Source organism: Hemicordylus capensis, chromosome 1 (assembly GCF_027244095.1).
Source record: "Hemicordylus capensis ecotype Gifberg chromosome 1, rHemCap1.1.pri, whole genome shotgun sequence".
Classification (NCBI taxonomy): domain Eukaryota; kingdom Metazoa; phylum Chordata; class Lepidosauria; order Squamata; family Cordylidae; genus Hemicordylus; species Hemicordylus capensis.
The window spans coordinates 32,119,959-32,184,963 of record NC_069657.1 but is presented as its reverse complement, the minus strand read 5'-3'; the positions used below and the strand labels follow the sequence as shown (position 1 = coordinate 32,184,963).

General features: G+C 44.3%; 2 protein-coding genes and 1 long non-coding RNA gene across 6 annotated transcripts; 1 reads left to right on the top strand and 2 right to left on the bottom strand.

Annotated features, from left to right (window-relative positions):
- Positions 1 to 4,174: 4,174 nt before the first annotated feature.
- Positions 4,175 to 28,911, bottom strand: LOC128340658 (alpha-1-antiproteinase 2-like). Of its 3 annotated transcripts, none has more exons than XM_053286074.1 (6): positions 28,831 to 28,880; positions 17,973 to 18,001; positions 16,134 to 16,751; positions 11,459 to 11,726; positions 10,151 to 10,298; positions 4,175 to 4,419 (listed from the first exon to the last, which is right to left on the bottom strand). In XM_053286074.1, exons 2-6 carry the CDS (start codon positions 17,974 to 17,976, stop codon positions 4,228 to 4,230), a joined length of 1,230 nt encoding a protein of 409 aa, XP_053142049.1. In that variant the 5' UTR covers positions 17,977 to 18,001; positions 28,831 to 28,880; the 3' UTR covers positions 4,175 to 4,227. The 3 variants fall into 3 exon arrangements, with proteins under 3 accessions (XP_053142049.1, XP_053142047.1, XP_053142050.1); XM_053286072.1 differs by lacking the exons at positions 17,973 to 18,001; positions 28,831 to 28,880 and adding exons at positions 20,029 to 20,112; positions 21,925 to 22,027; XM_053286075.1 differs by lacking the exon at positions 17,973 to 18,001 and having other exon boundaries at positions 28,831 to 28,911.
- On the top strand, positions 11,736 to 27,486 carry LOC128340667 (uncharacterized). Its single transcript, XR_008313869.1, has 3 exons — positions 11,736 to 12,846; positions 14,411 to 14,514; positions 25,732 to 27,486. It is a non-coding gene; the product is annotated as an uncharacterized LOC128340667 (long non-coding RNA).
- An 8,705-nt stretch (positions 28,912 to 37,616) lies between the features above and the next one.
- On the bottom strand, positions 37,617 to 60,125 carry LOC128340662 (alpha-1-antitrypsin-like). Of its 2 annotated transcripts, XM_053286081.1 has the most exons (6): positions 60,064 to 60,125; positions 58,794 to 59,647; positions 58,213 to 58,483; positions 56,620 to 56,767; positions 47,166 to 47,378; positions 37,617 to 38,020 (listed from the first exon to the last, which is right to left on the bottom strand). In XM_053286081.1, exons 2-5 carry the CDS (start codon positions 59,479 to 59,481, stop codon positions 47,166 to 47,168), a joined length of 1,320 nt encoding a protein of 439 aa, XP_053142056.1. In that variant the 5' UTR covers positions 59,482 to 59,647; positions 60,064 to 60,125; the 3' UTR covers positions 37,617 to 38,020. The 2 variants fall into 2 exon arrangements, with proteins under 2 accessions (XP_053142056.1, XP_053142055.1); XM_053286080.1 differs by lacking the exon at positions 37,617 to 38,020 and having other exon boundaries at positions 45,845 to 47,378.
- Positions 60,126 to 65,005: the final 4,880 nt, after the last annotated feature.

Genomic DNA, 65,005 nt, shown 5'->3' with positions numbered 1-65,005 from the left:
AATCTTGCACAAGTGGACCAAGAGTGCAAGAGATTGAGCATCTTTGAGCATCCACTCATCGAAGCGTCTGTCTTGCGTGGGTGCATCTTTGTTCATTGCATTACTGAAGGGTAAGTCTGGATGTAAATCTGGATGTCATTTAGGCATGCTCAACTTGCACTGTATCATTGCAGCTAAGGCTGAGCTGTAACTGGTTTCATGTGTGTAGGTGTGTTGCTGCCCCTTCTCAGTGTCATTTCCCTAGGATTGTGCATGGATGAAATTATCAGATCCAATCTGATTCTGATAATCCAAGTGATTATTGAATCATACAACTGATAATTTTACCAATCTGGATCAAATCATTCGATGCACCAATATTGGGTTGATGCATTGGCCCATAGGATTTAATGGCCCATAGGAGATAATGGACAACTCTCAAAATGTCTGCATTGACTATTAATGTTAGTCAGAATCATGAATCTCCATCAGCCTGCCTAGTTACAAGTAATGCAGCTTCCACATGGAGTGGCACCACATGGTATTTTTCAGTGGTGCTCATGTAGCGGCCATGATGTTTGAGATGGACTCAGATTTATTTCAGAGGATTACAAGAGCATCCACTGCTCATGCTCTGAAGCAAGCATGAATGGCAGAAATCTGTAACTTGAGTTCATTGTTGGCCTTCAGGAGAACCCTTAAAACTGGGCTTGTGCATTTCGATTCAGGTACAAAACATTTTGTGCCCGATAATGGCAATTTCAGAGTTTTGTAACCAAAACAAAATCAATAATTAAAAAACAGAGATTTTTGTTTCCAAATCAAAATGACTGTGTTTCGGACAGAATGCTTTGTTTTTCGGAAAAGCATTGCAATTGAAATTGACTTCTCTGACTCTCTCCACTCCAGCTGAGGCACTGAGTGATTAGCAGAAGATAATATATGCAAAAAGCTGTTGAGCATGAATGGTTTAGTTAAGTATGTGTTGTATTCAGTTTGATTGAAATCAAACTGACCTTGGAAAGGGATTTGGAAGACAGCATTTTGAGACAGATATACCCAAATATCTTTGGCAGCTCAATGCAATTCCAAAGCTCTTGCTAAAAGCCATGGTACAAATTGCGTGGAGAAGCTTTTCGAGAAACTGGTTAGGAAAGTTCTGAAATTACACAGGTTTTTCTTTCCAAAGGTTTAGAAAGAATCTCTTGACTTGTTCAGGGCTCTTTTGAAGAGCTATTTTGTTTTTCTTCTGATTTTTATGAGATATAGTGGTGTCTAAATTTTGTTGCCCAAGTTGAGCAGTCTAATGTAATTTGGTGGGACATGATGTCTAAGCCAGTGGTTCACAACTTTTGCTATTGCAGGGACAGGTCATCCACATGGGACTACAGGAGAATAAAGGAGGGGGGTGGGGAATACCCCTGTCAATCTGTTGGCATCCCCAGGAATCTTAGTTGCTTCTCTCTTTCTTGTAACCATGATCCATGGTTTTGCACTTTCTTAAATGCAGTGATGATAAATCTCAACAATTCTGAACAGTAGGCTGATTTGTTTGGGCTACGGCTCACTCCACTTCAGTTAAATGAACATTTGAAGCTGTTCCATAGTACCAAGGCAGTTTTATTTTTATTTTTTTACATTTTATATCCTGCTTTTCCTCCAAGGAGCCCAGAGCAGTGTACTACATGCTTAGGTTTCTCCTCACAACAACCCTGTGAAGTAGGTTAGGCTGAGAGAAGTGAATGGCCCAGAGTCACCCAGCTAGTATCATGGCTGAATGGGGATTTGAACTTGGTTCTCCGCGGTCCTAGTCCAGCACTCTAACCACTACACCATGCTGGCTCATTGGTCATTCTCTTCACTCTTTCAGCTTATTTATGTGGGGCTTCAGGGGCAAAACAGTGGGTTGGGTGGCAGTGCCCCAAGGGTGGTGCACCCAGATTATAAATAGGGTAAAGGGCTGATTTCTTAGGAATTTTTGAGGTTTACGCATCTTTAAGATTTTTCCCTATAGGGAATAATGGTGGTTTCAGCAGCCTCATAACTCCACCTGGGGGGCACTGGATGGCCCGAAGTGAGTGGTGGTGTAGTGCACAGAGGGTGCCAGCCATGCCCCTGGATTGCTAACCCAGTGGGGTACTGGGCTTTCTTGTTTCTGAGGTGTTGAGTTTAGATTCTCTGGTAGCAAATGAGATTTTTAAGGATAAGCCATGAATCCACTCTCATATGCTACCAGAGAATCTATTCTCAGAACACCTCTAGAACAAAACCCTGTACTTCATGGGTTGGCAACCCATGTGGGTGGTTGGCACCCTATGTGCACTACACCGCCACTTGCTCTGGGCCACCCCAGTGCCCCTCAAGTGGAGTTATGGGACTGCAGAAACCTCCATTATACCCTACAAGGAAAATCTGAAAGACACGTAACTACATTAATTCTTTAAAAATCAGCCCTTTGCCAAATTCCTCTGAAAAAATGTGGTAGCTTCTTTGCACCAACTGGGCACTACCAGCAACCACATTCCACTCTGGGCCACCCTTTCCCCCCACCCCACATGAATCTATACTTTTCCTGAAACCAACATCATACCCTATGGAGAAAATCTAAAAGACGCGCAAACTTCAAAAATTAACCAAAAATCAGCAGTTTGCCCAATTCCTTTGAAAATTTTGTGGTAGCTTCCACTCATTGGGCACTATAACCCCCACCCACTCTTTTGACCACATGACCCATTTTTTAATCTGAATTAATTAGGATTCAGATTCAGATTCTGATTCTGATTAATACGGATAAAAAACAAAACTGGGGTGATTCGGAAGGCTTAATTTTGGACAAAATACAAAATGGGGTTGATTCAGATTTGGTACAAATCGAAACGGAAAAAATACAAAATGCACAACCCTACTTAAAACCTATCTGTTTGGCCTGGCCTTCTATGGTTTTTAAACTGTTTTAAATGTTTTAACTGTTAATGGTTTTATACTTTTTAAAAATTGTTTTGTAATGATTGTTTTTAACAGACTGATTCATGGCTTTTATTTTTGCTGATGTGTACCACCCAGAGCCATTTGGATGGGGCATTATATAAATGTAATAAATAAATAAATAACAAATAAATAAATAGTCAACAAACTATTGGCTACTCTTCCAGACAGCAATATGAAGCACTGGATCAGCACTTTTCCAAGCACCACTTTGCTCTGTTTCCACAGCCTTCTGTAGTCTGAGGCAGTGCAAATTCATGCTCTGTCCATATGCACAGCTGAGTCATATTGTGTGTTAGCCTGTGCATGAGTGCAGAAGTCAGGATCATATCTGACCTGATCTAATCCAAACCCAGACACGTTGGTTCAGAGTCCTTTGAACCCTTCTCAAGGTCAGGGTTGGGATTGAGGTCAGGATTAAGGTCAGACTTGACAAACTATTTTCAAAGTAAACCATGGTCATGGATACTCTCTGTGAACCCGGAAGAAATTTATCTCATACCAAAGAATTGCAGGAGAAACCTGAAAATCGACTGCTTAACTTTGTAAGGTTAAAATGGGCTGATTTTTTTTTTTAAAAAAACCCTATATAAACAAATTGAGATATGCATGGGCAGGCAAGGAAGGAGGCAGGCTGGCCGGCTGGCTGGCAGATAGAGGGTAGAAGATGGGCTTTCGCTCCCAGCTGCGATTGCTAAAAAACAACTCCACCATTTAGAGCTCTGAAAAGTTCCAATTCTTGAGGAAAGGGGTCGGAGAAGTCCAATCTGAATTGGGCTGGCCAAATTCGGGATTTGAGTCTCTCTGAACTGCTCCAATTTTGGTAAAACCAGACAGTGGTTCAGATCAAATTTCCCCAATCTGATTTTGCACAGGCCTAACTGTGATTTTTTTCAGTGTCACTTGCTGGCCAGCTTTTGTCTTCCATGAAGAACAGATTACTACTTTTATTTCTAATGATGGTTCTAAGCAGCCAGCAGCTGGCACTGAGAAAATCACATTAGGACCCAGCTGTCCATCATAATAGAACATGAACTGCTTAGGACTACATAGACCTGCTGAAGCATGCAGAAAGAGAGCAGAAGTGCACTATTCCTGTCTGGAAGAGACCTATGAGAATTGGAACCATGTATGCTTTCCTTTACACATCCTGTGGATAATCTCACCCATGCTCCTCCTGGTTTCGAACAATGAAGGACTTCATTCTGTGTTCAGGCTGCAAAGATGCTTTATTCTGGAGCTACATTCAGAATTTATTGAACTTTAGGACTCCTTTGGGTTTACAATCTTGCCAAGAAAGGCTGTTGTCTTGGTGTTTTTCTCATAAATCATCACCAGAAAAGGACTGTTGTAAGAAATGGTTGGAGGCAAGGACATGGGAATGGCTTCGACAGCTGTGGCAGCTGCTGCCTCGGTACCTCTTTCATTAATGGTTAGCACAGCCTTATGGGTAACCTGAGAAGAAAGAAAGCAAAGAACCAGAGTTTGTGGAGAACTGCGTCTCCTGAGTGAAGGTGAGTGAAGGTTTCACTTTGCAAACAGCGATATTGCCTTCACCGCTGACAATCTGTCATTGATCAGTGATTTTGTCTGATGTCCATGAACAAAATAAAAATCACAGCCAATCAAAGGCCATAATCTTAAGTATGATTACTCAGCAGTAACCCATTGAACCCATTGTCCTGCAGAGCCCTAAATAACCAGGGCCAGATTACGCTAGTGCAGGGCCTATAGTATATGTTATAAAGGGGGCCTAAATTTAAAAAAATGCGCATAAATGTTAAAACATTTACTTGCATAGTAAAGCAATTCAGTTTTTTCATTTGCTATATTTTGGAGTATGGGAGATCAAGCCACAAACACACTTACTACAACAACAGTGAAATTTATATACCGTTTTTCAATCCAAATTCTCAAAGTGGTTTACATAGAAAAATAAAGAGTGGATAAGTGATTCTCTGTCTCCAAAGGGCTCACACTCTAAAAAGAAAAATGTGGTAGGCACCAGCAACAGCCACTGGACAGATGCTGTACTGGGCCGTCTCTTAAAAGGCACATTTAGCAGAAAAGGGATATTTAAGCTAACATGGAGCAAATAAAACAGGTAAAGTTTTAACTTTAATTTCCAGTTGGAAGCCGGGCGTGCATGGCCCTCGAAAACGCGGGGCCCGTAGCAAATGCTACATTTGCTACTACGTTAATCTGCCTCTGTAATAACATAAGGCGTACCTTGCTGGATCAAGCCCAAGCTCTATCTAGTCCAGCACCCTGTTTTCCACAGTGGCCTGCCAGATCCTTCTGGGAAACCCACAAGCAGGAGATGCGAACATGCGCCTTCTCCTGCTGTTGCTACCCTGCAACTGGTGTTAAGAGGCCTCCTGCCTCTGAGCCTGGAGGGAGCCTATAGCCATCAGGACTAGTAGCAATTGACAGACCCATCCTCCATGAACATCCTCCATGAACATTTTTTGCGTCAGGTTTTTTTTTTTTTTAGCAACTTTGAACTAGCAGTAAAGCCTCTCAGTAAACCTGTGGTAAAGCCTACTACCTGTATGTGGGAAAGCTCAAGGGTAACAAAAGCTTTGGAATAAGCTTTTTGCTGAAATAAGAGCATCTCCTTCTCTGTTTGTCTTCAAGAAGAACCTCAAGACCCTCCTGTTCCCTCTGGCTTTTAATTAGAATTAATTTTAATAATTTTAAAAACTTGCTTTAATAATCGATATACTTATTTCTTGTAGACGGGCCATGCGTAGCTACGTGGTAGGAAGGAGGTGATTGGCTGAGTTTGCTAGCAGAAGCACCTGATTGGGTAGTGGGGATTCCATTTGCAGAGTTTGCAAGCAGAAGCACCTGATTGGGCAGTGAGGATTCCATATGCAGACAGGGAGAAGGAGCCTGTGAGAGCAGAAGCACCATGGTGATTGGGCAATGGGGATACCCTATGCAGAAAAGGAGGTGGGGCCTGTGATGGTTAAGGTCAGTTGGAATGAAGCTGTTATTGGTCGGAAGATGTTCTTGATATAAAAGGATAGCAGGCAGGGGTCTGCAAAAAAACAGTTCGTGAGGGAGGAAAGAGCCCCTTCAGGAGAAGGGGGATGCCGTTGTGTAAATGAACAAAATCTGTTAGCTCAGGGAGGGAGGAAGAAAAAACATGAAGGGAGGGGGAAGAAAGGGTGGAGAAGAGCGAGTGGAGGAGAGAGAAAGAGAAAAAGAGGGGGGGGGGGAAGAGAGACAGAAGGAAGGGCAAGGGACGGGCCTGAGCCTGTCAGCAGCCTGAGGGGAATGAGTGGCCATGCCGGCACTGGCAGCAAGGAAGGGTCCAGGCAACCACTGCTGCTGTTTGGGGCTACTGAGGCCATTGTAAGAGGGAGGCCGTCAGGCAAGGGATGGGCCTGGGCCTGTCAGCAGCCTGAGGGGAACAGGAATGGCCCAGTCAACCACTGCTGCTGCTCCTGAAGGGAGGAGCAGGAGCGGGGCTCGGGTGAGGAGGTCTCTGGGGATAGGGGGCTGCAGCTTGGCCAATAGGCAGCAGCAATGCTGCAGCCATGACCAAGAAGGGTGAGGAGGATGGAAGCAACGGGATGGAGGAGGAGCAGGAGTGCAGCTCAGGTGAGGGTGGGGAGATCTCTGAGGTGAGGAGAGCAATCAAGTACTAACGTGCAGGTGCTCTAGAGCTTGCAAGAGTTACAGCATTGAAGCGGAGAGATATAATGGCAGCGGTCAGGATGCAGAGGTGGAGGGCTGGCAGGTGAAGCCCTTCCGGCCAGAAGAGGTGGGTGGACGGCGGGCGAAGCCCCGCCAGCCAGGAAGAGGAGGCTGTGGCGAGGAGAAATGGTGGTGGTGGTGGTGAGGAGGTGGGCAGACAGCGGGCAAAGCCCTACCAGCCAGGAGGAGAAGGTGGGAGGCAGTGGTGTGATGGTCTGGCCCTGGCCCGCCCAGTGGGGAGAGCTGCGGGGGGGGGGGAGCGAACTAGCTAGCTGCAGGGGGTGAGAGAGCGAGTGAGCTGCGGGGGGGAGAGCGAGTGAGCGAGCTGCGGGGGGAGAGCGAGCTGCGGGAGGAGAGCAAGCGAGCGAGCTGTGGGGGGAGAGTGAGTGAGCGCGGGGGGAGAGCAAGCTGCGGGGGGGAGAGCGAGTGAGCGAGCTGCGGGGGGAGAGCGAGCTGCGGGGGATGTCACAGGCTCAGTACACCACTGCACAGATGCTCTGTGTGGGGTCAGCTAGTTTTATTCCATTGTTCTTATGGTCATGTATTTTAATTTGTGTCTTTTAAATGTTTTAAATTGTGTACATCGCCTAGAGATATACGTATCAGGCAGTATAAAAATATGACTAACTAACTAACTAACTAAATAAATAAATAAAAGAGTAATGAGCAGGCTGGGAACAACACAAACTATTGTAAATAGTTCGGTACTAAATAACCTACTTGGAAAGGAAGCTGCCTCATACCAAGTTAGACCATTGGGCCATCTAGCGCAGTATTGTCTACAGTGGCTTTATGTACTATGCCGAGATTTATAGCTCTAAGAGAAAGTGCACTGCTTGTGAGCCACTCCAAAGAATGCCTATGCAGCTCACTGAGGTGGGGCTGCTCCGAGGCTACTTAACAGTGCATAATTACAGTTGTGACGGTAATTACAATTTGGGAATGATGAAAGTATTATTACTAGTGTGATCATGCACTGTTTAGTAGCACAGACCAGCTCCTCCTCCAAAAGCTGGGCATGTGTACTTTGAAATGACTATCACGCAGCACTCACACCTCTCTTTTAGAGCTATGGATCTCTGTGTCATACGCAAGTTATCGACTGCAAGTGCATAGCTAGGGAAGAGTGGGCTCATGTTTGGCCTTCTCCCTGGTGGCCCCTTGCATGCACCAGCCATGCCCCCTGCATGTGACATCACATGCAGGGAGTGTGGCCAGCACCTGGAAGGGCCCATGCAGTGAATGAGTTCATTCTCCAGCAGACAACAACGTGGGCTGAATGTTCTCTTTGTTCTCTCCCTCACTCAGAGGACGAATGCAGGAAGGCCAGACTGGCCCTTCCGGGTGCTAGGGGTGTGCACAAAACCAGCTGGCCCAAAGTGGCCTCGAACCCAACTGGGCCAGTTTGGTCTGGCACTCCCTTGAGCTCCCCCCCCCTTTGGTTTGGGTTTGGGGGGTTTGTGGACTGCAATTAAAAAAAATTTTTTTTTAACCTTCCACTCCCCTTGAGGGAGTTCCTGGAGGTGACAGGGGGGTCTGCAGAGGTTCCCCTCCCACTGCTGGCCTAAATCAGCCCTCGCTCCGTTTTGGGCACTCATCAGCTAGTTTTCGGCCTTCACCCAGTGGCCAATGGCCACATTGGGGGCTGGGTGCCTGCACACATGGCCTCTGCGTGGACTGGGCCATGCAGAGGCCATGTGCATAGGCGGCCAGGCACCAACATGGCCGCCAGGCTGCTGTGTGAAGGCTGAAAACCATCTGAAGAGCACCCGAAATGGGGCGAGGGGGTGATTTAGAAGGCTGGAGAGGGAACCTCCGCGGAACCACCCCGCCACTTCCAGTAACTCCCCCAAGGGGAGTAGAAGGTATTTTTAAAAACATTTGTGGTCTGTGAACTCCCGAACTTCGGGGGAGGTTTGTTCCGGGTCCAGACTGAACCGGGGTGGGTGGGTGGGTGTTGGTCCAAGGGCCGAACCGCCGAACCCCTGAACCAAAACCTCAAACCTCAAACCCCCAAACCTGTTTGCACATCCCTACCGGGTGCTGGCCATGCCCTTTACATCGCCAGAACCCAGAAGGGCTAATCCAATACTCCTGAGTTCATTTCCTGGCTGGCTTCCTTGCTGGCCAGGTGTTTTCTTCCTTCTTACCTTGTTCTCAGTGGGACCTTCTGCATGCAAAACAGATACTCTAGCACCGAGCAACAACCAAATACTCTGTTTTAAAGTCACATCTAGTTTTGCCCTGAAAATCCCTTATTCCCGTCAGGGCATAATGTGGGTGGTTGCCAACAGGCAAGGAAGCTGGAGTGTCTTTGGAGCTGCCAAGGGAATAGGAGGACATCGTATATCATGCATGAATGTGATCTGTTGCATTTTGACTACTGAATTAAGGCACCAGACAATGTTGGTATTTAGGTAATATATACCCCCATGATTTGGGGGTCCTTTTGGATTCGCGCCTCTTGCTTGAGCAGCAGGTGGAAGCTGTGGCCAGAAGTGCTTTTGCCCAGCTTCATCTGCTTTACCAATTATGCCCTTACCTTGATTGGCAGGCATTAATGACAGTGACCCGTGCCCTTGTTATCTCCCGTTTAGATTATTGTAACGCTCTCTATCTAGGGTTACCTTTGAGAACGATCAGGAAGCTGCAGCGGGTCCAGAATGCAGTGGCTCGCCTACTCATAGGTGCCAGAAAATATGACAGGGTAACACCTCTCCTACAGTCATTGCACTGGTTGCCTATTCACTTCCGAGCTCAATCTAAGGTCCTGGTTCTGACCGTCAAGCGTTGCGGGGCCAGGCGCCTGTCTAACTACAGACTTGCCTCTCCCATCCAGTTACATCCCGTCCAGTTAGATCATCTCAGATGGCCCTTCTGTCGGTCCCGATTTCCGAGATGTTTGGGGCTCTAGGACCCGTGAAAGGGTCTTTTCGGTTGCTGCCCTGCTCCTTTGGAACTCTCTCTCCCTACAAATCCAGCTAGCCCCTTCCTTACCGATCTTCAAATCGCTATTGAAGACTTCTCTTTTTTGCCAGGCTTTTGCCCTGTGGTTCATTTTTCTGTTCTTTGATAGTTACTTTAGTTTTTTTAAAAAAACAATTTTTAATTATTAATGTAATGTAATTTTTAATGTTGCCTGCTTGCATATTGTTGTGCACTGTCCAGAGTCTTCGGAGTGGGTGGTATATTGAATGTCATAAATGAATGAGTGAAGAAATAAATAATTAAATATATAAATACAGGTTTTTAGCAGGACTCCTAACACAGGCCTGCAGAGGAGTTCCTTCTCCTAATCAAGAGCAGAGGAGGAGGAGGAGGAGGAGGAGGAGGAGGTGGAGGGATTCTGGACTCTGAACTGTACTGGAAAGGGCAATGCTTAGATAATTCACCATGCTTAAATACAAGACGGTCATGGCATCGCGACCCTGGCTAAAATGAAACTTTACAAATAATAGGAATAATTTTTTTTCTGACTTACTTTTGACACTTTCAGGTCAGGCTTCCCAGTGATTCCAGACAGGTCAACTTGGTTGGAGAAGATATCAATGCCCAATTTGATGAGAGCTTCTTTTAGGTGAGAAGTGGTGGAAATAGTAAACTTCGGAAAGAACACGCTTGCAGTGCCGCTTAAGAAACATAAAGAAAGTACTCGAATTATTTACTTAAATTATTGGCTGAAAACTAAAATAACATCTCATGGATATGTAAGAAATAGCTTATCATTAGTACTCAGTAGCCCTATTCAGACATTCTGTAAAGTCCCCCAGGGCACTTCTCACAGTGATCTGAAGAGATGAGCAATGTAATTATGATGATGGGTGCTTCCATGATAATCAGACCCGCTTATGATGGGAGCACTTGCCATCATGTTTACAATGTTTGTGTTTTCAGACAAATGACTGCAACTGTGAGTGATGCGCTGGGGACTGAGTGAGTGATGCGCTGGGCACCAGCAGTGATTGTCTGCTAAGCAGCAGCTGTGTTGGAAGGCTCCCTCCTACCCAGCAGCTGTGCCCAGATCTAGGGGTGTGCATGAAACCGGTAAGCCTGGGTTGGTTCGAGTCTGAACTGGATTCAAATGGAACTGGGCATGTTCAGCCCCCTCCCCCTGAACATACCCCCCAGTTTGGCTCATATTCAAACCGATCCAGGGGTTCGAACAAAACAAAAACATGCATCTCGAACTCCTGCTGATTGAGCAGAGAGTCATCTTTTAAGGTGGTGGTTCTCTTCATTTAGCAGGCGGAGAGCAACGATTTCCATCCAACTCCACAAGTGGATTATGTGTTGTGTGAAAAAGTACTTCCGTTTGTTGGTCTACCAATCCATTTGTTGGTCTGTTTGTTGGTCTACCAGTCATCTGACTGGTAGAGTAATTCAAAGTAGTGGCTTGTCTTAATGAGCCAGGGGTGTCAAATGAGATGCAGCTGCCTCTAGTTTCCGGCAGCTCCAATTGTTTCTCTCTCTCCCGTCCTGCCCTTCCTGGCATTAATGAGAACCATACTACCTCCAGACTGGCCATTCATCAGGTAGAGCTGCACAGGCTGGTCATCAGCCCCACAGAGCTCTACCTGACGAATGGCCAGTCAGGAGGCAGCGTGGCTCTCATTAATGCCAGGATGGGGCAGGATGGGAGAGAGAGCAGCAGATGGAGCTCCCAGAAACTAGTGGCAGCTGGGCCTCATCTTGTTAGGATGAGCCACTAATGGCAATTCAAGATAGCTTTTTAAAAGTCATTATCGATTATCTGTAAAAATATATACGCAAGAGGTAGCACAAAGATTACCGTCTGATATTTTCTGCCCATTTTGTTGCTGTTTCTGCTGAGAGTGCTGCCTCCAACTGATGCATTTTTCCTTTTTCTGGCAGAACAAAGAATGCAGTGGCAGTACCATTATAGTCCATTTGTAACACCGTGCAAGACAGGTCACTATCAAAATAGTAGTGAAACCAGCCTAGCCTGTGCATCATTGGGACTCTGACGGTGGTTGTACTATCCACAAAGAAGTCATCTTCTCTTGTCGACTCTGGGTCGAAAGGAAACTTCCAGTCACCTTAGGAGAAAAGAGGGGACCACAGTCATATTTTGGAGACATCATACAGAGGCTTTTCACCTGTGCATGCAAAACCGTGCTAAGGAAGCCCAGCCTGGTTTGCACGGGTGTGTGAACCACTGGGATTGCACCTAATCCCGGCAGCACCATGGCAGCAAACCCACGTGTGGAGCCATCCTTCTCAATGGAGTTAGGAGAGCAAGTGCTTCCCTAACCCTGTTTATCTGATCGCGTGTCAGCCGTGGCTGCTTGCGGCCATGGGAAGGGAAGGGGGGGATCCCCACAACACACTGTGCACGTAAGTTGTACATGACTGGAGCTCCAGTGGGGTGGAGTGGAACATAGGAACATAGGAAACTGCCATATACTGAGTCAGACCATTGGTCCATCTAGCTCAGTATTGTCTACACTGACTGGCAGCGGCTTCTCCAAGGTTGCTGGCAGGAGTCTCTCTCACCTAAGGGGACAAGTCATGCTTGCTACCACAAGACCAGCTCTCCTGGTCTTGTGAGGGAATGTGCCCCAATGTGCATTGCAAGGCAATGCACCCCAACCCTCAGAGCTACTAGCAGGAGCCTGTGCTTGTCTGGATGGGTGATCTGCCCACCCAAGGAAGAACTGCTCATCTGCAGGGAAGGTACATTTAACCAGCCTTCCCCACAGCCCACCCTTTAGCCATTCTCAGTGCTCATGAGGAGAGGCTCACGGCCTGTTCAACAAGGAAGGCTCAAGCTATTGTGGTGCCTGAGGCGAGATGTAAAATGCTCTTGCTGCATGACACTGGTAGGGGGCAGCCCTTACAAGGAACTGCCCCTTGTAAGCTTTGAAGGTGGTGTGGAGGATGAGTAAGAGGGGAGGTTGACAGCAGCCTCCTCTTCTCTCCTTGTGATTCTTGGAACCTTTGCAAGGAGTGTGAGGCAACGCTTACAAGGCTCAGATTGGTCACCAAGAACTCCTCCAATGGCAGCTGCAAGTAATGGCAGCTGTCTTCTTGCCGCCCTGCTGGTGCCCAGTACTCTGCCACCTGAGGCGACTACCTCACCTCACCTCCTAAAAGAACTCCCCACTCTTCAAGGACAAGAGATTATATAGCCTTCTGCTCTCTACTCAGGATGAACAGGTTAGTTTCTGCACAAAAAAATACATGGGCACAAACAACATATGCAGTGCTGAGAAAATGTTTATGACCCCCCCAGGATGGTTTGTATGTTAGCACAATTCTTATTCAAAACTTGGTTAGATCCTGCACTAAAACCTGAATATGTTTGGGGATGGTTCCATGGGTTAGTGGTAGAGGTTTCTCTCACTGTGGCTTTCTATCACGCTACAGGTTAGGTAGATTGGGATAAACCCTGGAATACTCTTCATTTTCCCCCTCCTGAATTTTGAATTTCCAGCCCTTACTATTGTGTGCAGGCAGCCCATGGCCACATGTGAGGATTTTTGAACTGCGGGAACCAGTTTGGTCCCTATGTGGCTGTTTTTAAGGGGGGGAAATAGGACCATTGGGAAATCCAATCATGTCTTGTCTAGTTTGGATAATGAGAATAACTCCCCATCTATAGACCATGCCGATTCTAGTATACCTTCATCAGTGATGACTGGGTGAGTGCAGAAAACCAGCACAGGTTTGTGCTGGATTAAGGGGGATCCTGTACTAGCATTAACACAAGGACCAGAAACTGATTCTCTGAGATATTACATCGTACTTTGTTTAAGTCTTGCTAAATGTGTGCTTTTTGTTGACAAAAGTCATATACAGGTGGACCCTGTTATCCACGGGGATTCTGTTCTCCTCTAAAACCTCAAGTAATGGAACGATGGATAATGGGGCATTATGTCAATGGGATGGGGGGGGGGGGGTTAGGTTCCTGGAGGTTGGAAAATTGGCCTGAAAATGTTAAAAAAGTGTGTGTGTGTGTGTGTGTGTGTGTGTGTGTGTGTGTGTGTGTGTGAACAAATTTCCCTACCATGCTCCATGGGTTTCCAGCTGTCCAGGAATGCCACCCAAGTCCCAAATTCTCCATTTCTCCACAAAAATTGCAGGAAAATGCTCCTTTTCTGACCAAATGATCCACAAAATGGCTCCTCTTGACAAAATGGCGGCTGGAAGTGACTTCCGAGGTCATTTCTGGCCATCCTGAAACTGTGGATACATGGGTTTAAACTCTTTTTTATCCACGGATAATGAGGACAGGTGACACCCCTGGATATACGGAACCATGAATAGCTGTATCATATATAGTGATGTCCACCTGTGAGTTTAAAAGCCATCTCTCAGGGCTAGTTTCCACAACCTCATCAATAGGCTGAAATATGTGTTGAATGGTGCCATTTTGCAGCTGAATGCTTGGGGAAGTGGTCATCTGGCAGCATCACTGCGCTGACAGATCACAGGCTACTTCTCAATGAATGGAATGAGAGATTAGATTTACTCAGCTCTTCATGGGCTGACCATTGTGGACATGCTATTCTGTGCTGGTTGGACCTCACTTTAAATACCATGTCAATTCTACGGGTATGCAAACAGCTTCAAATCCAAACCGGTTCAATATCAAACCAGTTCAGTTTGAAGGTTCAGGGTCGAGCCGAACCACCCCCAGTTCAGCTCATCCCTGGACTAAACACACACCCCAGTTCAGGGGTTTATTGAGCCGTTAATTAATCCTTCTTCTTCTTTTTAGATTTTAAGACCATGCAGGGTCATACTGCACATGCGTGGCAGCCTCCAAAATGGCCACTGTGGCAAGGAATAGGCCTGGAGAGGACCGAAGACCGCCCAGACTGGGTGATTTGTGCATAAGGGAAGGCTGGTGGGGTGGGGGAAGGAGAGAACCTCTATGGATCGCACCACCATGTCAGAAGAGCCCCCCGTGGGGAGGGGGAGTTAAAAATATTTTTTAACCCCCCTCAACTGAACCAAACCAGGGTGGTGGTGGTGTGTTGATTGGGTGGGGGACTAAATGGGCCCGGTCTGGCTAGGCTCCAGTTCAAACTCCAACCAAACCAGGCCAGGCGGTTTTGTGCACACCCCTAGTCAATTCTGGGACCTGGGGCATAACTATACTAGGACAAGGGGAGAGTCTGCCTTGGGGGCTCCCCCCAGAGGTGAGTCACATGACTGAGTCCCCCAGCCGCACACCTGCCCGGGCTTCCTTCAGTTGTATTCATCCTACGAAATTGAAGTGAGTGTTAAGACCTGGAGCTACCAGAACAGCATGTCTTTCTCTAGTACCATTAAATGACTTGCATCATACACAAAATAATTTAGGATGATGTTCTATTGTGGCAAATAGGATATGGATACACACACACACAAATTTTTACTATGCTTTTTGTTACCACTATTCAGCCTCATTTAAGATTTCTTTACTTCATGAGCTAAACTTCAGTGAGCGGGGTCCCATTTTAAAATCTTGTCTCTGGGCCCACTCCAACCTTGCTACGCCCCTGTCTGGGCCCCTCATTTTCAGAAGGTCATTGATAAACTCTAAGGGGTTCAGAGGAGGATGACTCAGAGGGTGAGGGGTCTGGAAACCAATTTGAGGAACATTTGAAGGAACTGAGTATGTTTGCTGAGCAAAGAGAACCTTTACAAAGTGGTGATTCTCTTATACTTAGCAGGGGGAGAGCAAATGTCCCTATCCTATCCCAGCACAGTATCCTTTTGCTGGTTGTTGCTGGTGCTAACCTTATGTCTCTTTTTACATTGTAAGCCCTTTTGGAACAGGGAGCCATCTTTATGTATTTACTTATTTACCTGAATTGAAGATGAGATCCCCCCGCCCCCTCCAAGTTCTTTCATGTTAGAAACCAGGGGGTCATCTTAAATTCCGAGTCCTCTTCCTTTTGGGCAAATAAGGGTATAACCTGTATTAAACCTCTATTTTTCAAGGGGCTCACCTTAAATTATTCAACGTTTTCTTGTATTTGGGTAAATACAGTATTATTAGTTCTCTAGGTAAACTGATATGAGATTTTTTTTTTTTTAGAGCTGTATGTAAATATTTGCAGCAGCAGCAACAGTAGTAGAACAAAAGGTTAAAGGGAGATAGCCATCTTCAAAATATCAAAGATATTTGATAGCCATCTTCAAATATCTAAAGAGCTGCCATATAAAACAAGGAGTGGACTTGTTCTCTGTTGCTGCTGAGGGCAGGCCTAAAACCAATGAGTTGGAATTACACAGAAGCAGATTTAGGCTAAATTTGGACAGAAGGACCCCATAGTTTCCATGGTGGGACCTCATGGTCCCTTCCAGCTCTAACATACAATGATTCTCTTCTTCTTGAAAAGAACCATGGCTAGAAAGATTTTGGGGCAAGAAATATCTGTTCAGTTAACCTCTTGGCACAACTCTATCATTGTAGGAATCCCACTCACCCACTCCAGTCTCTCACGGCTTACCTTTAAAGACTATATAGCTAACTATAACTAGAACAGTTTCTTGGTCGAGACCCTTGACTAATTCCTCAATCATCCCATGGGTTTTATTCTTGACATAATCATTTATCTGTTTCTCAGCTTCATGGGGCTCCTGGAATTTCGCACGGAACACATCTGCTTCAAAGTGCTCTTTGACATCATGCAAAAAGGTCTGCAGTGGGTTTAGCTCATCCTTTAAAAACAGGGCCTGTCCTATATCAATTTTGTCCAGATTGTCTGAGCGAGTCAGCACAGCGAAGGTATCATGAAGCCCATCATGAATCTCCTTCTCCTGGATTTGGGTCAGGTTGAAGCCAAGGCCTTCTAGAAGCTGGGTGTGGGTGTCAGATTTTGCCCCCAGTGATAGCAGTACTAAGGGGGAAGTAATACTGATGGGTGAAAAGAAAACATTCTTGTTAGGTGATGCAGAAGAAAAATGCTGATATAACTGAAATCCAAATTTAAGAATAGTTGCAGATAGCTTGTGAGGGGCAGTGCTGTTCTGTCGCTCTGTGACATGGTGGCCATGGGTGACAGTAGAAAGGCCAACCAATATCAAACACAGATAGATGGCAGGATTCATTCTTCTTGTCGATGAACCTGCAAATTAAAGTAGAGGGACGTATTATAAAATATTTGGTAGTAAAGAGTGTTGCTGACGTTTAAAGTCTCATGGACACCCTGGGTTCCTGAAAGCTTAGCATAAAATACAGCAGAAAGAGCATGGCATGGGTTATTATCAAACTTCAATCAAGAAAGCTGTAGCATGGGATTGCACTTTGCTGACTCTGATCCCAGCACAGTGTAGAAATTAACTCCATGAACTGTGCCTATCTGCATTATAGGTTGTACCGCTTGGTTGTACATTAGTGTGCATGTGATCCACAGCCAACTGTAGTATAGCATATCTTGGAGCAGGGACCAAGAAATGTCATGAGCCTCATGTACAAACCAGGGTCCACCCCAGCTTGCATTTGAATGGGAGACTACATGTGAGCACTGTCAGATGTCCCCCTTAGGGTTCGCCTTAGGGGATGGGGCTGCTCTGAGAAGAGCAACTGCATGTCTGCATGCAGAAGGTTCCAAGTTCCCTCTGTGACATCCCCAAGATAGGGCTGAGAAAAACTGTTCCCTGAAATCTTGGAGAAGCCGCTGCCAATCTGTGAAGACAATACTGAGCTAGATGGACCAATGGTCTGACTCAGTATATGGCAGCTTCCTATGTTCCTATATGGTTCGTGCTGCAGGCTTGTATGGCTTAGCCATAAACTTCCTTGTTGATCCTGAGCAAAGTGTCTCTCAGCATCCCAAGTCAGACATTACGTTGTATATGCATGCAGGTGTCTGCCCACATGTACATTTTTGTGCGTGAATGACTGTTCATGTGTTCATTTTAAAAGTGAGCCTTGGTACAGGTCCCCTCAAATGCAGAGTGCAGATGAGAAGTGCACTGCTGTATGTTCATTGAACAGAACATGTGAATAACAGTGCATGCATACAGATGTGCACACATTGTACAAAGACAGACTGCATGTGCATTGAACAGACTCGCTCTGTGTAAATAGGGCTTGCTTCTGTTCATAAAATGGGAATAATGCTTACTGACTCCTTAAGCATTAATTGTTAGCATAAGTGAGATGTTGCTGTGGCCCATGAGAATGGAGATTTAACCATGTGCACAGATGGGAGATTTAAACATGCAGAAGTGATTGAGACTACTGGCTGACATCCAGAACAGCCTAACATGGATGCTTCAAACATCAGCGCACTGCTCACAGTCTTGTGCTCTTTCACAAGACTGCAAATACACTTGGCGCTCACCCATGCTCCAGAAGTGCTCTAATATGTTGCTTGATGATCAGAAATCCAAAAACATAGAGGCAAAAAAGGAAGAATTATAAGTTGGTGCAGACAAATATGCATTTATTACAGAACGCTGTTTTATTTTAATGGTGTATTTTAAAAAACACAATTCTATTTTAGGAGTTTACCTTGAGTTTAAATTGTATGTTGTATCTTGATAGATGTTTTGTATGGTATTACTTTAGTATTGTCTGTAAAGTACAAACAAAGAATCCAACTCATCTTTTCCGGTATTTTATCTCATGTGGCGTATTAATCTTTCTAAATCTTTCTTTTATCATTTTTTTAAAAATTCCTTTAATATATTCCTTTATTGAAGGTTCTTATAGATGGTTTGCATAGTATTTATGAAAATAGTCATTGTGTGTGCCAGCATCTGGTTTTCTGCATTATCCCTTAACTATCCCTCCCTATTTATTATATCTGCTGTTTAGTTGCTGTAGTGTCCTTTGTTTATCTTTCTTTCTTTTAATTTTATTTCGTAGTCTCCTGGTGATGAGTATATAGCTTGAAGCATTAGGATTAATCAACACATGCATATTTGCAGGGGCGTAGCAAGGTTGGAGTGGGCCCAGAGACAAGATTTTAAAATGAGCCCCCCCCATCACTTAAGCTCAGCTCATGAAGTAAACAAATCTTAAATGAGGCTGAAGAGTGGTAACAAAAAGCATAGTAAAATATAACCTATGTGCCACAATAGAACATCATCCTAAATTATTTTTTAAAAGGTTTTGTAAATTGTGGATGATGCAAGTCATTTAATGTTACTGGAGAAAGACATGCTGTTCTGGTAGCTCCAGGTCTTAACACTCACATCAATTTTGGAGGATGAACACAACTGAAGGAAGCCCGGGTGGGTGTGCGGCTGGGGGAGTCAGTCATGTGATTTGCCTCGGGGGGGGCCAAGGCAGTGGGCCCCAGACAACTGTCTCCCCTTGCCCTATTATAGTTACGCCCCTGCATATTTGCCTGCACCAATCTACTATTATTTCTTCTCTGGATCAGGTTTTGGTGCTACCTTCCTGTTTTTCCTCCAGTCCTGTCTAAATAGAGCACTTCCAGAACTCTGGCTAACTTTGAAAAGTATTTGTGCTTCTGTAGAAAAGTGGAAGACCTCCTGTGTTTAGGAGCAAGGGAAACTGGGGATGTTTGGAATGCCCACATTAGGCAGCTCTGGATGTCAAAAAGCAATAGGAAAGACCGATACTTAGGATGCTGGAAATTGTGTTCAAGCTTCTTTTTTGATGTAGTCAAAATGAGTCCAACACTTTTCAGCTATAAGCTTTCTTAGTAGAGACTAGAGTGAAGAAGCAGTCCTCTTTTTAAATAGTGATCTCATAAATGGAGATATCTTATAAGATTATTGGACAAATGCCCCCGCAGAAAGCTTATAGCTGAAACACATTGGGCACATTATGACTATATCAATAAAGAAGCTCTTACAAGATTTCAAGCATCCTAATACTCGGCCTTTCCTATTGCTTTTTAATTGGATGCTTCCTGTGTTTTTGCTGATTTCCTGCTCTGGATGTCAGCCACTATGACTTGTAAAACATCAGTTGAAACAAAGATACACAGAAGGGTTTTAGATATATGTGTGTTTATCGCACAGAATCCATCTAAATCAATGCATTTCTCACCTCCTTTCATGGGAGAGCATCAGCCACCCCAACTGAAACTGTTCACAAGGTGATCCCCTTTGGGTTAGCTGATTTGTTCAGTTTAAAGGCAACATGATGAAATTTTTCTTCAAGCCATTTAATCTAAACAAACTTGTCACAGTAGTTTGCTTTTTTTTCTTAAAAGCTAGTTAATCAAATCCAAACTTTGTTCCCTCAGGTGCAAACACAAATGTTTGTAGTAGGAAATGAAAAGTTCAGTTTGCTTTGGGACTTTGAAAGTCCCAAAGTTCATGACATTGCTCTTGGAAATACAGGGGCAACTTTGGACAGACCGCCTGGTGCCACTGAGCTGCACTATGCGTGCCATTTGGGTAATTTAAAGAGACACTTACAATTATAGTACTTTAGGAAAAAGCAGGCTCTTGTGAGCAAATTCACTGTGTAGACATCAGCCAAGCCCATCAGCTGGTCAGACCCTGGACATAAATCAGGATGACTTAAGGAGTTTAAGAATTCTACTTTCATTTGTTATTCTTTCTATATTATTCAATTCTATGTCTTTATTATTTTATTAATATTATCCAATTTACAAAAAAAGAGTAGTTGGCCAGCATGATGTGCAGCATTAGGTTGGCTTTAAAAGGGCTTTGGGTCTGCAGATAGCCTCTAGCATCGGGTGTGCAGAAGGACAGTGGAGAGCAATTTTCACTTCTCTCCCCTCCCTCCAGAAGCCCTGTCCATCTGCACAAATATGTGCCTGGGGGCTGTGCAACCCTCAGGAACATATTTGTGCAAGTGGAAAGGACTTTTGAGGGAGGGAAGAGAAGGAAATATTGCTCCCCTCTCCCACCCTGCACTTGCTCAGGAGTGCAATGGGCTGTCTCTGCAGGGATGCTAGAAGTTCCCTGTGGATCAGCAGCCCTCCTTAAGCCAACGTGCCGTTGTACATCATGTCCGCCGGGGGCTTTAGTTTTTCATCACCAAAACAACAGTTAGACTATGTTGATCATTACCTTTAGGAAAAAAGGATCCCTGTGGAATTTTGTACATACTTTCATTCTGATGTGTTTTAAAAAACCAAAGTAACTCCATTTTACTTAGAATACCAAAGCATCTCCAAATTTGCTTAGAAAATTTGCTAATTCTAACTTAAAGTAACCCCAGCCAAGCTCATGGCCAATGTCATTATCTCTCTCCACTAAAACGTATCTATGAAACTTGGTTCTCACAAGATTCTCATTGTTCTTTGCTGACAAGTTAATAAAACAGGATGTAACCAAATAAGGAGTGATCACCAGATGAACAATGAATCATTCGCATGCGTACTAGATACTTAGTCCACCATTTTACTGCCACGTATACTATGTCAGCATCATTCAGATTGTCTGTATAAATGTAAGATGCACCTATAACCAATTTGTATTCAATGTGGAACGTGAGCCCCATTGTCTACCTGCTTCTGCAGAGCATTAAACCAAGCCTCTAATTGATTCCCACTGTTTGATTGGCTTAAGGCGGACCCAGGGACGAACTGAATTCACATCAATTCTACTTTAGTATTTAAGGCTCCAGCCTTGGAGGACTGGTCTACCTGCCAACCCCAATTGGTAGTCCAGCTCTCCTGGGGAAAAAGTGTCATTTTTGAGGCCCATTTTCCCAGCAAAATGGGTCTCAAAATGGCATTTGAATCACCCAAATTAATTCGTGTCGAATGGGGGGTGATTCACGTCAACCCTGAATTGGGCCCTTTATTTTGAGAGTGATTTGATTCAAGGTCGAATCTTCAAATTGTCCTGATTTGACGTGAATTGATTCAACTTCAAATTGAATTGCATACCCCTACACCTCAGGTCCTGGCAGGGAGCTTTTATTTACTTTATTTTGTGTGTGTGTGTGGGGAGAAGAAAGATATTTTTTAAGTGGGGGAGAGATATGGATTATTAGGTTCAATAGCAGGGAATTCAATATAATAGGGGGGAACGACTCCTCAAGTGCTTAGGTGGGAACCTGCACTTCTGGGTGCTGGGGAGGAGGAACTTGGACTAGCCTATTACCACAGTTAACAAATCAGCCAGTCACACAAAGCTAGTTGTTTCTTTAGAAAGCATTACTGTTCCAAGCAACTGCAAACAATACTGTTCACTGTGGTGAAGGGAAGAGGGACAACTGCAGATTATAACAAAACATGAAAGCATACAGGAGGAAGTACATAAGAACATAAGAACAGCCCTGCTGGATCAGGCACAAGGCCTATCTAGCACAGCATCCTGTTTCACATAGTGGCCCACCAGATGCCTCTGGTGAGTCCCCAGGCAAGAGGTATGCGCATGCCCCCTCTCCTGCTGTTGCTCCCCTGCAATTGGTATTGAGAGGCATTGTGCCTCTGAGACTGGAGATGGCCCACAGCCATCAGACTAGAGTAAAGGACTAGAACCAAAAAACAATCCTAACCAGCAGATAACCCATCCACTAACAGTGGTAGGTCACAGCTCCACCTGCTGGCCAGAGGGGCAATTCATGTTTTAGGCTGCTATATATTAATTTAATGTCACTCACATACCATCACAGTTTTTAACCATGAGCAGCAGGGCTATTAACTAACATAGGTAATTAAAAGAGCTGAAATGGTTACTCATGTGTTTTCAGGTGCAGTTCAGCTTTTAGCTGTAGCTTTAAAGCCCTATACAGCCTGGACGTGGGGTTCCTGAAGGACCTTATTGCTCCTATATGGGCTTGCTTAGTTATTGCAGACTTTGGAGATCCTGTTCGAAGTGCCTAGCTTCTGAACTGCAGTTGATGGCAATGTGGAGCAGGAACTTCTTAGTCATGGTGCCTCTGTCCAATCATCAAGCACCCCAATGATGTTTAAGTGGCAGTAAAAAAATAAAAATCCCTTTCACTGGTTTTATTGGCTGTCATACTGAACAAGAATGCATTGGTACTAGGGTTGTGCAAAAAATTTTGGGCACAGATCGATCTGTGCCCGAAACGAGCAATTTCAGGTGATTCGGGTCCGAACCGAATCACCCCCGATGTCTGGGGTGGCCCAGAGCGAGTACCCATGGGGTACAGGGTTCTGTTGTTTCAGAGGTATTCTGAGTGTGGATTCTATGATAGCAAATTAGAGTGGATTCATGGTGTTTCATTGAAAATCTCATTAGCTATCATAGAATCCACACTCAGAATACCTCTGAAACAACAGAACCCTGTACCCCATGGGTTAGAAACCCATGGGGGTGGTTGGCACCCTATGTGCACTACACTACCACTCGCTCTGGGCCACCCCGGCACCCCCCAAGTGCAGTTATGGGGCTTCTGAAAGCTCCATGTATACCCTATGAGGAAAAACCTTAAAGACGCGTAAACTTTAACAATTCCCCCAAAATCAGCCCTCTGCCCAAATCCTTTGAAAAAATACAGGTAGCTTCCTTGACCCTACCTGGCACTACCACCAACCCCACACTGCTCTAGGCCACCCCTTTGCCCCCCGCGTGAAGCTATACATTTGCTGACACCTCAATGCTTCTCTATGGGGAAAACCTTAAAGATGCGTAAACTTCAACAATTCCCCAAAAATCAGCCCTCTGCCCAATCACTCTGAAATTGGGGTGGTAGCTTCCTCCCATTAGGCACTACCACACCACTGCACTCTTTTTGCCCAGATCCCACGCTATGCCCCTGAACTGCCCCAAAGACACTAAAACTTCAAAAATTCCCCCAAAATCAGCCCTTTGCCCAATTCCCCTGAAATTTGGGTGGTAGCCTCCAACCATTGGGCACTACCACCACACCCCACTATTTTGCCCCTGGGACCCGTTTTTTATTATCCGAATCAGGGGTGATTCGGGTAGCCCAGATTCGGGCACAGAACAGAACAGGGGTGATTCGGTTCGGGTCCCGAACCAAATCACCAAAAACCCAAATTGCACACCCCTAATTGGTACAGCAATTACCAATTACCAACCTAACAGAACTTCCCAACTAACTGCACCAGTGCAGCAGAGAAGCTGCAATTTTTTGACACCCTCCCCTTCCTCCCCCATGCCCCCCAAAAATACATCCCTGAGGGCTGTGCAATGCTCAGGGGCATATTCTTGGGTGGCACAGACAACTTTCTGGGGAAGGAGAGGGTGACAAAAATATCCGCTTCCCCACTGCACTGGTGCAGTTAGTTGGCAAGTTCTTTTAGGCTGTTCTCTTGCTGCACCAGTGCATCCTTGTGCTGTATGTCACTCATTTGAATTCTCATGTGATTTTATTATGATTACTAGCCAACCCGCACAGAGCATCTGTGCTCTTTTTGGGGCTGGCTGTATCCCCCTCCCTCCCTTCTGCCCCACTCTCTTGCCTCTCTTCCCCTTCCTCTCTCACCACTCTCTCTTTCCCCTCCCCTCCCCTCCCTCTCACCCCTCCCCTCTCTCTCACCCCTCCCCTCTCTCTTGCCCCCTCCCCTCCCACTCTCTCTTGCCCTCCCTCCCCCTCCTACCCTCTCTCACCCTCCTGCCCCACTCTCTCTTGCCCTCCCTCCCCCTCCCCCTGGTCCTCTCCTGCCCTTCCCCTCTCCCCTCCTCCACTCTCGTACCCTGCCCTTCCCCCTCCTTTTTGCCCTCCCCTTCCCCCTCCTTTTTGCCCTCCCCTCCCCTCCCTTTTGCGCTCCCCCTCCCCGCCCCACTCTTTCTTGCCTTCCCCCCTGAACCACTCTCTTTCCCTCCCCTCTCCCTCCTCCCGCTCTCTTTCTCTCCCCCTCCCCTCCCCCCACATTTCATTTCACAGTACCTCTTCCTGGGTGGCGAACACGGAATTCCAGCGGCCCGATTCCCTCTCACCCCAGCCTCCCACGGGCGTCTGGCCTCGGCGGCCGGTTCCGCTGCCTGGCCGTGAGCTGCCTCCACGGCTGGGCCCGCCACCGGGCTGAGTGCTGCCTTTGCAGCTGGGCCTGCTAGGCCCATTGCCGCCGCTTGCTGGACTCTGCGGCCAGCCTCCTCTCCCCCACCTTCTTGCCCAGGCTGCCAGCTGAGTCCCACTGCTCCGGCCGAGTCCCGCTGCTGCGGCCAGGCCCACCGCCTCACCTCCGTGGCTGGGCTGGGCCTGCGGCCACCATCGCCACCTGCAGCCTGGCCCACCGCTGGTCAAATTCTCCTGGGTACACTGTGCCAGCCAATCAGGCGCCTCCGCAGCTCAGCCAGTCAGCTTGGCTGCCGGGACACATTTTCCCTGGCACACCCAGGAGAATTATATATATAGATAGTTTCTGAATATATTATCTGAGAAGTGGGGTAGAAATATTTTAATAAAGTAAAATAAAGTAAAATAAAATAAAATAAAACTCCTCAGTCTCTTCTTGCTGATGCTCCCCACGCACTGTAAATGCTTCACTTCCCAGAGTATATCACAGGCAATAAAACACTGCAAGGGCAAGAGAGGAAGCACTTTATGAAAGAAGATGCTTTTTGTACTGCGTGCAGAAGGTCCCAAGTTCAAACCTGGGCACTTCCAAGTAGGGCTGGGAAAGACCCCTGTCTGAAATCCTGGAGAACCACTGCCAGTCAGTGTAGACAATATTGTGCTAAATGGACCAAAGGTCTGACTCTGTATAAGGCACCATCCATGTAAATCCTACTTGTGAGTGAGCACCAGTCTGCCCTCTGTGACTTATGAATTTACATATATGGAATCAGACCGCTGGTCCATCTAGGTAAACATTATCATCACTGAATAGTAGCAGTTCTCCAGAGTTTCTGTCAGGAGTGTTTTAGGGGTACTGTTCCATTAAAAACCTTAATAAGACTGTGACTATGAATATTTATATACTGATTTTCAACAAACATTCTCAAAGCAGTTTACTTAGGAAAAGACTATGATTCACTGTCCCAAAAGGACCCACAATCTTAAAAAAGAAAAGAAAAAATAGACACCAACAACAGTCATAAGATTCAAGTAGGCTTGTACATTTTGATTTGGGTACAAAACGTTTTGTGGCTGAAAATGTCAATTTTGGAGGTTTTGTAATCGAAATGAAATCAAGAATTAAAAATGGAGATTTTTGTTTCCAAATCGAAATGACCCTGATTCTAACCAAATGTTTTGTTCTTCAGAAAAAAATTCTGACCTCCGTTTCAGCATTGCATGAAATTGACTTCTCTGACTCTCCTCTCCACTCCAGCTGAGGCATTGAGTGTTTCAAAAGGATTATCAGAAGATAAGATATGCAAAAAGCGGCAGTGCTTCCCTGTAGAGCATGAGTGATTTAGTTAAGAATGTATTGTATTGCAATGTAATGAATTGTGTACTAAGGAATTCTGAGTAACCTGAGAGTAGCCATTGCCAACACAATACCCTGAGCTGCTTGCTTTGAGAATGTCGAAGAAGTGTGCCAGCCTGGAATGGATTAATCAATTTATCTGCTGCATTACTTTTTTTTTTGCTCCTGAGAAGATTTCACCCCCCCACCCCCTTGAGAGAATTGCTGCCTGCCAGTGCTAGCCCTAGACCGAGTGAGTGAACCGCCATTTACACAAACACACACACACACACACACACCCTCCCTCCCTCCCTCCCTCCCTCCCTCCCTCTGGAATTCTGGATTTTTGGGTTAATTGAATGTACAAAGTTGTGTGTTGTTTAGTTTAGAAGAAGTTTAAACAGGGGTTCTGTGGGAGGGATCCCTCTAAAAGTCAATTTGACTTCCAAAAACCCTACCTCATCAGCAAACACCTTCCGTTTGATTGAAATCAAACTGACCTGCAAAGGGATTTGGGAGACAGCATTTTGAGACAGAAAGACTCAAATGTCTTTGGGAGCTCAATGCAGTTCTGAAGCTCTTGCTAAAAGCCATGGTATAAGTTGTGTGGAGAAGCTTTTCAAGAAGTTGCTTAGGAAAGTTATGAAATTACACAGGTTTTTCTTTCCAAAGGTTTAGAAAGAATCTCTTGACTTGTTCAGGGGTCTTTTGAAGAGCTATTTTGTTTTCCTTCTGATATTTATGAGTTATAGTGGTGTCTAAGTTTTGTTGCCCAAGTTGAGCAGTCTAATGTAATTTAGGCCGCAATGTAATTTGGTAGTTCATGATGCCTAAGCCAGTGGTTCACAACTTTTGCCATTGCAGGTACATGTCATCCACATGGGACTACAGGAGACAAAAAAGGGGGGGGGGGAATACCCCCATCAATCTACTGACATACTCAGGAATCTTAGTTGCTTCTCTCTTTCTTGTAACCATGATCCAAGGTTTTGCACTTTCATAAATGCAGTGATGATGTATCTCAACAATTCTGAACAGTAGGCAGATTTGTTTGGGGTGCTGCTCACTCCACTTCAGTTAAATGAACATTTGAAGCTGCTCCATAGTACTAAGGCAGGTCATTGGTCTATCTTGCTATCTCCAGTGACCTGTGGTCACTGTTCTATGGAGAGAGAGCATTTTTATTGAAAGATTGTTTGAATCCATGAATGGGTAGTGCTGCTGTGCTAGTGCCACAGGGACAGGCTCAAACCCGCTGCAAAATTCTCAAATAACTGTGCCCCCAAATTGTTGTTGTTCATCATTCTCTTCACTCTTTCAACTTGTTTATGTGGGGCTTCAGGGGGAAAACAGTGGGTTGGGTGTCAGTGCCCCAAGGGGTGGTGCACCCAGATTCCAAAGGAATAGGGCAAAGGGCTGATTCCTTAGGAATTTTTGAGGCTTACGCGTCTTTAAGATTTCCCCCCATAGGGAATAATTGAGGTTTCAGCAGCCCTATAGCTCCACCTGGGGGGGCACTGGGGTGGCCCGGAGTGAGTGGTGGTGTAGTGCACATAGGGTGCCAACCACCCCCATGGGTTGCTAACCCATGGGGTGATGGTTTCTGTTGTTTCTGAGGTGTTCTGAATGTAGATTCTCTGGTAGCATATGAGATTTTCAATGACAAACCATGAATCCACTCTCATGTGCTACCAGAGAATCTGCACTCAACACATCTCAGAAACAACAGAACCCAGTACCCCATGGGTTAGCAACCCATGAGGGTGGTTGGTATGTGTTTTACACCACCACTTGCTGTGGGCCACCCCAGTTCCCCCCAAGTACAGTTATGAGGCTGCTGAAACCTCCACCATTCCCTATGGGAAAGAACTTTAAAGATGTGTAAACTCCATTAAATCTTTAAAAATCAGCCCTCTGCCCAATTCATTTGAAATAATTCTGGCAGCTTCCTTGCCCCCACTGGGCACTACCACCCACCCAACTCTGCTCTGGGCCACCTCCTTTCCCCCTGACGTGAAGCTATACTTTTGCTGAAACCTCCATTATTCCCTATGAGAAAAATCTTAAACTTCAAAAATTCACCAAAAATCAGCCCTTTGCCCAATTCCTCTGAAATTTGGGTGGTAGCTTCACCCATTGGGAACTACCACCCCCACCCACTATTTTTGCCCTGGGGACATTTTTTAAAATCCAAAACACTTTGGATTCAGATTTTGCAATTTTGAACAAAGAACAAAATTGGGGTGTTTTGGATTGGCTGATTTCAAACAAAGAACAAAATGGGGGTGTTTTGGATTCAGGCCAAAAACAAAGCAGAAAAACAAAACAAAACACACAACCCTAGATTCAAGGGTCTTAGGTGTTTTTCTGACATTCATGGTTTACAATCTTTTTAAACAACGCAATTTTCATTTCAATAGATTTTGAGAAAATTCTAAATTATCCATAAACTCCATGGTATATGCCTTGCAATAATGAAACTGCTTTCCATAGATAATATACCCTTCCCCCGCCCCTCTGCCCCCTGGCCAGATGGCACCCCCTTCCCATTTCAAATATGACAACAAAGAAATCATTTCTAAATGTGGAAGCCAGAGACAGGCTCTCATTTTCCCTATCTCTGTCCAGACGTACCCTTAAATCACAATTAGTTCATTACCAAAACTCCCAAAGGAATTTTGTGGAAACTGTTAGTGTTAAGAACCCTACCCTTCTATTTATTGTAAACCTCTCCAAAACATGAGTTTTGGGCAGTATATAAATATGTGAAATTAAACAAACCAACAAATAAATAGTTAGCTTATCTAGCAGGGTGGGGAATGCCAAGATATAATGAGCAGTTTTAAACTAGACTTTCAGCTCATCAACAAAACATGTATCTTAAGAGCATATTTACCAGACCTCTGCACAGACAGACATGAGAATGAAGTTGTATTTTCGAATGAATACTTACAATGATGATTCCAGAGAAGTTTCCTGTTTACAAATAGGCCGCTGATTCTTTAAGTTCTGCTTTTTATACCGAACAGAAAGCTTCATGGTAATTGTGCAGTGCCCACTGTTAAGCATTAACCAGGCCTATTTATTTTAGACATCATCCAGAGCAAACACTGGTCACACTGGTATGCGTGGGGAGCAGCTTCCGCTGCCGAGGCATGTAAGGGGCAGAAATCAATGTTATGGCCTTGAATATTGTCATGAAACCGTGAGCTTTAGCAAATAAGTACTTGTGTCCTTCCTAGAATAATGGAGTGATCTTTATGGCCAAAGTAGCTGCTTCCACAAACTATAACCCATACAGTGCAGTTTTTTTTTTAAAGGTGTGTGTGTGGGGGGGGGGGGGCAGAATCACACAAAATGGGTTTTTATGTAGTGGGTGCTTCAGACCCCAGAAAGTGGTGTGTGTGCGCGCGCATATGCAGAAGGGCTTAAAGTTCCTAAGATTGGCTGGGGGACTGAATGCTTTCCCTGGTATGATCTGCACCCCCCCCCCGCAAAGAGTCCTGTTTTAGGCTTATTGATAAAGAAAAGAGAAAGGTGCAGCCTGTTCTCTAGAACCCAGCGGCTTGCAACAGGGTTACCATGCTTGCTTGTACTGTACATGCAGAACTTTTCCTTGAGCTCAAAATGGGGGAATTACTCAAAATCAAATTTGCATCAATAACTTATGGACCTCAGGCAAGACAGTAGCAAGACAGGGGAATAGCTACAACTGAACAAGTGGGGGACAAATGCCCCTGGGCACCTGAGGGAAGGGCTCCGTGACTTGGATGGTAGTTTGCTTTTTGCTCTTCTCCTTGCATCTTTCTACTAAGGTAAAGGTAAAGTTGTGCCCTCGAGTCGGTGTGTACTCCTGGCGACCACAGATTCGAACCAGCAACCTCTTGCTCCCTAGGCAAGTTACTTCCCTGCTGTGCCATTAGGTGACAGGTATAAAAGCTGATATTTGCTCTTTCTCCTCTCCCCCATTTCCTCCCCCACACTGTAATGCTCACCAGCCTCTAGATCAAACGATCTAGTGACTGGTGATTCTCCCCCTCACTCACTCTTCATGGGGGCTGCCTTAACTCTCTGAGCAACCGAGATTACGCTGAGATTGCCAAGTACTATATTTTCACATTGTGCCCTGCACTGTAAAAAAATAAAATAAAAATTATTTCTTTCCAAAAGCCTTCCGCCTGAGTCTCTTAGTCTTTGTTCTTCTGAGGTATCCTAACATTGTCTTGCCACAGGGGTGTACCAAGAGGCCCAGTCACACACTGTGCTCAACACTCATACAACGAGTGTACAGTGTACACAGGTTACAGATCTGTACCCAGGTCTAGTCATTCACATGTTATGCCAAACTCAGGTACAGAAGTACACTTCCTATCTGTACCATGCATTTGAAGGACCTGTATCTAGGATCACTTTTTAAATGAACACAGTACAGCTATGCACATGTATGGGTGTACAGCCATCTGTACACTCGTACAGCATAATGTCTGAATTGGGTTGAGGTTGGAGTAGGCCCTGGGCAAAAAGAGAAGATGGGCCCCTGCCCTGCCCCCTCCACCTTCTTCAGAATATTTGTTGTTGTAGTGGCACAGCGAGGAAATGACTTGCCTAGTGAGCAGGAGGTTGCTGGTTCGAATCCCCGCTGGTATATTTCCCAGAATATGGGAAACACCTGTATCAGGCAGCAGCGTCTGCAGCGATTTAGGAAGATGCTGAAAGGCACCATCTCATACTGCGTGGGAGAAGACAATGGTAAACCCCTCCTGTATTCTACCAAAGACAACCAAAGGGCTCTGTGGTCACCAGGAGGCGGCAACGACTCAACGGCACTACTTTACTTTTACTTTATATCTGTCCTTTAGTTTGTTGTCTTCTGAGTGACACCAGGAAAGTGGGAAGCCTGTGAAAGGGATCAGATCGGTGCTTAAGGCCCAAGTCTAATGGCTGCTAAAGCACTTATGAACATATCAGTTTCCCAGGGGGACTGGGAAGGGCATCTCAAACTTAATCATGTGAGCTTCCATGAGAGGACGAGGGAAAGGGGACTGCTTGGAAACTCAAGTTGGCATCAACCATATGAGCACTTCTGAGGGGAAGTTTAAGTAGGAGGGTGCAATAACAGAGAACTGACTGGGTGGAGTCCAGGACAAAAAAAAGGGACCAAAGTGAACATAAGAACAGCCCTGCCAGATCAGGCCAAAGGCCTATTGTCCAGTATCCTGTTTCACACAGTGGCTCACCAGATGCCTCTGAGAAGCCCACAGGCAAGAAGTGGGGGCATGGCTTCTCTCCTGCTGTTACTCCCCTGCACCTGGCATTTAGAGGCATTTTGCCTCTAAGACTGGAGGTGGCCAATAGCTACCAGACTAGTAGCCATTGATAGACCATTTGATGAATTTGTCAAAGCCCCCTTTAAAGCTACTCAAGCTAGTGGCCATCACCACATCCTGTGGCAGAAAATTCCTTAGGTTGATTATGCATTGTGTGAAAAAGTACTTCCTTTTGTCGGTCCTAAATTTCCTGGCCTCTTCTCTCCCACATCTGAAAAACATGGTCTGAAATGAAGAATATAGGGTTTTTCCTATACAGTAGGTGTTCCTATTAGGGGTGCAAAATCAGAAAAACTCGAAGAATGTTATAGTCAGGCATCTCCCAGAACAGTATCTTGAGCAGATGTGTGGTCTATATTCAAGACAAAATGGGTCTATTGTGCCACATCTATATAACTGGTTTGGAGTTTGTGTTGAGTGCCTTTTAGAGTGAAGCTGTCTTCCAAGGATGATCTTTTGTCTAAAATGCTTTGCTTAATGCAGAACAATTGGCTTCATTTAGAATGCAAGGAATTCAGGATAGGTGAGTCATCCTTTCAGATGGCTTGCACTAGCTGAATCTGCATGACAGAGTTCTTTTTCCTGGCACCAAATACTTACCAATGAACGGTTTTGCTCAGTCTTTGCCTAGAAGTCAACATTTCCAAGATAGAGAGATGGCTGTACAACAATTCCCCCCATTGACACAATGCAAAGTCTGTGAGATGCCATGCACTCTGGCGACAGCTGACAGATAATACTCCATGGTCTAGAGTGTTGGAAGTTAAAGGACTTGGCGCTGTCTCTTTGCCTCAGACAGTGGAGGACAGACTAGTAAGTCAGAGGGCTAGAGAGTCAAGACATTGGTCATCCCTCCTCCACTGCTCTGATGCTATCCCTTTGAAATGTAGATTGCTATTCTTAGGGAATTCAACTTCCTCCCTCTCTCTCTTCTTACCTGCCCGCCTACCTTGCAACATGGCAAGCCTCTCTCCCTGCACCATATGTGCAGAGAGGATGCAGAATCCAACTGCATCCAGCTAGATAGATAGATTAGAGATCCTAACTCCTCACTTTCCTATCTAGAATGGAGTTCCTTAATAAATGCCTTTTATATTGATTTGAAACTATGAATTGGCTCCAAGTTACTTTACTCTCAGCACACACGCATGCTTAACTAATCCGCTGTGTTGTGCCTCTGTGCACTCTGCTATAATGAGAAAAGGGATTCTCTCACCACAGAGAATTTCCAACATAGAGTCCATATGGAGTCTGCTGATCTGTTGCTTAGCTTGTAATCATGGACTAGTCCACCCAGCTGAGCTCTGCCAGATAAATGGCCAGCCTGTAGGCAGTGTGGCTCTCATTAATGCCAGGATGGGGTGGGATGGGAGAGAGAGGCACAACCTGTGGTTCTGAGAACTCGAGGCATCTGTGCCTAGTTTGACCCCCCCGCCAGCTCATTAAGGTGATTCACTGTTGTGCTTGCCTAAGCTACCAGAGCAAGCCAAAAAGTGCCACCAGTGGGTTAAAGCTTAAATATGAATGATAGGTTGGTGTGGATACACAAACACATGTGTGCACGAGATATTTATTTATTTATTTATTTGCAACATTTTTATACTGCCTTTCTTCCTTGTCAAAGGCACCCAAAGAGGTTTACAATATTAAAAGGAGCAAATTACAGAAGAGTAAAAAAAGGTTGTCTCAGGCTGTTGGTCTTTTCAGGAGCTGAGGACAAGAGCTCCCTGGCCTGGGTGCCTCCTTTCTTGCCTTCTTCTCAGGCCACACTGGTCTTTCCATACTCCTGGGAAGGTGTGTGGTGGGGGGCCTTGCCCCAACAGTCCTCATAGGCCAGAGCTGGTTTCTATGGGGGCCGATGTTATGCTCTCCCCTGGCCTGGGCACCTCCATGGTGAGACGTACACCTAAGTGCCATGATTAATTTTGCTGAATGGCTGGCTGATGTATTGCACAGTTTTTGTGGTCTTTGCCCTTGGTGCAGTGGGGAAGTAACTTGCCTAGAGAGCAAGAGGTTGCTGGTTTGAATCCCTGCTGGTATATTTCCCAGACTATGGGAAACACATATATTGGGCAACAGCAATATAGGAAGATGCTGATGGCCATGGTAAACCCCTCCTGTATTCTACCCAAGAAAACTACATGGCTCTGTGGTTGCCAGAAGTCGATGCCAACTCGAAGGCACAAATTTAGTTTACAGCTTAGTTGTCTAAGCAGCTTGTTGGGCTATTTCTTAGCACCATCTGCTGGCCCTTTGCTGACACTAATGAGAAGGCCACTGAAAACCCATCCTCCTTAAATATTTAAAAGTAATGGCTTTTCAATGGCTTTTTCATGGAATGTCAGCAAATGGCCAGCAGGTGGTGCTAAGAACCTTCAGATGATATCTCATCACAATTTGTGTTAGAATAAATTGCCATTTAAAAATAATCTCTGCAAGGCTTTCTGCCAGTCTTTGTGAGGGAAGGGGAGAAGTAGTTTATTTTTCTATGCTTGGTCCATTCAAAGAGGGATCATGTAAAAATATACCATTACAAAATGATATTATACAAAAAAGGTAGCTAAAAATAGGAAGTATCTTTCTTTTTTCTGATGATGTTCCAGTAAAAAATGAAAAGACTGCAGTGTCTAAAAAAGACCTGATGTTGTTGCATCCTTTCCTCCTTCTCTGAAGTGAATGACATGGGTTAGTGTTATCATACAGACAGCATTCCATAATTTAATTTCAGAAATTTACTGTGATTCTACATTGAACAATTACTACAATAGTTCTTAGATTTTCTTCCTCTTTGTCAACTGTATTGTATGTGTGATAAATTCCTTTTAAAAAAATTGAGAGTGATCTATTGCAACTTTATTATTTGTCCATTATTTGTCCCCTGATAACTGAGCAAAGAGGCACCTTTTAAAAGTGGTAAAGGTAAAGTGTGCCCTCGAGCCAGTGTCAACTCCTGGCAACCACAGAGACATGTGTATTGTCTTTGGTAGAATACAGGAAGGGTTTACCATTTCCATCTCCCACACAGTATGAAATGTTGCCTTTCTGCCTCTTCCTGTATCGCTGCTGCCCGATATAGGTGTTTTTGTTTTTATTTATTTATTTATTGTTAAATTTATATACCGCCTTTCATTAAAAACAATACCAAGGTGGTTTACAAAAGTTAAAAAACATACAATAAAAATGACAATTAAAATATTAAGCTAAAAATATAAAACAAATCTAATTTAAAATCTATAAAACACAAACATAAAAATTATACACGGGTAAAAACACAGAGAAGCAGCAATAGAACAATCATGTAAAAGCCTGGATAAAAAGCCAAGATTTAACAAGCTTTCTAAAGCTGTGATGGAGTCCGAGGAGCAAATGGCCACTGAGAGAGCATTCCAAATTCTGGGGGCAGCAACAGAGAAGGCCCTGTCCCGAGTGCACAACAGCTGAGCCTCCCTCATTGTCAGCACCCGGAGTAGAGCCCCCTCAGATGACCTCGTCAAGCAGGCAGCAACCTTTGGGAGCAGGCAGTCCCTCAGGTACCCTGAGCCCAAACCATTAAGGGCTTTAAAGGTCAAAACCCGCACCTTGAATTAGACCCGGAAATGAACTGGCAGCCAATGCAACTCTTTCAGAATGTGTGTGATGTGCTTCCACTGGGCAGCTCTGGATAAAACCCTCGCTGCCGCGTTTTGCACTAGCTGTAGTTTCTGGATATTCTTCAAGCGAAACTCCATGTAGAGCACGTTACAGTAATCCAGCCCTGACGTGACTAAGGCATGGGTAACTGTGGCCAGATCTGCCTTCTCGAGAAAGGGACACAGCTGGCGCACTAGCCAAAGCTGTGCAAAGGCACCCCGGCCACCGCCTCCACCTGAGCTTCCAAAAGCAGAGCCGGGTCCAGTATTACCCCCAAGCTGCGTACTTGCTCCTTCAAGGGGAGTGCAACCCCATCCAGAACCAGTAAAATCTCCTCATCCCGACTGGCTCTCCTACTGACCAACAGTACCTCCGTCTTATCCAGATTCAATTTCAGTTTATTAGCACACATCCAACCCATCACGGCCTCCAGCCTCCGATTCAGGACATCCACCGCCTCCCTAGGATCAGGTGACAAGGAGAGATAGAGCTGAGTGTCATCTGCATATTGCTGACAACTCAGTCCAAGTCCCCGGATGACCTCTCCCAGCGGCTTCATGTAAATGTTAAACAGCATGGGGGACAAGACCAAACCCTGCGGGACCCCACAGGCCAACGGCCATGGAGCAGTAGTCCCCCAGCACCACCTTCTGGACCCTCCCCCCAAGAAAGGACCAGAACCACTGCAACGCAGTATTTCTGATTCCCATATTCGAGAGGCGGCCCAGAAAGATACCATGATCTATGGTATCGAACGCCACCGAGAGGTCCAGCAGAACCAACAGGGATGCACTTCCCCTGTCTAGTTCCTGGCGTAGGTCATCCACTAGAGCGACCAAGGCAGTCTCAGTCCCATATCCAGGGTGGAAGCCAGATTGAAAAGGGTCCAGATAATCCATCTCATCCAAGACTCTCTACAGCTGGGATGCCACCGCACGCTCCATCACCTTGCCCAAAAAGGGCAGGTTAGAGACCGATCTATAGTTGTCCAGGTTGGAGAGATCAAGGGAGGGCTTTTTAAATGGTCTTACCACCACCTCCTTGAGGCACGGTGGCATCCTGCCCTCCCTTAATATCTTTGCTACACGGAACAGCTCCACCGGTCTGCACTGAGCAGATGCAATGGATGCAGAGAAAAAACGTTTCTTCGCCGCCCCCACCACCATGAAGTAGTCTCTTAAATGGGCTCTAGCCCGTGTTCGGTCGGATTCGTCACGACTCTTCCTCCAGTGTCGTTCCAGCCATCGCCCGAGTTGTTTCATCGCCCTAAGCTCCGAGGAAAACCAAGGAGCAGATCGAGCTCCACCAAGCCGGAGAGGGCGTTTAGGAGCAACTGTGTCAACAGCCGGTCCGTCTCTCCATTTCAGAGATCAACCAGGGCCTTGACAGGGTCATCAGCTCTGGACACTGGAAACTCCCCAAGGGCCGTCTGGAATCCATGTGGATCCATAGTCTGGAATCCAAGTGGATCCATTTCCCATAGTCTGGGAAACATACCAGCGGGGATTTGAACCAGTAATCTCTTGAGGTGGTTCTCTTTATTAATATTTGTTGTCATGGTATTTATTAAGCAGAGGAGAGCAACTGGTCCTATCCATCCACAGCACAGCATTCTTCCAGTGGCTGTTGCTGGTGTCTACTTTTTTTTTAAGATTTTGAGCCCTTTGGGGACAGAGAGCCATCTTCCTTCCTTCCTTCCTTCCTTCCTTCCTTCCTTCCTTCCTTCCTTCCTTCCTTCCTTCCTTTCTTTCTTTCTTTCTTTCTTTCTCTGTAAACCATTTTGGGAACTTTTGTTGAAAGCTGGTATATAAATATTGGTTGTATTTGTATTCATTTTCGTATTGAATAAAGTAAAGGTAAAGTGTGCCTTCAAATCAATCTAGACTCCAGGTGCCCACAGAGCCCTGTGGTTTTCTTTGGTGGAATACAGGAGGGGTTTACCATTGCCTCCTCCCATGCAGTATGAGATGATGCCTTTCATCATCTTCCTATATAGCTGCTGCCCGATAGAGGTGTTTCGCATAGTCTGATGGGCAGATGTAAAAATGTGCAACATTCATAGTGTCCTGACTGCCTTGAGCACCTCACTTTAAAAACAGTGCCTCACATGGATGGTGTTGTAGAAAAGGGCAGTTCTGCTCTAACTTTAAACTGTGCCAACATTATTGCATGATATGATGCCCATTATTTTCATGAGCATCACATCATGCAACTGCATTTGTACATTCAAAGTCAGAGTGGAACTGCATTGTTCTGCAATGGTGAGGTTTACACACATGCAGCAGTATGAAGGAGGGGTGCCCAACCACCCACGTTTCACTGTGTGTTATGTAAGCCACTTATGGGGTCCCCTGGGGTTCTTAACTGGAGCATTTGGCTGGCATCCCCAGCTTTTTAGATTGTGTAGGGGAGGAGTTCTTGTTGCGGCTCCCCCCACTTGTATGATACTTCCCTGGCTTGAATGTATTAAGCAGGGGAGAGTTAACATAAGAAAAGTCATACAAGATCAGGCCAAAGGATCCTGCTTTATGCAGTGGACAACTTGGATGGCTTTAAGGGGTTTTTGGATGACTTCATGCAGGAGAGGTCTATCAATGGCTACTAGTTGGAGGGCTAAAGGCCACCTCCAGCCTCAGAGGCAGGATGCCTCTGAATACCAGTTGGAGGGGAGTAACAGCAGGAGAGAGGGCATTTCCTCAGCTCCTGCCTGTAGGCTCCCAGTGATAGCCAAACAACCCACCATGACTAGAACATTTGAAAAATGAGTACTCAGGCCGTCAACTTAACTTCCACAATTAATTTATCTGATAAACATATCAGAGCCAAAGTGGCTTAGACACTAGATATGACAAAGTGCATAAAAATATATGACAAGAAGTCTCCCCCCAGATTTATGGCACAACTTCACAACATATTGGAATAAACAGTTCTTATCCTGTAGAGCTATTAATCCACAGTAGAGATCCAAATCCCGTGGAATCCAGTGGGGAGGGTGTTCCTCTTCATAATGCAGTAATGTGGTGTTACATCTCCTACACCATCTATTCCAAGCGGAGACAATATGCGTAATAAAACCATACGCTTTCAGAGCCAAGTCCAGGTGCAATACACCAAACGGTATACAATATTACAGATTTTCCGGATATTAATCTGTTTCATAACTGATTGTTACTTCTTCAGATATACCTAGACGAGAACACAACGCATCACATCATAGAAACTTACATATCTCTTCAGTCCCCTGCCAAATGCTATTTCTCCCACATACAGATCCAATTCAAAACACTCACCATTCTAAGTATAAGCAATGTATGCTTTCATTCTGATACCGGCCTTATCTTACCATGGTGTTTAGACTAATAAGCCTGTGGAGACATGCTTACAATCTCTACGTACTCCCTTCCTTTTCAAACTGATCCCCAATTAAGCACGCGAAGCCCTAATAACCCACAGCTGCGTCCTTTTACCAAATAAATCAAGTAGCTTCTTCTTTCTCTCCTGATTCTGTAAAACTCATGATAGCAGCATCCATAGATATTCCAAAATAACTGTATGCATGCATCTTATTCTTATTGTTTCCCCAAAAAACACGAAAAATCTTGATTAGTATTAAGACCTCCAACATGAGTCTTAAACAGGTGTATGAAGAACGCCTCTTTCCTTAATAATGTTGTATTCATATCTTCATAGCTGAATCTTTGTGGTGTGTATTTAAAAAGGACAAAAAATTTGAATTTATCACATGTATGCCCCTTTTCTAAAAAACGGGCTACTATGGGTGACTCACAATGACCTGTCCTCACTCTAGATGTATGTTCCAAGATTCTAGATCTCACTTTACGTACACTCTTCCCTATGTAAAGTTTGGGGCATGCACATTTAAGCGCATATACTACTCCCTTGGAATTGCACGTAGCAAAAAAGTCTAAGTCCCTTTTACTCCCTGTGTTAGGATCTATCACACTAATTGTGCGTTCCGCTTGCGCACAAACTGAACATCTCCCACATGGATAAAAGCCTCTTAATGCTGTGTTCTGATCTCCTTTCTCCAGGGAGTCCGCCCTTGTCAAAAAGCTGCCTAAATTCCTAGTCCTCTTATAAGCGGGGGGGGGGGGATTACTGCAACCTTCTATCCCCGAAACTAGATGCCAATGTTTTAAGATCATGCGTTGTATCTGATAAGAGAGAGGAGTGAACTCTGTGGTCCATATTACTCTGTTTTTCTTTTCTCTCATCTTACTCTTCAATAAATCCTGTCTTCTTCTATATTTAGCTCTCTGGCGTGCTTTACATATGACATCCTCAGGATACCCCCGCTCTTGCAGTTGTCTAACCCGCTTCTTTTTCATATTGTCTTGCTACTGTAGAATTCCTTTTTAACCTTAGAAACTGGCCATATGGTAAGTTATGCCTTAAATGGCTTGGATGGAATGAATTAAAGTGTTTGCTCCCAGTGGCATCTAGTGGGCCACTGTGTGAAACAGGATGCTGGACTAGATGGGCTATGGGCCTGATCCAGCGGGGCTGTTCTTATGTTCTTATGACAACCAGGTGTATTCGGTAAGCCCACAAGCAGAAAAAATGGGGCAACTGCCTCTTTCCATTGGTGTTCCCTAGCACTTGGTATTCATGGGCATGCCACTCTGGAACATGTAAAATATTTGGGGAGAATGTGCCACCCCCAATATTATCTGAAATTTCTCATGGGGAGAATATGAGCAATGAACATTCTGATGTACTGTATTTCTGCATCATACTCTTGGATGTTCTCCAAAATTCACACGAGGGTCTTTTTGTTCAGCACAGAAGCTGGCTTTCTGGAAATGATGTCTCCCCCACCAGCATGTCCCTCATTCAGGGGAAGAAAAAGCCATAGCAGTCAGACACCATGGAGGGGGACAGAAAGAGCTGAGTCTGTTACTGAATTTAGGCCTCTGCATACTGTTCACTCTGAGCATAGTCTGAATTTATCTGCTGAACCAAAGTTCAGTTCTGTTCTTCAGTGAAACGCCAATCTGCTTTGTATGAATCTAAATATGTCCACAGTTGCTGAGCATGTGCAGAGTCTTGGGAGTCTGCCCAGGAGCAGAACTGAGAGGGGTGACAAGCAGAGCTGACGCTCCCCAAAGTCACTCTCAGACGGGTAGCCATCCTTCTATCTCATGGGTTACCTTAGGGGTGTCTCCATATAGCTTCACAAAAATGCCAAAGAATCACACACAACTGTTTTCAACACTTCCTCAAAGTGCAATGTTTTAAAGATGTGCATATTATGCATTAAGGGGGAATTGTTAGGAAAGAAGCTGAATAATGCCACTGACTGTGTGAACAGGACTTTGCTGTTACTGTATTGAAGTCACTGTAAATCCTTCCCTCATCTGAACAACACGCAACACCAATTGTAGTGAAGCAGGAGTAAATCACTTTTTGGAATACCTCCAGGAATTGGGCAATGTTGGGAATGGGCTTCCAGCGGCGGATATTCTCCACAAGGCTACGACATAGAAGTAGACTTGCAGACATGTAAAAAGACTGGAGCTTAACTAAAGACTGGAGCTTAACCCCAGTGGAGGTGAAATGGGGAGGGCTCACTTTCCTGCTTTCTCCTTCAGACTGAGTTTTCACATCCCTGAAGGCCATGCACCCTTCAGGGACCATTGAGATTACTGATCTGGACTCGAGGAAAGTGAGAACAGACACCCTCCTCTATGTTCCACTGGGGTTGTGAAGGGAGACTGGTGTGCAATTAAACTCCAGTCTTTTTGCATCTCCTTAGGGCAACTTCCGTGGTCATAGTCCTGAGGATAATGTCCACCACTGTGTTATCCCCACCTATGTCATACTTTCAGTGGTCTTTTAAAGTAAGATACAGTTGTTGTGTTCATGTGGTGATTCTTCCCCTACCCACATCTGCAATTCCTGCCAGGTGTCTGAGAAATCAGTAAGGTGACCACATGTACTCTTTTATCTTGGACAGTCCTCTGTTTTGAAGGGCTGTCCAGGATTTGTATGGTTGGCTATTTCGTTGGGAGCCTGGCCGATAGAAAGAGGAGGCACAGAGCCGGGTCAACTGTGGAAGAAGGTGTTATGGGGAGCTTGATGGCTCCTCTAGATGCTCCATGGCTCCCCAATGAAGAGCACACCAGGTTCTTTGAACCTGTCTGCTTTTTTACAACTCCACCCCTGCTGTTATTAACTGAAATTTCCAGAAGACCAAGACATCATCAGTAAAAGATAACATTATTAGGGGTTTTTCCTGGATTATTGCTTGGCTCTTTCATCCACTTGAAAAAGATTTACAATACATGTTAAAAGAGTTATACACTGGGTTACCATTCTGAGGGATTCCATGTATTTTCAAGTTACGAATAAGTCTGGAGTTCAACTGATCCACTTAGCTAGAATATTTGAACTGGTATTATTAAATGGTACTATATCGCCAGATATTCCAGGCGAATATACATTCATTTCTTCGCAGGGGGTAGTGTAGTTGACTATGTTATGGTTTCCTGCTCCCCCAGGTTACATCTTCTGAGGTGGGCGAGCAAACTTTTAGCGACCATCTCCCGACACTCACCTGTTTAGATCTACTTCGGGTGAGGGGGGACACCCCTTTCCCTTGTTTGTTTGAGCAAAGATCAGCTAAGCTGGGTTGTAAAATCAAGTGGTCAAAGGAAGTTGAAAATGAGCTGAATACGTTATATGATTCCCCTGAGGGAAGTAATTAGTATAATTTAATTGTATCAGATCAACCGGGTCCACAAGCATTTATTGCATATGAGGACCTAGAAGGTATGTTGTCTCAAAACATTTCACTCTTTAGCTATCCATACTCTTTTTGTGTGTATAATGGAATATGACCTAATAACTGGTTTGACTCACATTGCAGGAGGCTGCGTGATCAGTTGAAAGGCATATATAGAGATTATAGATTGAGTTCAGATCACAACCTTCCACCAACATATTTTTTGATAAAGAAGGCCTATAAAAGGAGCCTGAGATTTGCCAAGACTCAGGCGTTAAAAAACACCTGGGACAAGCTAATATTGGCTACAAACAAAAAAGACAGCCGTGCTTTTTGGAAAATTGTTTCGGTGGCAAACCATTCTAATATGTTATGCAGGATTCCAGCTAGTACATGGGAATCCCACTTTTATGCTCTCTATGATGATGCTCAACCCACGCAACTCTCTATGCCACCTTCATTTGAGGTGTTACCCCTATGGCCTCCGGTTATGTCAGGTGAAATAGCTGATTTACTTAGCCATCTCAAAACTGGTAAAGCTCCTGGTCCTGATGCTATTATTCCAGAGGTTTTGATAGCAAATGTGGATTGGTGGGCCCCAGTCTTAGCTAATTTGTTTACTTCAATAAACAGTACAGGTATCTTCCCTGCTAAGTGGAGAATAGCAATAGTGGTCCTGGTCTTCAAACGCGGTTCCCATCTTGACCCGTCTAACTATAGGCCCATTAGCCTGCTTTCGGTAGTGGGCAAAGTATATGCCCTTTATTTGTTATCTAAACTTGAAACATGGATTTCTGATCAGCAGATCCTAGGGACCGAGCAGGCAGGCTTCAGAGTGGGTTGCTCCACACTTGACCACTGTATGATTCTGAACCATCTTGCATGTAAATACTCTAGTGCTCCCAAAGGTAGACTTTTTGCAGCTTTTATGGATTTAAAAGCTGCGTTTGATCTAATTCCTAGGGAATTATTGTGGTCCAAGCTTGGGAAATCCTTGATGGAAAAAAGATTGTTGTTCCTGATTATGCAGCTCTATGTCAATTCTTCTATCCAAGTCAGATATGCTCCCAACGGGGCTCTAACTGATCCAATCCCCGCCACTCGTGGGGTCAGGCAGGGTTGTGTTCTGGCCCCTTCATTGTTTAATCTTTTTATCAATGATTTAGCGCAGTGTTTACAAATGGTAGATTCACACGCCCCGAAATTGGCCGACATTCGTGTGCCAGTGTTGCTATATGCGGATGATGCAGTGTGATTGTCCCAGACCCGTCTTGGTCTCCTTAGATTGTTGGCAGCCTTTGCCCATTATTGTAAAGACAATAACTTATCTATTAACTATGAGAAATCTAAGGTCCTGGTTTTCACTAAAACTAGGAAAATTTATAAGTGGGTGGTAAATAAGGAAAATATCGAGCAGGTTTATAAATTTAAATACCTTGGTATACATTTCCAATATAATCTTAACTGGAAATCTCAAAGATTGTATTCTATCTCTATTGCTCGTAAAACTCTCAATGCTCTTTTGTGCTTCTACTATTCCAAAGGTGGCCAGTATATACCTATGGCTCTCCAAGTTTTTTGAGCAAAGACTGTAGCTCAATTACTTTATGGCGTCCCACTATGGATTCAGGGAGTAACATCAGAGATGGAAATGGTCCAATCATTATTCCTTAGGGCTATCTTTGGGGTACCCAGATGTGTACCTTATTCAGCATTATGTTTGGAATCTGGATCCCTTACTATTTATTTTTTTTAAGCATGGGAACTTACTTTCACCAGATGGATTAAACTTTGCTAGGATATTCAGGAGTCCTCCTATTTTTGGTTTCTATGGAGAGACTCCTTTCCTAGCCCTTAGCTGTCATATATTAACAACAAAATATTGCAAATGGGTCTATCTCCTTCTGAAATTTTACTCATGGGAAATGAGAAGGCGAAGGTTATACTTATACAATGCCTTCATGACACTGAGCACCAGAATCTTGTTTCTAGGGGAAATAGGACCTGCTCTCCTCTATTCTTTGGTATCATGCCCCCTTCAGGGAATAGAGGGGCTAAATATTTAGCTTCCCTACACTTTTTAAAGTTTAGGATAGCATCCACTAGGGCTCATATGGATGTGCTGCCTTCAGCCCTTTTGGAAAAAAGATTTAATAAGGGATTGTCAGATTTTGGCCTATGCCCTTGTGGTGCAGGCCTCCCTGAAACAGTTTCTCGTGTGCTGTTATATTGCTCCCTTTATTCTGATACTAGGAAAGAACTCATATTCCCTCTGTTAGAGCAATTCCCAGGAAGAGCTGACTCCTTCTATCTGAATTTCTGTCTTGAGGATCAAGATAATGAGGTTACTAAGGTGGTGGCAAAATTCTTTTATGTCGCCATTAGACTAAGATCTTGTTTAAGATAGGAGCTATTGTTTGTCATGATTATTATGTATTATTTTACTGTTGGCATATTTTGCTTTTAATCTAGTTTTAATCTTTGTATGTTCTCTGTATGGCCTATGGCTGTAATAATAAATTGATTGATTGATTGGGTTACCATTCTGAGGGATTCTATGTATTTTTGTCTATTGATGGATTATTATGTGGATCTGTGGAATTTATGCATTTTTATCTATTTATGGATCATTATAAGAATCTTGATGTGTATTAAATGAATTGGTATTTGTATTTTGGTGGATATTTTTAATTTTGATTCTATAGATCCTGGTATGCGTTTATTTTTGTTCTGCTTAGGGATTCACACCACATCCACTGAAGAAGTGAAATCCCTCTCCTCACAACTGACACATTTCCAAATTCTGAGTGTGACACACAATAGATTTAAATTGGCTTGTCATTCCCTTTCTCCAAAGAATCTTGGGAACTGTAGTTTGATGAAGGGTGGGCTAAAGCAGGGGTTCCCATTTTGCATCCCCAGCTGTTGGGTTACAGTTGTTGCTGAGCCAAGTTCCTGTTGGATTTTTTATGGTTTTTTTTGCCACAATGGACTAACACAGCGGTGGGAAAAGGCTAGAGCAGGAGTAACCAATCTTGGGTCCTCTTGATGTTGTTGGACTACAACTCCCATCATCCCCACCACAGTAGCTTCTGGTCATTGAGGCTGGGGATGATGTATTCCAACATCATCTGGGGAACCATGGACTTGGGGATCTGACATTTATCAGCATTCTCTCCAAGCTGGAATTCCCAGGATAGGACTGATATAAAACATCTATATGTTTGAAGTGTAGATACCATAGATGCCCACAAGCTCCACCTTTCCCCAGTGCCGAAGGATGACATTTTGTCCCCATCTCTGCAGGTGGCAATTATGACATTGTCTTTGGTTTCTCTATTATTATGCATTCATTGTCTCCTTGGTGATGGCTAAAGCTCAATGGTCAGGCTTAGGAGAAGTTAGTAATGCCTGATGCAAGAGAGGAAGCAGCATCTCACAGGGACAGTTTGTTTCTCTTCCTCCTCTCTCAAGAATAGATGGGCTAATCATGACCTAGCAGTTGTGCCCCTTTTAAATATACAAACGAGTAGTAAGGCTAAAAGGTAAGAAGTATCTTTCTGTTCTAGGACAGGAATTTGTAATGGCTGGAGGGATTTGTAAACATGTGATCCAGCAGATGAGTCAAGTATTTCAGCATCTCTAAATGCCAAATTCTTCCACTTCCTTTATTTGTTTGGCTCTGTAAATATCCTTTGCCAAGGCTTAATTCTAGAGATGGTAGGGGGAAAGATACTACATTGCCTGGAATCTTCACCCTGGAAATAGACCAACTTGAACTAGAAACTACAGACAGGGGTGCACCTAGGTTATTTTGAAGCCCGGACCTGAAGGGCTTCGGAAGCGCCCCCCCCGCTTGATGGCTGTGGGCGGGAGGGGCAGGGGCAAGTTAAATCTTTTAAAAAACCTTTTACACCAGCTGCTGCTGTGCAGCGGGGACGGGGGCAGCCACTCAAGGGGAGACCTAGGCGGGGGAGGTGGAGGCAGCAGCATGAACTCCTTCCCTGAGCCTGCCTGCCTCCCAAATGGCAAAATGGGCCATTGTTGGCTCATTACAGGCCTTTGCGCACACACTTGTGAAAGTAAAAAACAGATCTAACTGGTGCAGCGGGTACAGGGCAGTGGCGGGGCAAGCATGGGGCAGCAGCGGGGCTCTGGGGATGTTCTGCCCCCCAGAACATTCGGAGCCCGCCACCCGAGACATGAGGCCATGGACCTAATCCCCAAGGTCTGTGGCTCAATGAGCCTCTAACTAAAGACAAATGTACAACAATAGACAACTTTCATTTTAGGAATCACCTGGAAAAGCTTAAAAAACGATTCCACCAAGTTTCAGAAAATTAGCTCATAACAAAAGTCATGATTTAAGATAAGGAACGATGCAGAGAAATGAACAACTCTTGCACTCTTTCAGAAAAAGGGAAGTGAAAAACTTCAGATATTTGGGCTATTCTCACGAGCAGCGAAAATCAGGCTAGGAGAACCTAGCTCAATTTTTGCTGCTCGTGTAAACCACCGGGCTCACAGGCGAGCCCACTTGTGTAGTCCTCCCCTAAGCCTGGGTTTGCTGAGCACTCTGCAAACCCGGGCTTCATGATCATGAGTAGCCACGGCGCTATGCTGTGGCTACTTATGAGGAGACCCCCGGAGGGGAGGCAAAAAGCTGCCTCCTGGCTCCAAGGGTCTCGCCAGCATGCCCTGCGTGTATGCAGAAAAGCGGCGGGAGGGGTAAGTACACCCTCCCCCACCCTTAAAGGAACCCCCACCCCAGTGCTGGACTGCAGCTCTGCGGATCCGTGCACATCCCTAATCACCAGGCCATAGTTCTCATGGCCACTATGAACTCCTGAGCCGCCCCAGACAAATTGGTTCCAAACTGAACATTGAAGTCCCCCAACACCACTCCAACGCCAAGCCCGAGCTCAAGTCTGTCAGCTCAGTTAGGGACTCCATTGGGTAGTGGGGCGATCTGTACACCAACAGAAGTCCCAGTCTATCCCTGGTCCCCAGACTTAGGTGCACATATTCAATATGGTCAGACACTTTGACAGGGATCCTGGCCAGGGAGATATTGTTCTTATAGACCACAGCCACTCCACCTCCCCACCGACATCCCCTCCCCTGCACCTCAACAGAGTACCTTGGAGTACCCTTGATTCACTCAAATCACCAAGATCCACATCAAATCAATTCCAATTCGAATTGATTTGCACATCCCTATAATCTACCAGATCCCAAGGTTTGAAAATCATTATTATTACATAAATGTAGTCAGTGGCCGAAATCCAGCACTGTGTCACTTCCTTGGCAGTATATGGGCTGCGCAAAATGGATGCACAGCCAACATTTCCCCAAGTTTCTTCGTTGGGCACAATACAGAAACTTGCAGAAGCACTAAAATGAAAAACTGACTATTTTGCAGCCCTGCTGCGCAGCATTACAAACATGTAACACTACATATCATGTCAGCCACTATCTCATTCATCCTCCAGGGATTTATTGCACTATTAGAGCTAAAGGAATGCTAGTGTAAATGTACAAATGCAGAAATCATTTACTTAGAAAGGCGGTAATTTGGCCATTTACCTAGAAATTTTTGTCAGCTGGGTTCACAATTTTCCCTATGAAAAGTAGGCTGTTTGTTATCTTTTCAACAATGAATAGCAGGAAGGGCCTGTTGAATTTGAAGCTGGGAGGAGGAGGAAATATTAGGCTAAGTTCTCCGGCCATGACTATACTAGTGATAGCTGTTGCTTCAGTGCCACTCTCATCAAGGTTCAGCACAGCTTTGTGAGACGCCTGTGGAAACAGAAAAAAAAAGCATTGTCTACATACACAGTGGAAAGAGATTTAGCTTGGCACTTGCAATTATGAGTGACTTTGGGAATTCTTGGGAAAAACATTTTCCTTTTAGCATTTTACATAGTATGTAAAATAAGGAATTGTAAAGTTCATCAATATCACAGTCTGGTACTGACAGTAAATACTGTAGCTGACTTGGTCCTTCTCTTGTTCTGGTAAGAGAACAATTATAGTATCCCATGGAAATATCAACTAAGACTTGTTGAATCTATAGAGGGAAGAGAAAACTGGCAGGTTGGGGGGATTTGGGGCTAGTTTGGTTGATAGCACTCTAGGCACACACAGTCAAGAAGGAGACACACCAAGAAGCTGTCCATTAGGATATCCTCCGTGGACTTCCTGACAGGCCCCTTTATTGGTGCTCTTAACAGGGTTTCACCGCATTGCACTAACTCACCCTAACCCTATCCCTTATTATTTTTTAAGGAATTACCTCCAGCAAGTGGCTACTAGGACTGTGTATCAATTTGGATTACTAGCTGGATCACAACAGAAGTAGTCTGATTAGGCCCAATATAGCCTGATTTGACTCACTGTGATTCAGATCCAAATAGCAATAACAACAACAACAACAACAACAACTGGACAGGTCTCACCAGAGGAGCCAGACAAAGAGTGCCTCTCCCATCAACAATATGGTGAGACGTAACATTAATAAATCTATACCGGATCGGTTGTCGCCTGGGTCAACAAGGAACCCGCCAGGTGCTATAGTCCCTGGACATCTGGTGGCAAGTGGGCAACAGGACTCAGGATCTTCAGTTGAGCAACCAGGACTGAAGACAGCAAAGTTACTGGAAGAAATGTCGCTTAACCGAAAAAAATATACAAAAAATGCCAACAAGGAAATAATGATCTGCTATTACAAGTCTAGTCCAACTAGAAGAGGTTATTTAAAAAGAATGTACCAAATTTGGAAAGAGAAGCATCCGGATACAGAAATAACAGAACAAAGGCTAGCAGACCAGAGAAGATACATAATAAGAAATAAAGTATTCACAGGAGTTGAGCTGGAAGAACTGCAAAGAGCAACACAGGCTCAAGATATGGAAGAAGAATTACCACCAATTGAAGCAGTTTCTCAGGCGCAGGTGGAGGAGGTGTTGGAAATCGAGGATGCCACTGTTACTGAACTATTTCAAAATCAAAACCAGGCAACCTCCACTTTGCCTTCACCTCAAAAACCCAAATGCCGTTTAACAGAAAAGCAACAAGAACTAAAGCAAAAAATAACTCAGCACATGAACCAAACAACCACCAGGGTTCGACTTCCAGCTCTAAAAACAGTTGCCAAAAAACAACTTGCTCAGGCATTAAAAGATGTCAATGCTGCACTTGCAGAGATAACAACCAATAATTTGCAAGAAACAAACGAACTAATGTGCAGTGCAGCAACAATAACAACACAAGAGCTCGGATATAAGATCAGTGGACCTGTCAAAAAAGAAAGCAGTACATCACCTAAATGGAAGATTAGATTAGAAAATAAAATCTCCAGGCTTAGATCAGATGCTAGTAAATTGAAAGATATGAAAGACAAGAAGCTGAAGAATGAAAACACCAAACAGTATCTGATCCAAAAATACCACCTCGATTCAAGGAAGATTAGAGAAGTCCTGGAAATAATAAAGCAGCAAATAACAGCAGTGTTAAAGAAGATTAGCAGGTATGAAGCCAGAATTACACAACACAGGCAGAATCTCCAATTCCAGTTGAATCAGAGACGTTTCTACCAAAGCATAGAAGGAGAAACTGCAAGAAACGTAGAAACACCAAATAAAGAAGAAGCAGTGCAATTCTGGGGGAAATTATGGGACAATCCAATAGATTATAATAAAAAAGCAGGCTGCGTGAAAGACGTCAAAAAATGTAACCAACAAATGCAAGATCTAACAATAACACCAGAATTAATAAGTGAGAGAGCAAAGAAAATTAAAAATTGGACTGTGCCAGGTAACGATGAACTGCATGGCTTTTGGCTTAAACACCTAACAAGCCTTCATAAACAACTATCAAAATAGTTCAATCACATTTTGCAAGGAGGTGATATTGAACAATGGCTAACAACTGGGAAAACTCATCTCATCATGAAAGACCCAGCAAAAGGTGCAGTTCCAAGCAAATATAGACCGATAACCTGCCTGCCAACCATGTTCAAATTATTAACTGGAATATTAGCAGATGAAGTGATGCAACACTTATTAACTAACAAACAGCTTCCAGTTGAACAGAAAGGAAATTGCCCAAACACCAGAGGCACCAAAGACCAGCTGCTGATTGACAAAATGATTTTAGAAAACTGCAAGAGAAGAAAAACCTATCTAAGTGTTGCATGGATTGACTACAAGAAAGCCTTGGATTTATTGCCTCACACATGGATACTAAAATGTTTAGAAACAACTGGTGTCAGCAAAAACATTCAGATATTTATTAAAAAAGCAATGAACATGTGGAGTACACAGTTAACAATCAATGGCGAGACACTTGGACAGGTTAGCATTAGAAGAGGCATTTCCCAAGGGGACTCACTATCCCCTCTGTTGTTTGTAATCGCCATGACACCGCTTTCACAAATACTAAACAAAACAGGCCTTGGATACCAAACATCTAAAACATCAAGTCAAATCAACCATCTGCTGTACATGGACGATCTGAAGTTGTATGGAAAGTCCCAGTCAGAAATCGAATCACTGCTAAACACTGTCTGTATATTCAGTAGCGATATAGCAATGGAGTTTAGACTAGACAAGTCTGCTGCATTAATAATGAACAGAGGAAAAATAAGAAAAACAGAAGGAATAGAACTGCCCAATGGAAGCAAGATCAAGAACCTGGAAGAGAAAGAACATTACAAATACTTGGGCATTCTCCAGGCTGATAACATTGCACACACTGAAGTTAAAAAAAAAATTGGAAGTGAATACATCAGGAGAGTTAGAAAAATCCTCAAGTCCAAACTCAATGGCGGGAACACCATACAAGCCATAAACACCTGGGCTATACCTGTTATCAGATACACTGCAGGAATAATAGACTGGACCCAGGCAGAGCTAGAGATGCTGGATCGTAAGACCAGGAAAATCATGACCATCAATCATGCTCTGCACCCCCGCAGTGATGTAGATAGGCTATACCTCCCTCACAACGCTGGTGGAAGAGGAATGCTGCAAGTCCATCAAACAGTAGAGGAGGAGAAAAGAGGCCTTGAAGAATATATCAAGGACAGTGAAGAAGATGCACTTCAAATGGTCAATAATGCGAAACTATTCAACACCAATGAAAAAAAGCAGGCCTACAAGAAAGAACAAGTCAAGAACGGAGCAGAAAAATGGAGAAATAAGCCCCTGCATGGTCAATATTTGCACAATATAAGTGGAAAATGAGACATCACCAAGACCTGGCAATGGCTTAAGAATGGCAACTTGAAGAAAGAAACAGAGGGTTTAATACTGGCTGCGCAAGAACAGGCACTAAGAACAAATGCAATAAGAGCCAAAGTAGAAAACTCAACAACAAACAGCAAGTGCCGCCTTTGTAAAGAAGCAGATGAAACCATGGACCACCTAATCAGCTGTTGTAAAAAGATCGCACAGACTGACTACAAACAAAGGCATGACAAGGTAGCAGGGATGATACACTGGAACATCTGCAAAAAATACAAGCTACCTGTAGCCAAAAATTGGTGGGACCATAAAATTGAAAAAGTTGTTGAAAATGAAGATGTAAAAATATTATGGGACTTCTGACTACAAACAGACAAACATCTGCCACACAATACACCAGATATAACTGTAGTCGAGAAGAAAGAAAAACAAGTGAAAATAATCGACATAGCAATACCAGGGGATAGCAGAATAGAAGAAAAAGAAATAGAAAAAAATCACCAAATACAAAGATCTACAAATTGAAATTGAAAGGCTGTGGCAGAAAAAGACCCAAATCATCCCAGTGGTAATTGGCGCCCTGGGTGCAGTTCCAAAAGACCTTGAAGAGCACCTCAACACCATAGGGGCCACAGAAATCACCATCAGCCAATTACAAAAAGCAGCTTTACTGGGAACAGCCTATATTCTGCGACGATATCTATAACAATTGACAATAAAATTCAGCCATCCCAGGTCCTTGGGAAGGACTCGATGTCTGGATAAAACAAACCAGTCAATAACACCTGTCTGACTGTGTAAACAAGAAATAATAATTCGATTGCTATACTGCCATTCCAAAAATGGCTCAGAGCGGTTTACATAGGGAAATAATAAATAAATAAGATGGATCCCTGTCCCCAAATGGCTCACAATCTAAAAGAAACAGAAGATAGAGCCCAGCAACAGTCACTGAAGGTACTGTGCTGGGGTGTTTAGTAGGGATGTGTGAAACGTTTCGGATACAAAATGTTTTGTACCCCAAACAGCCTGTTTTGGGTGTTTTGTAGACAAAACAAAACACTCATTTTCCAGATCCAAAAGTTTTGTATACAAAACAAAACACCCCTGTTTCGGCTACAAAACATTTTGTTGTTTCGGACCTCCATTTTGTGGTGATCTCTGAGTCAGTCTCCATTTTGTGTTTGACATCTCTTTGAATTTCCCACCCTTCCAGCCTTCTGATTGGTGACCTAAATCATGGGCTGACCTGCTGACAATTCCCTCCTTGTTCCCCATTGGCTCTTTTGCTTCTTCCCACTCTTTACTGATCCCACATTGGCCAGGGGAAGGGTTGCTAACCTATGGGGTACTGGGTTCTGCTGTTTCTGTGGTGTTCTGAGTGTAGATTCTCTGGTAGCATATGAGAGCGGATTCTTGTTTTTCAGTGAAAATCTCATATGCTACCAGAGAATCTACAATGAACACCTCAGAAACAACAAAACCCAGTACCCCACAGGCTTATGGGTGTGGGGGTGGTTGGCACCCTATGTGCACTACACAACCCCTCGCTCTGGGCAACCCCAGTGCCCCCCAAGTGGAATTATGGGGCTGCTGAAACCTCCATTATTCCCCATGGGAGAAATCTTAAAGACACGTAAACTTCAACAAATCACAAAAGATCAGCCCTTTGCCCAATTCCTTTGAAATAATTCTGGAAGTTTCCTTGCCCCCATTGGGCACTACCACCCACCACACTCTGCTCTGGGTCATCCCTTTCCCCTTGATTTGAAGCGATACATTTGCTGGAATCCCCATTATTCCCTATGGGAAAATTCTTAAAGCTGTGTAAACTTTAAAAAAATCCACAAAAAAAAAAAAAATCAGCCCTTTGCCTAATTCCTTTGACATTTGGGTGGTAGCTTCCACCCATTGGACACTACCACCACCTCCCAGTCTTTTTGCCCTGGGACCCTTTTTAAAAATCCAAATCGATTCGGATTTGGATTCGGAAAATTTGGCTACAAAACAAAACAGGGCTGATTCGGATTCAGAAAATTTGGGTACAAAACAAAACGGGGATGTTTCGATTTGGATACAAATTGAAACAAGAAAATTCCAAAATGCACACCCCTAGTGTTTAGGGCCAGTTACTCTCCCCCTGCTAAATAAAGAGAATCACCATCGTAAAAGGTGCCTCTTCACCAAGTTAGCAGGGGCTCTCTGCAGCAGCAGTAGAATCCTGCAGCAGCAGTAGAATCCAATCTCCAATCTGCAGTAGCAGTAGAATCCTCCAATACTTGTACAGGAAACCTTGAATGTTGCAGGAGTAACATTCCACAAAAGTTAAAGTGACAACTATATTCTAAATGTCAATTCCTGAAAAATGGTGTTAGGTTCCTAGGAGTTCTTGAGAAGTGGCACAGCTGCTCATTCAGTTTTAACTTTTAAATCCCAAACCCAAGAATGAGCAACTCACACAGCTTCTCAGCTGAGAATGCATTGGGGATTTAAAAGCTGAAGGGGTAAACCAAAACTACTCCCAGGATAATTAAATTTGTGTGGAAGTAAGTTTCTGGCAAAGGTTCAAAACTCCAGAAGCTGGACCCATGATATTTGTGAGTCTGCTTTGCTTACGGAAAGGAGAGGTGAGGATGTCCCCATTTTTCACTTTAGTTTGCTCCTGCTGCTGGGAAAGTAACAGCTGCAGCAGCTTGATTTTCTTAACTTTCAAAAAGTATCGAGAAGAATCCCCCCCCCTTCACCATCCTGGGAATGGGATGGGTGGTTTTGGGAACTGTAGTCTTTTTAGAGGTTGTTGCAATGGCCTCATCATTTCAGTACTCACCTTTTCCAGAAAAACCCTGGGGGAAAGATGGGGGAATACCCTTTTCAAGGCACTTTAAAAAGTCAAGTCATTGCAACTGCTGTTCATTTGCTGCTTGGAACAAAATTAAATTAAAAATGGAGAAAGTCTTGCCTCTCCTGCCTTGTAGTTAGTAGGGGTGTGCGTTTTGTTTCAGATACAAAACATTTTGTGCCCAAAACAGGCCATTTTGGCTGTTTTGTAGCCGAAACAAAACACCCAATGCTCAAAACAGAAAATTTTGTCGCCAAAACAAAATGTTCCTGTTTCGGATACAAAATTTTTGTTGTTTCAGCTGTTTTGGAACTCCATTTTGCAATTGTGAAAAGTCTTTCTCCTTCAGTCTCCATTTTGAGTTTTGACATCTGTTTGAATTTCCGGCCCTTTCAGCCTCCAGATTGGCCAGCAAAAGCATGGGCTGATCTGCTGGCAATTGCCTCCTTATTCCTTTTAAGGAAATTTAAGCGTAAAATTTACCCTCATTGGCCAGTGGGGCAGTGTGCACACTGTGTGGGACAGTGCACATTTCATTGTTGTTGTTTCACGCTGTTATGTGTAGATCAATTGCATTTCTGAGGGGGGATGTGGATGTGCATGACATATGGAAATCTGCCTGGTTCTTTGCAAAGCTCTGCTGTTGATGATGATGTGTGATGTTGATGTTATTTGGGGTGGATTCAGGGCAGAAAGGGGGTTTTGGGGGCAGAAGAGTGGGTCAGGTGGTCGTGCCACAATGGGTGCCTGCTGCCACCCAGATTCCAAAGGAATTGGAAAAAGGGCTGATTTTAAAAGAATTTCTGAAGTTTACATGTCTTTGGGGCAGATTTGGGGCAGAAAGAGGGCCTGAGGCACACTAAAGTTGGTTGGGTGGCAGTGCCCCAAGGGGTGCCTGCCACAACCCAGATTCCAAAGGAATAGAGCAAAGGGCTGATTTCTTAGGAATTGTTGAAGTTTACACATCTTTAAGGTTTCCCTCCCATAGGGAAGAATGGAGGTTTCAGCAGACACATAACTCCACCTGGGGGGCACTGGGGTGGCCGGGAGCGAGTGGTGGTGTAGTGCACATAGGGTGCCAACCACCTCCATGGGTTGCTAACCCATGGGGTGTTGGGTTCTGTTGTTTCTGAGGTGTTCTGAGTGTAGATTCTCTGGTAGCATATGAGATGTACAATGACAAAACATGAATCCACTCTCATATACTACCAGAGAATCTACACTCAAAACATCTCAGAAACAACAGAACCCAGTACCCCATGGGTTAGCAACCCATGGGGGTGGTTGGCACCCTATGTGCTCTACACCACCACTCACTCTGGGCCACCCCAGTGCCCCTCAAGTGCAGTTGTGGGACTGCTGAAACCTCCATAATTCCCTATGGGGAAGAACTTTAAAGATGCGTAAACTCCATTAAATCTTTTAAAAATCAGCCCTCTGCCCAATTCCTTTGAAATAATTCTGGCAGCTTCCTTGCCCCCACTGGGCACTACCACCAACCCTACTCTGCTCTGGGCCATGCCTTTCCCCCCGATGTGAAGCTATGCTTTTGCTGAAACCTCTATTATTCTCTATGGGAAAAATCTGAAACTTCAAAAATTCACCAAAAACCAGCCCTTTGCCCAATTCCTCTGAAATTTGGGTGGTAGCTTCCACCCATTGGGCACTACCACCCACCACCCACTAGTTTTGCCCCAGAGCCATTTTTTAAAATCCAAAATGTTTTGGATTTGGATTTTGCAATTTCGAACAAAGAACAAAATTAGGGTGTTTTGGATTGGCTAATTTTGAACAAAGAACAAAATGGGAGTGTTTCAGATTCAGGCCAAAAACAAAACAGAAAAAACCCCCAAAATGCACAACCCTAGTAGTTAGGGTTGCCATGTCTCGCAGAAAGAATTCCTGGACACAAGTATCAAAAGGAGGGGATGAAAAAACTGTAGCTTTTAAACTGGGATTGGAGAGTGTTTGACAGTGGAGCTGTTTTGCACATTTTTTCCTGCAGCATTTTTGTACAGGAGAGGGTTAGGAACATTTCACCTCAATAAACACTGTAATGACTGTAACAGAAGTGCAGAGAAATGAAAGAAACCTGTGTTGTTTACTATGTTTAAGAACACCTTATAAAATTACTGCTATTGAAGTACAGTTGGACTTGGATAATCTTTATTTTCTTCTTCTCTACTTGGCATCCCCTATTACTGCACCCCCCCTTCTTTCTGAATCCTATCTAGACATAGTGAGGGTGGTAGAGGGCTTCTGTGTTTATCCAGAAAAGAGGGGAAGGGGTTTATTAAGCCATGTCTAGAGAGCCAACCAAGCAAGTCGGCAGGCTCCAGCATTGGTGCCTGAAGAAGTGCAAGAATATAGGGCTTTTAAACACTGGGGAGAAGCGGCAGAAAACTGGGCAACATTCATTAAATCAATTTCCCCACTCAATTTCCTGGACATTTTGCAGGATGACCCATTTCCCAGATCCTGGGCAGGAGCTCCAATACTTGGCCTCTCCAGGTCCATTCTGAACATGTGGCAACCGGTGTTCTCTATAACCAGGATCCCCAGATATTGTTGACTACATCTCCCATCACCCCCAGCAGCAATGAACTCTAGCTTGAATGGATGGAAATTGCAGCCCACAACCTCTGGGAACTCTGGTTACAGGGTACACTGGTGGCAACCCTACTCATAACTCAAGGGCTAGGGCAAAACACTGGCTTGGACAATCAGCCCAATTTGGAAGGGTTGCTTTGGAAGCACAATGCTCTGGCGAAGCATTTGGGGCCCCTCCTAAACATGATAACTTAGAAGTGAGCCCTTGCCCTCTTGCACAGGCCTAGTGCCTACAGGCTATTTTGTCTGTTGTTTTTTTTAAAAGCTTGAACATGGAATGTACTTACAGATACTTGGTTAAAGGGGAAAGGCATAGCATGACTGCAATCTCATATCACATACTTACTTCAGAAGCATTCAGAGGGTGTTCGCTGGTGATTCCAGACAGGTCAGCATTGCTGCTAAAGACATCAGTCACACCCAGTCTCTGGAACAAGTCTTTCAGATCATAGGATGCAGAAATGTTAAATTTTGGAATATATAGGTATATAAACCTGGTTAATAAAGGAAACAAAAAGTGAAACATTTTGTTTTATGACTTCAGTTAAGAAAGAAAAGAGCAATACATTTGAAAAAGGAGTATAGTTTATTTTTGTTCTGGTCTCTCATTTATTCCAGTTGTGGCATAGTTCCTCTGAAGTATCAGGGAACACCATATCTAGAGGCAGAATGATGACCAACATGGACAGTACACATTTCTTTTGGGACTTGCTTGGACTGGTATCATGGGTCAGCATAATTGAGGAGCTTCCGAGGGTCCATGGCAGGGCTGTGCACATCAGTAAAATTGGATTTCTGATATCAGAAATTCCTTCCACCACCACTAGGAGACATCAAATTGTGGGGCTAGTAGACTGGGTAGTATGCTGGTGGTGGGGCCCTTTTAATTGCCTAACCAGCACCGGTGTGGGTGTGCCTGTGCAGCACAGTGATTCTTGTGAGCTGGTGGGGGGTGGGGTAGGGCAGACAGGGAGTGACGCAGGGCAGCCTGGGAAGCCCGTGCAGCTGCTGGGAATATGTGTGGGTGTCTGGGGATTGTAGTTCCACTCAGGAAGAACTTGTCCCAAGATCTGATGCCTCCTAGTGGTAGGGGAAGGGATTTGTGACATCAGAAATCCAATTTTACTGATGCGCACAGCCGATCCCCGAGATGACCTCTATCCCTATAGAATTTATGGCTGCCAGTTTGCTGTTTTTATTTGCTTTTGTTTTTACTTTTATATTCCACTCTTCCTCCAAGGATCCCAGAGCAGTGCATTGCTGTCAATCCCACTGACCCTTGCCTAACCTCCCCCTACCCCTCCTGTTAGAACATGTTCCATATATGAAAGAAGAGGCTGCAGACAGTTACAGACAAATTTAAAAGAGGAGGGGAAACAAGCATTGCACATTATTAAAATTCAATTTCCGCTATAATGAAAAACCTAACACCCTTTTATATAAAATCAAGCAGGCTTTATCCTCTCATAGAGTTCATATACCTCAGGAAATTTCATCTGATTCTGGAAATAAAAAAGTTTCAATGAATTTTGCCAATGGAAATTAATGGGAATTGCATACAAAAAGAATCAAAATTGAAACGAAGCAACCATCTGAATGAAGCAAATCACTGAAACTAGCTGCACCTCTATTTCTCCCCCATCCTTCCCCACTCCCCGCTGCCATCGTTTTCTCCCCCCCCCTCGCCTGCAAGCCTGTCTGCTGGTGCAGCTGCTTTCCTCTCCCACTGCCGGCAGATCATTTGCGAACTCTTGCGAGAGTTGCCACACATAGGATTAGTGATGGGTATGCCTTAGAGAAATATATAGATAGATAGATAGATTAGAGAACAATATGAATCAAGTCCCCAAATGAAACAAAAAATGAAACAAATTTTTTTCAGTATTATTATACCAGTAATTAATAACACTTTTAAAAACAGAACAGAGAAAAGACCTACTCATCTCTAAAATATGTTGGCCATTTAGATACATCTTCTTTTGCTAAAGCACCCTCCACATGCTTCAGTTTTCCTTCATCTGGCAATATGAACCATGCCACAGAATCTCCTTTGTAAGGTACTTCCACCACCCAGCAAGCCATATCTTCATCATGGAGAACTTTGTAATAGCCTTCTTGGTACATCAGGTCGACTTTTACAGTCTTGTTTCCATCTACAAAGAAATCTTCTTCTCTTGTTAAGAAATGGCTAAAAGGCTCTATCCAGGAGGCTTAGGAGAAAAAGAAAAGGTCATGGTATCCTGTGTGGATGTAAAATTTGGGCATAATGGCTGAAATGATACTCAGGGGTAATGGGGACAGCAGGGTATTGCAGTGATGCTGCTGTGAACATGGAAGCAGTGGTGCTGTTGGGGAAGATAGCAGCCATGCTACCATGTTATCGTATTTTCTCCCATTGTGGCACATGGAAGAAATGTTGTGGTGAATGGAAGCAATGCCGAAATACCTCCCTATCCCCATTAACCTTGCACATCATCTTTTAATTCTTTTAAAATGGTTAGTTATTATTTTTCAACATACCTTTGAAGAAGATATAGTTCACAAGAAACATTACGGTATCTTGCTCAAGCTTCTCAACTATGTGGGTTATTTTTCCATGGGTTTTTTTCTGTACATAATCATGTATCTGGTTTATTGCTGCTGTTGAATTCCTAAAGTTAGTTGAAAAGCCTTCAGATTGATAGAATTCTCTGACATCATCCAAAAACTTAGGCTCAAATTTAAAAGTCTCATTGATGAACACGGCATTCCCTATGTTCACTTGTGCTTTGTTGTTTGGACGGTTAAGCATGTGGATGAGCTGGTGAAATCCTCTATGTATCTCATTTTCCTCAATTTTGGACCGGTTAAAAGCAAGTCCTTGGTGAATCTGATTAAGGGTTTCAGATTTAGCTCCTAGACTGAGCAATGCAAAGGCTGTGGAGATGCTCAGAGGAGAGAAGAAAATGTTTTTGGCTGTTGTATTGGAAGCAATTTCCTTGTAGAATCTGATTGCAAAATCAGCATTACTTGGAAGAATCTTATGCCAGTTATTGGCCTCATGCCTTTGGTGTTTCAAAGGGGGAGGCCGATATTTGGGTGAATTTCTGTCTCCATGACTTTCCTTATCATCAGAGTGTCCTTGGAGGCAATGACAATGGAGTTGAAGACCAATCAGTAACAAGGAGAAGTAGTGGATGGACTTCATTGTTCTGCTCAAACATCCCATGGTATAGATTTAAAGTTCAGCCTGTTGCTAATATCTCCTGTATATGCTGATTTAAAGTAATGGATTTCAAAGAGTGTGATCCATTGGGAACTTCCCTTGCAGAAACCCGTTTGGTCCTGGTCCAAAATGGTGGAGTAGGCCTGTTCCAAAGATGGTGAATGGTGCTCTAAATTTATAGATGTGTATAATTAGTCAACATAAACTATCTACATTTGTTGTGAGTCATAGAAGAAGACATTTTAGAAGTTAGTTTCAGTCAATTATACATTGCAATGAAATTTTAATACAGGATAAGATATATTTGGAATGATGTTTTTCAACATTATACTGACAAAACCCACCTAGCATTTAATTTTCAGGCATTAATAGCACATTTATTGTGATCCTAAAGCCACTACACTCTGTCATGTCTGCCGAAAGAATTTGAATTATACCATCACTACAGTAACATCACTGCCAGAATTTTAGTTGCCCTCTCCTACACAAGACTGAGCACATATTTCAAGCTCTTACATGCTAGCACCAAGGTATCCAGTCTCAATGATAAAGACCAAAATTGAGAAAAGTGTGTATCATACATACAGAATCTCCAGAAGAATCGCACAGGATCCAGCAAGTTTGCGTTACTTTGTGCTTTGCCAGTTATGTATCAGATTTGTATTCCATATTCATTATTAATCATTAAGCAGAGCAAATATGGTCTATCAAAGTACGCCAGAGAGCAAATTGTGATGCAACAGATTTGTAGCTTCTGTTCACCTTGAGCGGTGAGCAATCAGGATAAGCACACCTTGCAATGGTCCGTAATCCTGGTAGATTGAATTTATTCATTTCCGAGGAGTGAAATAAAATAAAATAAAATCAATTTTTATTACGGTCACAGACCAGCATAAAGTATAAGGGCGATTACATGTTAAAAGTGAGAGTAGTTAAAAAGTAATTACATATAAAATGGTACATATTAATACTAAAAGGACTAAAAATACTAGTAGATAATACACCAAAAGCATGAGGGCCTAAAAGCCTGAGAAATAGTAAAAGTTATAAAAATGCATGAAATGCATACAAATGGGGGGGGGGGATAAAAATGGATGTAATAAAGTTAAAAGGCATGAGAAGACAGAAATATATAAAAGCCTGAGTAATAAAATTGGAAAACTGCCAGATTAAAGGTTATAAGGAACAGTAAAAAGGGAGGCACGTGAGCAATTGCAAGACCTGCCCAGAGTCACCGAGAGTCAGATTAAGGCTGATAGGACTCCCTGCCTGTCATTCGCCAACGAACGCTGATCGCTACCGCATAGTACCTGGCAACGCTATATGTGATGGCAGGATTGGAGTCAGAAAGTAGCAAGGAGCTGTAGAATTGGCTCAGACGACCTGGATACTTGCTTAGCAATGGAAGGATGAGGGAGGCGTGAATGTCTCTATAGAACAAGCAGTGGAGGAGAATATGCTTAGTAGTTTCGATCTGCCCTAGGCTACAGGGGCATAGTCACTCTGAAAATGGGGTCCTTCTATAATGGCCTTCTAGCACTGCTGAAGGGAGGCCATGACAGCAAGCCAAAGTGAACGCTCTTCTGTGCTTTGGAACCTCCAGTTGGATGAGGTATGCTGCTGAGGAGTCAAATTTGAACCAGTGGGGCTATTTATTTATTGAAATAATTTATTGAAATAATTTATTTATTGAAATATTTATTGACATAATTACAAGAAAATAAAGCAGCACACTTTTCAAAAGCAAAGGAACTTGCCCAATAGTCTGTGGGCAAGCAGACTAAAAATGGGCTGATGGTCGGTCCATTTTGAGTGAATAAAAAGGGTAGAGTTTTTTGGATTGCTTATGACCCTAGTAGACTTATTAGCCATGATGGTCTTTGATGATAAGTAGCTTTCACCCCCAAACCCAGCTTATTGGGTTAAAGAATTAGCTTAAAATGCATAATAAGGAACAGTGACCATATGCTGCACAAGCAACTTTACTAATCCTTTTCTATCTGAAGTAACAGACTGACATGGCAATCTCTATCTATCTATCTATCTATCTATCTATCTATCTATCTATCTTTGATGTATCTGTTGCTAATCCCATTTGTGGCATCTCTCGCGAGAGTTTGCAAGCAGCTGCCTCGATAGCAACAGGGATGGGGGAGAAAATGGCAGCAGTAGCTGGCCAGCCGGTGGGCAAAGATAATGGTGGTGAATAGCAGCAGGCAGGTGGCTGGCCAAAGAAAATTGCAGTGGCGCGGCGGGAATGGGTGGGTGGGGAAGAAGACGCCCGGCGGGGGAAGAAGACAGCGGGCGGGGGGAGAAGGCGATGGGTGGGGCGGGTGGGCAGGGAAGAAGACAGCTGGCTGGTGAAGGTGGGGGCATGCAAAAAAGTGGTGGCGGGGGGTGGGGAGAGAAAGTGTCGACTGTGAACTCGAGGTGCAGATGCTCTGTGCCCAGCCCAGCTAGTATTTATTATTTTCATAGTATTTTGAAAGTATTAATTGAAAGCATAAAACACTCAAAAATCACAATATTTATGTAGACATTTGTAAGAAACTGCCAAGTTTTCAGGTAAAGTCTTTTTAGCTAAACATAGAAGTCACTGTCATCATCTGCCTGTTTCAAAGTCATCCTCACCTTCATCACCTTAGTAATCACATTGCTCTATATAGCCTATCGGTGTTTGGTCAAATCATTCTTGATACAAATCCAATGAGTCCAGTAGGGATGTGCAAACGGGTTTGAATTCAAATCGGTTCTGTCCAAAGGTTCAAACTCGAACCAAACAGGACATTGAATTGGTAATGACAGTCTGAGTTCAAACCAAACAGAGCCTGGTTCTATTCAAACTGGTTTGAACCAGTTTGAACTGGTTCAAGCCTCCAAAACAGAGTTGGATGGTAGGCACCCATGGGTTCCAACTGACACCCAAACCCCAAGGCAATCGATCACTCCTACGATTTTTAATGATTTTTAGAGGGGAAAACAAGGATTTTCCCATAGGGTATAATGGGGACTCAAACTGGCCCATTACTCCCTATGCAGAGCACCTAGGGGCACAAACCCAGAGTTGCCTGCCACCCAGTGAACCCCAAAGCAATTGGACACTTGTATGCGTATTAATGATTTTTTGTTGATTTTGTTTCAACTTTTGCATTTCTCCCATAGGGAATAATGGGGATTTGAGGATGCCCCATTACCCCCTTTGTGGGGGGTGCCTGGACACCCCAAAGTGGGTCTGGGGGCATGGCAGGATGTGCCACAACTCCCTCCAGGCAGCCCCAAGTCGGTGGGATTCATGGTTTATGATATATACAGTGAGGGAAATAAGTATTTGATCCCCTGCTGATTTTGTCCGTTTGCCCTCTGACACAGAAATGACCAGGCTATAATTGGAATGGTAGGTTTATTGTAGCTGTGAGAGACAGAACAACAACAAACAAACCCTCAAAAGCCCAGTGCCCAAAAGTCAGCGATGGATTTGCATTGTAGTGAGGGAAATAAGTATTCGATCCCTTCACAAAAGATGTCTTAGTACTTGGTGGCAAAACCCTTGTTGGCAATCACAGAGGTCAGACGTTTCTTGTAGTTGGCCACCAGGTTTGCACACAACCCAGGAAGGATGTTGTCCCACTTTGCAGATCCTCTCCAAGTCAGAAAGGTTTCGAGGCTGATGTTTGGCAACCCGAACCTTCAGCTTCCTCCACAGATTTTCTATGGGATTAAGGTCTGGAGACTGGCTGGGCCACTCCAGGACCTTCATGTGCTTCTTCTTGAGCCACTCCTTTGTTGCCTTGGCTGTGTGTTTTGGGTCATTGTCGTGCTGGAATACCCATCCACGACCCATTCTCAATGCCCTGGCTGAGGGAAGGAGGTGCTCACCCAAGATCTGACGGTACATGGTCCCGTCCATCGTCCCTTCGATGCGGTGAAGGTGTCCTGTCCCCTTAGCAGAAAAACACCCCCCAAGCATAATGTGTCCACCTCCATGTTTGACGGTGGGGATGGTGTTCTTGGGCTCGTAGGCAGCATTCCTCCTCCTCCACACACGACGAGTTGAGTTGATGCCAAAGAGCTCGATTTTGGTCTCATCTGACCACAACACTTTCGCCCAGTTCTCCTCTGGATCATTCAGATGTGCATTGGCAAACTGCAGGCGGGCCTGTACATGTGCTGCCTTGAGCAGGGGGACCTTGCGGGCACTGCAAGATTTCAGTCCTTCACGGCGTAGTGTGTTACCAATTGTTTTCTTGGTGACTATGGTTCCAGCTGCCCTGAGATCATTGACAAGTTCCCCCCGTGTAGTTCTGGGCTGCTTTGTCACCGTTCTCATGATCATTGCAACTCCACGAGGTGAGATCTTGCATGGAGCCCCAGACCGAGGGAGATTGACAGTTATGTTGTGTTTCTTCCATTTGCAAGTTATCGTGCCAACTGTAGTCACCTTCTCACCAAGCTGCTTGGTGATAGTCTTGTAGCCCAGTCCAGCCTTGTGCAGGTCTACAACCTTGTCCCTGACATCCTGCGACAGCTCTTTGGTCTTGGGCATGGTGGTGAGTTTGGAAGCTGAGTAATTGCTTGCTTCTATGGACAGGTGTCTTTTATACAGGTACTGTAACAAGCTGGGATTAGGAGCACTCCCTTACAGAGGGTGTTCCTCATCTCAGCTCGTTACCTGCATATAGTGAAAAGACACCTGGGAGCCTGAAATCTTGCTGGTTGATAGGGGATCGAATACTTATTTCCCTCACTACAATGCAAATCCATTGCTGACTTTTGGGCACTGGGCTTTTGAGGGTTTGTTTTGTTGTTATTCTGTCTCTCACAGCTACAATAAACCTACCATTCCAATTATAGCCTGGTCATATCTGTGTCAGAGGGCAAACAGACAAAATCAGCAGGGGATCAAATACTTATTTCCCTCACTGTAACTAAACCATTCAAGCTCAAAAGCTTTTTGCATATCTTATCTTCTGCTAATCACTCAGTGTCTCAGCTGGAGTGGAGAGAGTCAGAGAAGTCAGTTTCAATTGCAATGCTTTTCCAAAGAACAAAGCATTCTGTCCGAAATACAATCATTTTGATTTAGGAACACAAATCTCTGTTTTTTAATTCTTGATTTTGTTTTGGTTACAAAACCTCAGAAATTGCCATTTTCGGGCACAAAACATTTTGTACCCGAATTGAAATGCACAAGCCTACTTAATTGCTGTGTACTTAATTCACACACTGTGAATGAGCAGTGTGTGACCTTAACTGCTGTGAATACTCTGAGTTCAGAGTGTTCACAGCAATTAAGGTCACACACTGTTCATTCATGGATTGAAACAGGCTAAAATCTTTTAAAAATATATTTTTAAAAACTCCATAAACCTCACCTACTTGGAGCTGCCTGGGGAAAGTTCTGGCACAACCTGCCATGCCCCGACTCACTTCGGGGTGCCCAGACCCCCCCCCCCCAAATGGTGGGAAAGGGGCATCCTCAAATCCCCATTATTCCCTATGGGAAAAATGCAAAAATTGAAAACAATCT

Bases quoted from the DNA above. Each gene is read 5' to 3' on its own strand.
- LOC128340658 (XM_053286072.1), bottom strand. From the start codon at position 22,012: ATGCCTCTCAATACCAATTGCAGGGGAGCAACAGCAGGAGAGGGGGCA. The intron at 11,727-16,133 runs GTAAGCCGTGAG...TTTTCTCCTAAG, and splicing joins TAGCTATATAGTCTTTAAAG to GTGACTGGAAGTTTCCTTTC. The intron at 4,420-10,150 runs GTAAGTCAGAAA...CTTTCTTCTCAG, and splicing joins CTGACCTGAAAGTGTCAAAA to GTTACCCATAAGGCTGTGCT.
- LOC128340662 (XM_053286081.1), bottom strand. From the start codon at position 59,481: ATGGGATGTTTGAGCAGAACAATGAAGTCCATCCACTACTTCTCCTTG. The intron at 58,484-58,793 runs GTATGTTGAAAA...TTTTCTCCTAAG, and splicing joins GAACTATATCTTCTTCAAAG to CCTCCTGGATAGAGCCTTTT. The intron at 56,768-58,212 runs GTAGGTCTTTTC...TTTATTAACCAG, and splicing joins CCAACATATTTTAGAGATGA to GTTTATATACCTATATATTC.